At 35.6% G+C, this 72,089-nt stretch overlaps 1 protein-coding gene across 1 annotated transcript; it reads right to left on the bottom strand.

Moving 5' to 3' along the window:
• Positions 1–35,639: 35,639 nt before the first annotated feature.
• On the bottom strand, positions 35,640–61,531 carry LOC116750404 (elongation factor 1-alpha 1-like). The gene is made up of 3 exons (XM_032625043.1): positions 61,518–61,531; positions 46,875–46,884; positions 35,640–37,221 (listed from the first exon to the last, which is right to left on the bottom strand). Exon 3 carries the CDS (start codon positions 37,219–37,221, stop codon positions 35,839–35,841), a length of 1,383 nt encoding a protein of 460 aa, XP_032480934.1. The 5' UTR covers positions 46,875–46,884; positions 61,518–61,531; the 3' UTR covers positions 35,640–35,838.
• Positions 61,532–72,089: the final 10,558 nt, after the last annotated feature.

Raw genomic sequence — 72,089 nt, 5'->3', positions numbered from 1 at the left:
CTCCGCACCCCTGTCGCTGTGCTCTCTGCTGTGGCTCCGAAGACCCCCACCCCACCCCACCACCCACCACCCACCACCCGTCTCCTCCAGTGAAGGGACTTCATAGTGTGTGGAAACTTTTCCTCCTTCACAGCTCCCTCCCAGAGGTGCAGGTCCTGTCCCTATTCTTTTGCCTCTGTTTTTTTTGGTTTTTGTTTTTTGGGTTTTTTTGTGGTACGCGGGCCTCTCACTGTTGTGGCCTCTCCCATTGCGGAGCACAGGCTCCGGATGCGCAGGCTCAGCGGCCATAGCTCACGGGCCTAGCCACTCTGTGGCATTTGGGATCTTCCCAGACCGGGTCACGAACCCATGTCCCCTGCATTGGCAGGAGCACTCTCAACCACTGCGCCACCAGGGAAGCCCTTGTCTCTGTTTTTTCTTTTTTCTTTTGCCCTACCCAGGTACGTGGGGAGTTTCTTGCCTTTTGGGAAGTCTGAGGTCTTCTGCCAGCATTCAGTAGGTGTTCTGTAGGAGTTGCTCTACATGTAGATGTATTTCTGATGTATTTGTGAAGAGGAAAGTGATCTCCATTTCTTACTCCTTCGCCATCTTGAAGGTCTCCCCCAGTATAGATAGTTTTGATAGTAACTTGTACAATTTTCTGAATCGTCCCCACTAATCCATTAGTACTCTTCCTAATTCATTAGCCTTAATTCCTTCTTCCTTAATTCTATCTTTCATACTTTATTGATAATTTGATATCTGCTCTACTTTCACCTCAACAGTATTACCCAGTTGTCTCCCTCGATCTGAAATGTGTCTCATATTATAATGATATCCCAAACATCATTAAAGAATTAAGGAAAATGCCATCTCTCCCATAAACCCACACCAGTTTGCAAAAATCTTTTTTATAATACTTTTTACATTTTATTGCAATTATCTATTAATATCCATTTGTCACAAATCAAAAATTCCTCAAAGAAGGAATTATATTGTATTTGTAATTGTATCCCCAGTGCCAGCAAATGTTAACTGTTCCACAAATGTTTGTTGAATGGGTTTTTATTATTATTCCCTCAGGCTCTTATCTCTTTTCAAATTATACTTAATTATCTGACAAAATAATCCTACATTAAGATGTTAGTAAAAAATTGTACACCCATTAATAAGTTAAAAAACAAGCAAAACTTTTCAATATATTTGTTAAGCCTTTTTATGTTTCAGTGATAGAATATATTAAAGAAAAACAAGGGAGTGATAAGCATGAACTTCTGGGTATATGATACTTCTAGGTGAGAAGCCAAAAGTAGGTTGTGGGGAAATGTGCATAGGTAAATATAAATTTTTAGAAATATTTGAGTTCTTGGAATGCATGATACATCAGAGGTGTTAATTAGATTACTAATAAATATGTAAACAAATATAATCAGACAGCCATACATGGACCAAAATGTGAGTAAGCTATGAATAGCAAAACTTGATTGATGCAATTCTGTGACCTGGGTTCCAAAAAAAGAAGAAAAAAGAATAAGCAAAAAGTGTGTGTGTGTGTGTGTGTGTGTGTGTGTGTGTGTGTGTGTATTTCTGAAATGAGGATCTTGGGTTTTATAATTTTATAACAGGAGAACTCTAGAGAAACAATCTCTCAATTAAAAAATAAATATAATACCAGTGTTATGTGACTGTGGGCAAAACACTGCCTTCCGATTTCTTCAATGAGTTACATGCTGGTTCTAACACTAACTTCAGTAGTGAAGTTTATAATTTCATGGACAGATAACCTTGTATATTTTACAGCCAAGAATTCTTTCAACATGTCTCAACTCATGTCATCCAGACTGCTCCTTGTTCTAGACACACTATACACAGGCTGCTTTAGAAGTTATAGAAAACATAGATTATGATTGTTGAATCCCTGAAGTAAATACTCAAACCTTGAAAGAAGTCCATAATTTTCAACATTGACAAGAAGTCAGATTATTTGCTTCACAGGTAGTAGAAGTGTCTGAAGCACACATAAAGACCAAAGAGACCAGGATCTTTCTCTTGTACTCCATGAGATAATCTCAACCAAATCATAATCCTTGCCTTTTCCTGGTCTCTTCATTTGAGCATCTCCACACTTTTGTTGATGCAGTTTGCAAGCCTAGTATGCCTATTTAGATTCAAATTTGAAATGCCTTTCAGTGTTTAATGTGTAGCCCCAGTGCCTTTTCTTTGAAGCCTATTTTTTTATTTCTCAATTGGAGTCAAGCCCCTTTCCATCTACAATCTGAAAATCCACTTAACTCTAATTTTATTTTAACTGATATTATAGCTAGTTTTTGCATATCTGTCCCCCTTTCACTTGAAGACCATGGTAGAGCTTAGAAAAAAAAAATTTGTTCAGTGAATTACTGAATATTTAATCAGTTGTGCACACATATGGTACAGCATGCTGCAGAACCCAAATCAGGGGGAGATAGCAAATGGCCAGGGCTAAGAATAGCCTGAAGTCGAGATGGGGTGGTAGTAAGTTTCTTGGACTCTCGATACAGCTCCTCCTGGCTCTTTCCTGGCCAGTCATCATTATCTATTGAAACCTATTTATTGAAGAGTCAAAAGAGATGAGAAAATATCTAATCACGGAAAGAAGCAAGGTATAGGAAAAAGTTCACTCTCTAACTGGTCACTTAAGCTAAGACACTCTCTGGGACTCAGGTTCATTATTTGTAAAATAAAATATTTAATCTGAATAATTTCTGAACTTCTCCAGGTAGACATACTATGATTCTATACATAAAGAAATTTAACCTAAGACTAAGAGACAGCAAGTGAGCTTCTATTTTTCTGTATACAGCATAAGTGCATCATCTTTTATCATTTATTTTATTCAGAAATTTTCAGAAATCAGAACATAAGGAAGAAAATCACCAGCTACCTATCATTAGCCAATAAAAAAGTCTAAATACATTTTTAAAAATCCTATTTTATATGGTAAAGGAAAACTATTGAAAGAACTTTTTCTTTATGATATTGAGTGCAGATGAATGCTATGCTAGGACACATTTTGTGGCAAATGCCTATTGAAGAGTGTGTATAAAATCACCTCTGTGAACCCAAGACATTTGAATTTCTGACATGTAAGATTATATTGGGACTAATTCTTGACCAGCTTTTGTATTTAGAACCCTGTCAATATTCTTCTTACAGATTGTAAAACAAAGCTTTTACAGTTACAGCTTTGTGTTCCCTTTTTTATGAGAGAATGAAAGAAATATTTCCAAAAAAGGACATCTCTGTACTTAAACTTTTATAAGTTAAAAGTTTGTGTTAAAATTCTATGTAGTATAAACAACATTGGAAATCAAGTGACTGTTGGTTAGACAGAAAGAATGCTTAAAATATTCAAAAGTTGAGTACAGTAATACGTCATTTCTTCCCCTACATAAAATCCCATCCTAGATTGCATTAAATCAACAAGTACAGTAAGATACAGCCACAAAAACTCTGTTTGTAATTTACGTTTCTACTTATTCAAGTATACTCTGAGCTAGAAGAGTAACTAAAATGCTTGCTAAGAATCATGCCAAAAAGGAATAAGAAAAGGATACACGCTTAGCTCTCACATCTAGCAAACACGTGGAAAGAGGTCTTGTTAGATATAAAATGTTCAAGGTAGAAGAAAAAGCCATTACAGTGAGCCCTTAAAAAAGAAAAAGAAAGATTTCGAAAGAAAGCTTATTTTTTCTGTCTTAATAGAAATTATGCAGCCAAATGCAAAGGAGATAAAACAAGAGAATGCGTATCTAACCCACAAGAAATAACAGTTTCTGGAAGTAGAGGTGGCCTTCTCTGGAGATTTATTAGGGATTATTTTCTGATTCACAGCCCAAATTTCTCTGAAACTCACTAATCTCCCTCAGGGCACTCTGTTATAACAATACCTCCTCATTCATTCTGCTTTTGACTGCAATTCCACTTTAAATATTAATTTTAGTATTAATTTTAGAGGAGGTTTTACTCGCAATTAAACATACGATTATATTGTAATCATACTGAATTCCATACTCTGAAATGAATTTAGCATAACCTGGACCTAAAGAGACAATAAAGTTAACACCCACTGAGTTTACTAGGGAGTCAGACATCTAGCACCTTCATTAATTGGAGACACAAAATCAACTAAATTATAGAATGTTTTCAGAAATAGTAAAAGGAAAATCCAACATAAAAACATATTCTCTTGACTGTTTATTCAACCAACTAGGCTGTCTATCAAATAAAGAAGTTAAAAACCAGTATAATTTTCCTAGGATTGGTAATGAGGATGCAAAGAGGGTTGTGTGGACTTGGCCCAGTAAAAATATGGCCTGCTGGAGAGGAAGCAAAACTGCCAGCACTGTCTGTAAGTCCTTTGGAAAAGGCAACGGCACATCTAATGGGATGTTCAGTAATCAAGAACATTTGCATCGTGGCTCATTTAGATACTTGTGAAATTTTTGAGGGCATTTTTTTTCCAAAAACCCATCATGCACCATGTTTGTTTAGATTATGTTCATAAATCACTAAATTAGAAAAGACATACATGGGATGAATTGGGAGATTGGGATTGACATATATACACTAATATGTATAATATAGGTAACTAATAAGAACCTGCTGTATAAAAAATTAAATTAAATTAAAAAGGCAGAACCAGCAATGAACAAGTGGAATTTGAAATAAAAAACACAGTAGCATTTATACTACTACCCCACAAAATGAAATACTTAGGTACAAATGTAAAAAAATATGTACAGGATCTATATGAGTAAAACTCCGATGAATGAATTCAAAGAAGAACAAAACAGAGAGAGAATGTATGTTAATAGATAGGAAGACTCAGTACTGTCAAAATGTCAGTTCTTCCCAACTTGATCTATAGATTCAGTACAGTTTCAATAAAAGTTCTAGGCAGTTATTTTGTGGATATTGACATACTGATTCTAAACTTTATATAGAGATGCAGAAGATCCAGAATAGCCAATACAAAATTGAAGGAAAAGAACAAAGTTGGAGGACTGACAGTACCTGACTTCAAGACTTACTAAGACAAGCTATGGTAATCAAGACAGTGTGGTACTGGCAAAAGAATAGACAAATAGATCAATGGAAAAGACTAGAGAACAGATATAAATCCATATACGCATAGTCAACTGATATTTGACAAAGGAGCTACGGCAATACCATGGAGCAAAGATAGCCTTTTCAACAAATGGTGCTGGTTCTGGAACACTTGAAAAAAAAAAAAAAGAAGAAAAGACATACCAAGGCTCAGTGTTTAAGAGGTGATTAAAAGAAAGAGAGAGAAAGCCATCAGTATCCTTCTTTAATATCTGCTTCTATGCTGACAGGCATCTCCTTTTCTAATATATATATAAGGGTCAAGGCTATCATCAGGAGTCCTAAATCATTACCCAAAGCCTAATAAGCATTGATCTAGTGTGAGTCCATTCCTATGAGGTTCAATTTTCCTTTGCTCAGACAGGGTTTCCCTACCTCAAACAGAGAATAAAATAGAGAGTGTAGTTATTATTAAGTTAGATAATACTGGGAAAGTTCATCACTTAGTTCTCTACTCATCTTCACCTTGCTTTACAGTACTTTTCCTTGGGGAAAAAAAGAAAAAGACAGAAAATTAGAAAAATATATAAGTGATTTATTTCCTGATTTCAATTTGGGGAAGAACTTGTTAAACTGAAAAGGAAATGGAAATAATATAAAAAAGAAAACAGATTTTATTACATAACATAAACTCCTTGATGTCAAAATTACTGTATAAACATAAATCAAGTATAATTTTTATTATGTTTTTTAAAATTAATTAATTTATTTACTTATTTTTGGCTGCATTGGGTCTGCATTGCTGCTTATGGGCTTTCTCTAGTTGTGGCGAGCAGGGGCTACTCTTCGTTGCAGTGAGTGGGCTTCTCATTGCAGTGGCTTCTCTTGTTGTGGAGCGTGGGCTTCAGTAGTTGTGGCACATGGGCTCAGTAGTTGTGGTGCACGGGCTCTAGAGCACAGGCTCAGTAGTTGTGGCAGATGGGCTTAGTTGCTCTGTGGCATGTGGGATCTTCCCGGACCAGGGCTCGAACCCGTGTCCCTTGCATTGGCAGGTGGATTCTTAACCACGGCACCACCAGGGAAGCCCCAGTTTTTAAAAGAAATGTTAACATTAAATATGATGGTTAAAGAGTAAATAACTTTATGGAATAAAAATATTTACCATATGCTATGTGCCAGGTTCTCAACTAGATTTTTTACTTTAAATTTGTTTAAAATAAACATATTTAAATGGATCCTTATTTATAAATTCAACATCTCGATTTTGAAGATTTATCCAAATGGAGCCAGAAAGCTTGAAATGGATTTTCCAGGTTTTGAATCCAAATGAGTGCAGCTCTAACACTTGTTTTTGTCCCACTTTTCCAGGCTGCTCGTTATTAAGAAACATAAACGGCCATAGTATTTGGCATAAAAATTCCACTTCTAGATATGAACCATCATTTATAATGATAATTAGTAAATATATAAATACCAAACAATAGAAGGCTGGTTAAATAATTTATGGAATTACAATATAATGAAGTAGAATATTTAATAACATGCAAACATAGGCAAAATACAGTCTTAATTTTTTTAAAACTTGATACAAAATGTATTTATTTTTGGTATAATTTAATTGATGTTTTATTTCCTATTTACATGTATCTTTTTATCATGTCTATCATTCTTCCTATATATGGGTATTATCTTGATATCGGGCTCATGGTTGCTTTTTAACTTTATAGTGTTTACCATTTTCCAAATTTTATTTAATGATTGTGTATTACTTTAATACTTGGGAAAATAAGCCACACACACAAAAGTGAGATATGTTACAGTAACATGCTTTTCAAACATTCAGAAGGATTTAAAATAGGTCCACTAAGCTTCTAGAATCCAGCAATGTGTTATTATTGAAATGGTATTTCTGACCATTTAGCTGTGAAAGCCTACTACAGTGGTAAAGTTGCAGGTGAAATTAAAATAACAAAAAAATAATTTAACTCATATTCACCAACCTTCCCAAGGAATCTCAGAATTATATAGATCAGAGTGTAATTTGACCTCTAAAACAAAGCTAAACTAAAAAACAATAACAAGAACCTATCACCCTACCATTATCCTTACTACTAAAAGTAGCAAATTATGTATCAAAACGGAGAAATGTATCTCTAATTTTCTTTGCAGAAATAAGCCTTGATGAAGCTCAAATCTTTGTAGCTTGGGCTGTGAGTTAAGCACCTTAGTTAACTGTTTTTGCACAATTTTTCCAAAATGGCAGCCTTAAGATAGCATCTGAAGCCTTTTTCCTGTCTATTCAGGACATCACTGACTCCATCCCCACCCAGAGACTAAACCCCTGCCCCTGTGACAAAACTCCTAGGAAAAACTGACTTTGTGTTTCTCTGAAATGTAGATAAATTGTGTTTGTCTTTCATATACCCATAGACTTCATATTCAACAATGAATGAAGAGAAAGCAAAGTGAAGTAGAGAATCTTTATATGCCTGTTCTGCTTTTCTATAGTTTCTGGAATTCTCTGGGGAGTTCAGGGTTTTCTGCAGGGACAGGAAAAGTACAAAAAAATTATTGTTCAAAAAACTCATCTCTGTCCATGGCAGTTAAGGAGGAGAGGAACAGATCAGAAGCAACAGATAATTCCTGTTTTCTTTTGACACTTTGTTCTACTTCTAAACTTTTTTTAATAGATCCATATTTGTGATATTTATCTTGTTCTTCTTTAAAAAATGTCGAAAGCAAAAATCTTCTTCTAATTGATCTCTGAAAGCTTTCTGTGACATTGAATATATTGCATTTATATTTATAGGTTACTTTATGTCTATGTGTATCTATCTAAATGTGCACATGTATGCAGTTCTCTCTCTCACACACACACACACATACAACATACATGCCTCTTCCATGTCTGTAATGTTCATATTTGCTTGTTTGCTTGTTCATAGGTATGTGCTACCGTGTGCTACATGGCCTTTTTGACCCAAATGTTGAGAAAGATCATGTGACTTTTTAGTATTGAGTGCATCTTTTGTAGGCAGGATGATTGCATTTTTAAAAATACAGTCAGGGACCTTTCTAATTACAAGAGAATTGAAAACAATTGTTCTAAGTATTATACTTTTTCCTTGTGTCATTTAATTTTTATCCCATGATGGTATATTCTCTATTTTTATTTATATGTATTTTCTAGTTGACAATAAATTCTAATTCCCTTAAAATTTATTTGTAATCTAATCTATAACTTTTATGCAATATGCTTATAACAATATAATTAACCTGAGATTTACTTTTCATAGTTTTCTAATGATAAAAATAGAATGTAACTTACAGTTAAATGTTCAGTCTTATTCGCTCTTTATTTTTCATCACGACTTATTCTTACTAAATAGACCTTGAATTTACTTATTAAGAACAGAAGTGTCTTTCTCAGGTTAAATTTCTCCTTGTCCTACTCACTTTCTAGTTATATCTTGTAGATGAAAATTCTATGAATTTCAATCTTCTGATTTTCCATTTTTCACATGTTGGTCTAATTTCCTATATCATTTTACTTCATTCCATTAATCTTGCCTCACATAATTTTTTCTAATCAATGTTTACTAAGTATCTTTCATGTGTCCTGAGATACTCATTTTTATTTCTGTTCAACTTTGCTATGATGGGAGTATTTGAATAATTAATTCGGAAAGAAAAGGTCAGCTTGTTGGGACATTGTATTTTGCAGTGATTACTCTTTTGTCTTGGCATTGGGTAGATTGTCTCCAAAGCCAGTAGGGGAATATTTCAAGACATTCTTGTCACTGTATCTCCTGCTTTCTTGGCAGTTTGTAAAATCTTCTCTTTGTTCTTAATGTTTTAAACCTAAAAATTCAAAGTTTTCAAACATGACCAGTAGAGGCTTAGGAATGTTGTGTGTGTGTGTGTGTTTCTACTGAAAGAGATTCTGTTATCATTTATATCCATTCCAAGGAAGCACTGCAGTTAAAATAAAAGTTTGCCAACTAATTTATTCAACTCCCTCCCCGCCCCCAAAAATAGGTGGCTGTTATTTGCTAGGCATTTGTTTCAGTGTTTTACACATAAGATCACATTTAATTATTTCAAAAATTCTATGACAGAGCTATAATGGCCTATTTCTCTTGAGGTATGTGAGCTTTAAAAAGGTTAAATAGCAGTATCAGACAAAGAAGAAATGACAGATTTGGAATTAAAGTGCACATACCTCTAAACTTAAAGCCCAATTTTAATTCCTTACAGATTTGGCCTTCTCCATTTGCACTAATAACAACTATTTCAGATGAATGAACTTCTGTACCTTTATAGGCTTTTAGATTCTCTTGCATTTAATCATACGTTTCTATAAATTACCTTGATTTGAAATATTGGCTTTTTCTGCTAGGATATTAATTCTCTTGTCTTCCATCAATGTTTTCACTTTATCTTGCATTTTCAACTTTAATATTATCTTTATAGTATTACAGCATATTTTTTTTATTTCTTATCATTTATATCTTTGGAGAGATAGTTCATACTGAAAGTCTCATGTGTGTCTATTCTGACTCTTCTTTCTCATTTACTACTACTACATTTGATAAACATTTTTGTTTTGTTTTGTTTCATTTTGTTCTGAGATTTGTTCCTGGCTTCTCAAGCTTAACTTGTTGAGCCTTTATTATTTTGTTAATATTTGTTTCATTTTATTACATTTTGCATTATTATTTTATTATAAGGCTTTCTAAATATATTAAATTTTAGATTAATAGAATGAATATCATGAATGTTCTTTTGTCAATGGACTCTATGCTTATAACAGTTTGAGGATCACTTTTTATGAATTTCATAATCATAGGACGGATCGTAAATACAAACTCTGAAATAACTGTGCTCATTCAGTCAGGGAGAAAAGGATCTCAGACAAAATCAGTGCTCTTGATTCCCTCTCAAAGGCAATTTCTCCTCCATCATGTTCCATATTGAAATCTTTCATATAGAAGCACTTTGTTAAGGGCTTAGTTTTCCATCAAAATCAATTTTTTAAAAGAATAACTTGTTTCATTCTCATACAGACAGGATAGCAGTATATTTCAGGTAATTAATTTTTCCTTCTATTGGGTCATAGATTTTTATTAATTTAAATGGAGACTATATTGCTTGATGTGAGAGTGAGAAATGCATGTTAGACATTAAAGCTAAAAAAATAGAGCAGTATGTTCTATGTTTATGCAAAGACATATCAGCGATGTTTTCTTAGTTTAACAAATTATGAGAATTTAAAAGTGAGGTCTGTATACCTTATATACTCAAAGACAATACCTGTGTTTCAAGATCAATATGAATTTTCTCAATAATAACAAAAAAGGAACTGTTGAGATATGTTGTATCTCTATTTCCTCAAACAGTAAGTTTGAAATTTTCACAGAAGAATCGTAATGAGTTCTTTTTACAATGATTTCCAGGTGCTTATATTACATAATGAGTGAATTAAAGCAAGAAAAATAGTTTAATATTTCAAAAGCTAATTTTAAAAATCTCTAAAGATTCAAATATTATTGAAATATATCCTTTCTTTTATTCTATTGCTAAAGACAACAGAATCTTAAGAAATCAAATATTTGAAAATAGGAAACTTATCCCTAATTTAGAATCACATCAAAATTTTTAGTGTTCCAACTTCAATTACATTTTTTTAAGTTCAGATTTCCTATTTTAAAGAAAATATTGTTATACAGAAATAGCTCAAAATGTTTTTATATTTACCAACATAATCCCTCAAAAGTTGCTGTGAGATATTTGATTAAATCATATTATTTTATAAACAAATGATAACCTATTCTTATAAGATTAAGATTAAGTATATATGTGGCACAACTAAGGAGAAGTAAGCCCTCAGTGAAAGATTTCTGTAAGGAAAGATACCAACACATTTATTCATTTTATTATTTTTTTTTTAAACTGGGAATCAGAAACTATGTTATTAAGTGAATATCCACAATTTGAAGTATTTAACAATAACTAAGAAACTTAATAGTGTATATATTATATAAAAAACTAAAGGACTTGTTAAAAATGCTGATCACATATTCTCTAATAAGAACAATTATTTTTATCATATAAGTTTAATTACATGAATTACGAGTACTATACAGTGGTTCTAAACTATGTTTCTAGGTTTTCTTCACTAACAAACTTTTGTTTGGATCAATATTCTGGATCAGTCCTGAGTTATGTTCATGATTCTAGAGTGTTATTGCCTCATACCAAAATTTTTGATTCTCATTTCAGGTTGCTCATTACCATGACCTTAAATTTCTCAGTTTTTACATATTAATTTGGTCAAAATCAGGTAGTAAGCATGGAGTCTTATCAGTACACCCCTCTATTACGTTTGGTAAAATGCTAGCTGCTTGCCTTATTATATAACATAAATGACTATTTGCAGCTGCAACGTTCTATCTTTCACGCTCAGCTGTTCAACATCTTATGTCTGTCTCTGCTTATCTCTCTTCCAAGATCACCATTCCATACAATGAAAGAAGATTCATTTTAAAGTTATCTTTTATTGGGAAATTCATTTCTCTCAAAGTCATAGCTTAAAATGGATACTACCATTGGACATTACCATAAATGGATATTCCTATGGGACAGTATCATAGTATTTCCTATGTGTCATGTAAGCTTCCACCCATGATGATAACCTCTAAACACAATTCCTTTTTAGTTATCTCATCCATATGCAACAGCACGTGTGTTAAAGATACACCAGAGGGGTGTGTGTTATCTATATTCAAATGATTATATGAACGAAGCAATCAAAATTTATTAAATAACCTTTAGTATTTGGCATTGTATCAAATAATCTGATACCTCATTAGTATCTAGACGTTAAGATTACTAGGTCTTATTTATTAAGGTAAGACATACCTCTACTGAAATAGGTAACATTTTTCCAATATGTGAAATTCAACACATATTTCTCAAAACCACTCAAAATCTCTCTGTATGTTCTCTGTTTCCTTTATTCTGTTAATTACAGGTCAGAGGTAGGCCAACGATCTTCAGCCTGTTTTTCATGGCAGATTGATAAGTCAATTGATTTTTTTTTAAGTCTAAATGCTTCTTCTAATTATTTCTAAATCTGAATTTTGTATTCATAAGCATTTCTTTTTACCTAAATGAAATGTCTTGATATGAAAAGCCTGAATCAATAGCTCATGTGTCTCTGATAACATATAATAAGGACTATATGCTACTTTTAATTTTCAGGTTAACATGTAGAAAACTAACTTTTTTCTTCCAGTTCAAGCCTTCAAAAATATACACTTATACAGAGTAGACAAATATGATTATAGATAATGTATCTTGACTAAAATAAACCCTCTATCAGAGGCTAACCAAAGGATATGTCTAATGACTGACTTTCTGTGCCATTTTGTCTGGAATTATCAGCAAAGACTTAGGTAATAACTAGCAAATATCCTACCTGCATTTGGAAGTGGGGTAGAAGCCCACTAGGGACTTTTAATCATCTCCTTTAGTGACAGTCTTCCCTATTAAAGTTATTTGACCAAAGAAAAGATCTGACAAACTTGTGTACTACCTAAGTACTCTAACCAATAGTAATTAGGTATGTGAAACATCTGTGCTAAATGTGAGTTTTACAAGGATAGTCTTTCACTTTAGAAAATGATAGACATGTCCTTATTTCAAATGTACACGTGCAAATTATTATTCCTATCTGAAACTGACATACCCTGGGATTCCTGTCTGTTTGCTTTAGGAGACTCACCTGGGACTACAGATATATTGATTTAGAGAAAATGCAAACAGCTTTAGTCTGAGTGCCAGGAGATCAGAAGTCTCTACTCAGGACTGTCACTGGCATCATTTTTAGGCATTTATTAATCCTTATTAATGACTCAGTTTCCGTATCAGGAAGGGGGTGAGGGAAAATATATACACATAATATTGTATATGGAAGTACATATATATATACATATATATACATACACATATATATGTAATTCACAGTTACACTGTAAGGGATATTAGAGCATAAAGATGCTATATTAATATGAGCCATTAGTTGTAGTAATCTTAGAAGTAATGACATTTGAATACTTAGTTTCAAATTTTTATAAAAGTTTCTTTCTTCCTTCAACATACATTTCCAAACTATAAATGCCTTGGAAATTTAGCAAATCATTTACAAATTTCTGAGAAACAAATACATCATTTGCATCCATCTATGCTAGAATCTTCCAAATATTCTTTTGCAAAGAAAGACTAATTTTCAGTTTGCCCCACAGTTATTCTTGGTTAGGCAGCAGAAGAGCAATATGCAGGAACATGGTACCATTGAAAGTTAATTATATTCATCATCTTATTTGTCTAGATTTTCTCCTGTTCAATGTCAACCAGGAACTACAGAGCTTTAAAAAATTAGCATAACTTCTAACAATGTATTTTGCAATCTCCCCTTTGCTCTTACCAGCATAAGCTAAGTCAAGGATTGGCAAACACTGGCCAAATTTGACTCACCATGCCACCTGTTTTTGTAAATTGAAAGTTATTGAAACTCAGCTGTAGCCATTTATTTACAGATTGTCCATGGATGCTTTTGTGCTACAACTGAGTTGAGTGGTTGTCAAAGATAGAAAATGGACCACAAAGCCCAAAATATTTATTATCTACCCCTGTACAAATAAAATTTGTTCATGCCAGGTCTAAATCATCATTTTCTTCTTTTACAAAGCTATGAAGAGGCAGCATTTTGTAGTGGTGAAAAATATGGATTTAATGTCAAAAGCTCTTCTTCATGTCTCAAACCTCAATTTGTTTACATATCAAAAATGACAGGTTACCCTTGTCCTTTATTTAAGTACGGAAGGTCTTTAGAGTCTGAGAAGTTGAGTCTTAACAGCTCTTGAACATGAAGTATCTAGATATTTAGGCCCCAACTAGCTCTTTCCCAATCCATGAGTTTACTTAAGTGTGAGTTGAAACATGATGCTTGTTTCTTTACCACAGACTGCTATATAGAATCCTGAAGTAGATCATGTGGGAAAGAAAATGATAGGGCAATAAAACTCTCTTTCATTAGCTATATTATCTGGGAGAATGTAAAACTTTTGAAACATGAGTCATATATTGTCACCTCTGCTCAAGACTGCATAGCTCCTCATTTCACTTGACCCTTTGTTCCACAGAAGAGAAAGCCCTGATCACAGGCTCAAACTATATTAAGTCAGTGGTGAACTAAAGCTACAAGAATGCCTATATACAGTTCAGCAATATTTCAGATTGGCTCAGCCTCCAGTTCTAGCAGCCTGAAAGAAAACGTCATATAGTATTTTATGGAGGTAAATGCTATATAATTCAGTCCTTACTGTTATTTAATATAAAATGTCTGGCAGAAAATTTAAACGTTGCAAGACACATGAAATGGCAAAAGAATAATTTTTTAAGTGATTAATAGTAAAAAGAAGAAATAGTAGATAGAAGAAACATACATGGTTGGACGATACAATTACACATGATATTAGTTAGATGATAAAGAAACTGAAGTATTATCCTAGTTCCTTTGGACTGCTATAACAAAAATACCATAGACTGTTAGCTTATAAAGAGCAGAAATTTATTACTCACACTTCCTGGTTGCTGGAAAATCTAAGATCAAGGTGCTGGCAGATTCAGTGTCTGGTGAGAATCTACTTCCTATTTCATAGATGGAACTTTCCAGCTGTCACCTCACAAGGCAGAAACAAGGGACTACAAGCACTGTGGAGTCTTATTTATAAGAGCACTAACTCTGTTCATGAGGGCTCCACTCTCATGATTCAGTCTCCTCCCCCAGGCTCCACCTTCTAATACCATCACACTGGCATAAAATTTCAGCATTTCAAATTCATAAATTTTAGGGGAACACAAATATTCAGACTGTAACAAATGTCTGTTGGAAATGGTGGATAACACACGACAAAATATTGAGACTATATAAAAGAACCAAATGGAATTGTATAGATGAAAAAAATCAGTTATCAAAAATGAATTCATTTGTTGGATTTAAAAACAGATTGACACAGCAGAATAATGAATCAATACACTTGAAGGCTTATTTATAGAATATATCCAAACTGAAATTAAACAAAAACAGAAGAAAAGAGAGTATCTTATCTGTGGGGAACTTAAAGGAGAGGAGGGAGATAATAGGTAAGAAGAAATATGTAAGGATAAAATGGCCGGGGTCTTCCAAAATTAATTGAAAGATATCAACCCACAAATCCAGGAATCTCATCAAACGTCTCATCTTGGATATACAATTTTTTAAAAAGATTTCTAGGCACATCATAGTCAATCTGCTGAACACTAAAGATAAACAGAAAGTCAAAAGCAGCAAGAGGAAAAAAAGGCACATTAATATAGCAACAAAGGGTCCTGCTCAACAGAAAAAACTGGGAGGCTAAAACAAAATACAATTAACGGCTTTACAGTGCTGAAAGAAAATAAAATATGAACTTAGAATTTTATACCCAGTGGAAATATGCTCCCCAAATAAAGGTGAAATAAAGACATTTTTCTTTATTTTTTAATTGAAGTACAGTTGATTTTCAATATTAGTTTCATAGTGATTCAATATTTTTGTAGATTACATGCCATTTAAAATTATTATAAAATATTGGTTATATTCCCTGTGGTGTGCAATATATCCTTGTTGCTTATTTTATACATAATATTTTATGTCTCTTAATCCCCTACCCCTATCTTGCCCCTCCCCCCATTCCTCATCCCACTGGTAACCACTAGCTTGTTGTCTATATCTGTGAGTCTCTTTCTGTTTTGTTATATATATTTGTTTATTTTTCGGAGTCCACATATAAATGACAGCATACATTATTTTTCTTTCTCTGGGTGACTTATTTCACTAAGCATAACACCCTCCAGGCCCATCAATGTTGCTGCAAATGGCAAATTTTTATTCATTTTTATGGATGAGTAATATCCCATGTGTGTGTGTGTGTATGTGTGTGTGTGTGTGTGTGTGTGTGTGTGTATTGTTGATGGACACTTAAGTTGCTTCTGTATCTTAGCTATTGCAAATAATGCTGCTGTGAACATTGCAGTGCATATATCTTTTCAAATTATTGTTTTTATTTTCTTGGATATATATCCAGGAGTGGAAATCCTGGCTTATATGATAGTTCTAATTTTAGTTTTTTGACAGGCCTACATACTATTTTCCATAATGACTTCACCAGTTTACATTTCACCAACAGCATACTAGAGTTCCCTATTCTTCGTATCCTCACCAACATTTTTTATTTGTGGTATTTTTGACAATAGCCACTCTGACTATTGGTATGAGGTGATATCTCATTGTGGTTTTGATTTGCATTTCCCTAATGATTAGCAATGTTGTGCATCTTTTCATCTGCCTGTTGGCCAACTGTATGTCCTCTTAGGAAAAATGTTTATTCAGGTCTTCTGCCCAATTTATAATTGGGATGTGTGTTTTTCTTCTTGTATTGGTCCCTTTATCATTACATTGCCTCCTTTGACTGGTGGTTGCCAGGGGCTGGGGGCATGAGAGGAATAGAGGCTGGTAAAGGAGTACAAACTTTCAGCTATAAGATGAGTAAGATCTGATGACCTAATGTACAAAATGGTGAGTAGAGTTGAAAATACTGTATTGTATCATTGAAATGTGCTTCCTTATAGACTTTATTTAAAAGTCTACTTTGTCTGACATGAGCATAGCTACCCCAGCTTTCTTTTTGTTTCCATTTGCATGGAATACATTTTTTCCATCCTTTCACTTGCAGTATGTGTGTGTCTTAGCTCTCAAATGAATCTCTTATAGGCAGCATATGGATGCATCTTTTTTTTTTTTTAATCCAATCAGCCACCCTGTGTCTTTTGATTGGAGCTTTTAGTCCATTGACATTTAAAGTGATTATTGATGGTTATGTTCTTATTGCCATTTTGTTACCTGTTTTCTGGTTGTTTTTGTAGTTCTTCTCTGTTCCTTTCTTCATCTTTTAGTTTCTTCCCTTGTGGTTTGATGTTTTTCATTAGTGGTATGCTTGTGCACCTTTTCTTTTGTTTTTATGTATCTATTGTAGGTTTTCTTTTCTCAAGACAAATGAAGTTTTAATGCAACATTTTAAAAAATCAAAATAATAGATGATGAATAAAATATTAAAATTTTCAGTAAAGACAGCATCAGCTCTGAGCCATATTGGAGCCTGAAGCAAGAGGAAAAATCAGTGATACTGATCCTAATATTGTAGGTTTTTGATTTCTGATTACCATGGGGTTCATATATGTTAACCTATAGATATGTCTATTTGTTTTAAGCCAATAATCATTAATGTTCAAACATATTCTAAAAGATCTACATTTCTTACTCCTCTCCACATTTTTGATATCATATTTTACATATTCACATCTATCCCTTAACTGTTTATTGTATTTATAGTTGATTTTATAATTTTTGTTCTTTAATCTTCATGCTCCTTTATTTAAGTGGTTGATCCACAGCCTTCACTATATATTTAGCTTTACTAGTGAGAGTTTTCTTTTCCTATAAATTCTTGTTGTAGCACTTTTTTTTCCACTTTAACATTTCTTGTAGGGCTGGTTTATTATTGATGAACTTTTTTTGTTATGTTTTGTTTTGCTTCTCTGAGAAGTTCTTTTTCTCTTCTTCAATTTTGAATGATAACCTTGCTGGGTAGAATATCCTACATTGTAAGTTTTTCACTTTCAGAACTTTAAATATATCATGCCACTCCCTTCTGGACTGCAAAGTTTCCATAGGAAAAAAAAACAGCTGATAACCTCATGGGGATTCCCTTGTATGTGTATGTTTTTCTCTTGCTTCCAATAAAATTCTCCCTTCATTGTTAACTTTTGCCATTTTACTTATGATATGTCTTGGTGTGGGTCTGTTTGGGTTCATATTGTTTGGGACTTTCTGTGAGTCCTACACCTGGAAATCTGTTTCCTTCTTCAGCTTTAGGAAAATTTCAACCATAATTTCATCAAATACATTTACTACACCATTCTCTCTCTTTTCTCTTTCTGGGACCTCCACAGTACAAATATTAGTACACTTGATGTTGTCTCAGAAGTCCCTTAAATGGTCCTAATTTTTTTTTAAATTTTTGCTCTTCTCATTGGGTGATTTCCATTATTCTATCTTCCAGATCACTTAGGCATTCTTCTATATCACCTAGTCTGCTTTTTTTCCTTTTAGTGAATGTGTTTTTCATTTCAGTTGTTGTATTTTTCAGCTCTGACTGTCTCTTTTTATATTTTCTAGTTCCTTGTTAAAATTCTTACTGTATTCATCTATTCTTTGCCCAGTTCAGTGAGCAGTCTTATTACTAATGCTTCGAATTTTTTACGTTGTAAATTATTTATCTCAGTTTCATTAGGAGTTTTTTCAGGGTTTTTTTCTTGTTCTTTCTTTTGAAACCAATTCCTCTGTCCTCTCAGTTTGTTTAACTTTATGAAATTAGGTGATATAGTTACCTGTTCCAGTTTTAATTGGCATGTCTTTGTGTGAGAACATTTCTATGCAGTCTATGTATGTCCAGTGACTTTGGTGGGAGAGATGGATCGGAAGTGAGCATGGGTCGTATATTCCCCCAGGGTGTGCTGGCAGCTGCCACCTTGGTGGAAGGTGGGGCTGGAGATGGAGGGGCTAGAGCCAGTACCAGGTGTGATCAGGGGCTTCCCTATGCTCAATGACCATCAACACCTATCATGGCCAGGATCAAGGCCTCAGGTGCTAGATCAGACACCCTGAGGTTCAGGGCTAGCTGGTTTCATTCCCTCTAAGTGTACACTTTCCTATCTAGCAAGGGCACTTCTGCCCTAGTGGAGAACAGTGCTAGAGCAAGTAGAACTGGCGTGGGTACCCAGGGCAAGCCAGGGTGCATGCTGAAACAGTCCCAGCAAGCCAGTCAGAACCCCAGGCTGTTTCCAATCCAGTGCCTCTGTGTGCTCATTCACAACAACTACCCTCGCTTTGTTCCGAGTCAGGGCCAGTTCCAAGCTGGTTCTACTTCCTCTGGGTAGACACCCTCTAACAATGGCAACTTTGCCCCATTGGAGAGCAGCACCAGAGCAAGAGGGGCTGGAGCAGGTGCCTGGTGAAGGCCAGGTCACATGATAGTATGATCCCAGCAGGCCAGTCAGAGCCCCAGGCCACTCCCAATTGCCACCTCTGCATGCATGCTGGCAATGGCCACCCTTGCCCTATTCAGATGCAGGGCCAGATTCTAGCTGGCTCTGTCCCCCCTCATGTGCAGACTCTCCTTGGCAACACTCTCCACCAGCCTTTGCCCTATTGGAGAGTTGTGCTGGAGCAAAAGTGGGTGGAGCACGCACCCAGTGCAAGCTGGGTTGAGTGCTGCAGAAGTTTCAGGAAAACAGCCAGAGTCCCAGGTTTTAATCTGTTTCCTCCACCTTGTTCCTGGTAGTAAGCAAGCCTGTGTGCTCTTCATGAGCAGAGTCTCGGTTTCTTACAGCCCTCTGGTAAGTCCCCATTGGTTTTCAAGCCAGCTAAGGGGACTCATCTTCCCAGTGTCAGACCCCAGGGCTGGGGTGCCCAATATGTGGCTCGAACCTCTCATTCCGCAGGAAGAATCCCTGAGCCTATGATATCCCCAGTCCTGACCTGATCACTTCTCCTCCCTTACTACTCAAGTCTGTATGGATCTTTCTTTATAGCCTTGGTCATAGAAGAAACTTTCAGCCAGCCTCCAGTTTGTTTTCAGCGAGATGTAGATGTCTTTTTTATGTGTTCATGGGGGGAAGTGAGCACTAAGTCCTCCTACTCTGCCATCTTCTTCTCCCTCCAAGACATTTTTTGAAATGACAAAGATAAAAGAATTTGTCTCCAAAAGACCTGCACTACTATGAGTTCTTCAACCTGAAGGGAAATGATAGTAAATGGAATCCTGGGTACTTTCTCTTAAGAAAGGAATGAAGATAACTAGAAAGGGTAAATATACAGCAAAATATTATATATACTTATATATATATATGTATATAAAGACATATTTAAATTTAAGAGACTATGAACTATTACAAATAAATAATTTATTTGATGGACTGTGGGGTTTATATGTAGCAAAGGAAGGGATATACAATTGTAAAATCTTTATACTGTTGTGAAATGGTATAATATTATTTTAAGAGAATTTTAAAACTACATCACTAGAGAAACACTAATAATATGACACAAAATGGTGTAACTAAAAAGTTAATGCAGGAGATAAATTTGAAAACTAAGAAAATAAGTGGAAGAAGAAGTTCTTCTTCACACAGAAGAAGTCAGGACAGGAAACACAGGGGCCAAAGAAATGAGGGATAAATATACCTAAAACCCACAGCATGATAAAAGAATTAAACCCAACTCTAACAATAATTATATTTAATGTGCTGGACTAAACACAGGCCATAGATTCTCATACTTGTTAAAAAGCAAGACCCAACACACTTTAAATATAAAAGCAGAGACCAGTTGAAAATAAACATACTGAGAAAAAAAGATACACCAACTTCCAGTTTCAGTTCCAACAGAGAGAAAGCTTAGAAACCGTCACTCTCATTCTTACAAGAAAAAGTTGGACAAACTGAAAATCATTTATTTTTTGTGGACCCATTAGAGCACTGAGGTCCCAAGGCAAACCCATCTCAAAATCTGGAGAGTCAAGAGCATCTTGGGAGACACAGTCAAGATCTGTTTACCCGGGCAGAGCCACAATACACTGGCTGGGAACATTTAAAGGGTAGTTTTGACTAATTGCTAGACAGTATGTGTGGAGGATTAAAATAGTATAAAATAAATATCCAGGAGTCCATACTGATATAAATAACTAGACAAATAGGAGAGAAGAGACAAATCTCTCATGCAGGAACTTCCAAATAATTTATGTAGATCTTCTGCCACGGGAGGTGGAGAGTAACTCCCCACTGTAGGTATAGGCTGCACATAGTGACTTCTTCCCAAAGAGACCAGATAGGAAGGTGGAGAGGGGAGAAAATGAGGAACTTTATAGTGGAGAAACCTGACCAATATCACATCAGGCAGGTGATGAAGATCAACATTAATAGTGATAAATTGTGTTGATAGTGTGTACTTTCAATATAATGTAATAAAAATGGCACATTTCTTCTGTAGTCTTCCTGCCAAAAACCCATAACCACAGCCTAATCATGAGAAAAACTTCAGACAAATCCCAGCTGAGGTACATTCTACAAAATGACTGACCAGTAATCCTCAAAACCATCAAGACCATCAAGAAAAGTCTGAGAAACTGTCACAACCAAGAGGAGCCTGAGGAGATATGTCTATTAAATGTAATGTGGTTTCCTAGCTGTAATCCTGGAACAGAAAAGGGATATAAAGGAAAAGTTAAAGAAAACTGAAGAAAGCGTAGACTTTAGTTAATAATAATGTACCAACATGAATTCATTTATTATGATAAATGGAGCATACTAATAAAAGATGATAGGAAAAACTGGGTGAGGGTTACATGGTAACTCTCTATACTGTCCTTTCAATTTGCCTGTAAATCTAACTCTGTTCTACAATAAAAATCTTATTTAAACAAAACAAACAACAACAAAAAGAAACACAAGGAGACAGTAGATTCCAGAATGTCCTGATCAAGTAGAAGGGGACATGGCTATTTGGAGAGAGAAGACTGAATTCACAGGGCAAAGAATAAAGAAGGTGGCTGTGGTGAGGCCAATTAGAAACATTTTTCCTTCATTTTCCCCAAACTAAAGATGATATAAGAACTATTTTTAGTTTTACACTAGAGTTTTTAATCAAGAGTGAGGCAGGGAGAAGAATGGTTAATGTTTACATTGTACTATATGAAAGGTTGTCCAATAAAACTGAAACACAGAATTTCTACACATCTGATGTCTAATCTTCATAAAATCGGTGCTCTCGGTGGTATCTAGGAAGCCAGCTGAGGTGTGTGTGGAATGGCGGGCAACCTGCACAGGAGTAGACATCATGGGTGGAGAGGGTGCTGTTGCAGAGTAGGGAGGTACATGGTGGGAAGAATCATAAACCCAAGAGCTCAGCCTTAGGAGGAGAAAATCTTAACCTTTTGACAAATGGAGGAAACAATTTTTTTTCTTAAACAGAACACCTTCTCTTTTCAAATAGGCCAGGGGACCTATTTCTTATAGCCTTAATGAGAGTATATAAGAAGCCCAAATCAAATTCCATTGCAACAATAAGCCACAACCCAACTCTATGGAAAGCAAAATCACTTTCAGTATTCCAGTATAATAAAATAGAGTTTAAAAAAAAGAAGATGTACCTTGCAAATCCTAAACTCAATGAAAAATGACATGAGATAATTCCACCCCCAAAAAAACCCTTCAAAATAAAGAATTTACTAAAAATAATGTACAGTATTTCCTAATGATAGAAGGATCAATTCACCAATAAGACATTAAAATTCTAAATCGTGTGCCCCTAGTAATTTAGAAGGTTATATTTTTGAGAAAATATAACACAGAACTTTGGATCATAAATTGCAAAAATTTACAAAACTAAAGGAAGAAATAGACAAATTCACAATCATAGATGCTGCTATTGATATCCCTCTTCTAGTATTTGGTAGAATATGAGATTTTTTTTAAAAAATAGTAAAGACAAAGAAGATTTGAGCAACAGTATCGACCAGCTTATCATAGTGTACATTTAAAAAACATGACATCCAGTAAGTACAAAATATGGCTTCTTTTCAAGTGCAAGTAGAACTTTCAACAAGGCACACATAAAGCTGGTCCATGAAGCAAGTCTCATTAAATATCAAAGGACTGAAATAAACTGAGTATGTTACCTGACTATAATGAATTTAATTAGAAATCAATAGAATTATGTAATTTAAAAAAACCTCCAAATATGTGAAAGAGAGAGAGAGAAGAGAGAAAGGAGAAACAGAGGGGGGGATGGATCACAAGGCAAATTAGAAAGCATTTCAAAATGTATGATAATAAAATAATATTATCAAAATATATTGTAACAAGTTAAAGCAGTGCTTAGAGGGAAATATATGGATTTAGATACTTACATTTTTATTTTCTTCTTTTATCATCTCTATACTAAAGGGAGGAAAAGATATTCATAAATATAGCCATATGTGTGAGTTTCTCTAAAGAATATACGTGGGTCATAGATTATGTTAATTTTCATCTTTACTTGAAATTGCCAAAAATGTCCTGTATTTCTTTACTACTGTTCAGAGTGTATGAAGATCCCAAACACCTATTTCTGACCAAGAGTGCTCTCACCAGACAGTTTATTTCCATTATAATGGATGTGAAATAATTATTTTATTGTTTTATAAATTTGCAATTTAATGGTTGCTAATATATTTGGTATTTCCATGTTTTATTGGCCATTCTGATTTTCTTTTCTGTGAATGCTTCGTGTATACCTCTTGCCATTTTTTTTCTATTGGTTCCTATATTTTTTTTTTACTAATTTGCTGGAGTTCATTTATTTTCCAAACATTGCCTGATTATATACCTTGAAAATAATTCATTCTAGTGTGAAACTTGTCTTTCCCCAATACTTATGGTATTTTTTTAAAACATAAACATTTAAGTTCAATAAATATTCCTTATTTGGGGGCATTTTTGGTTTCTTTTCTAAGAAATCTATTTCTGAACTAAGACTTTATAGTTTCTTCTCAAATTTTTAAACAAATTTTTGACACTTGTTTTACTAGACATTTTATCTTTCTGTTTGAGGAAGGAGTCTAAATTTATGTTCTTCTTATATGAATAACCAGTTTTGTACTACCACTTACTAACTAGTCCATCCTTTTTTATTCATCTGCAATGCACCTCTGTAATATATTATTTCAATATATGTGGAAACTTTATTCTATTTCATTGATCGATTTATCAACCCCAGTCTCTATCAGTACACACTACAGTAATTACTAAGGCTAAAAATGAATTTGATATCTAGTAGGAAATATCTTTTACACATTTTTTTTTCTTCAAAGTTGTCTTATTTGGGGCTTCCCTGGTGGCGCAGTGGTTGAGGGTCCGCCTGCCGATGCAGGGGAAATGGGTTCGTGCCCCAGTCCGGGAAGATCCCACTTGCCGCAGAGCAGCTGGGCCTGTGAGCCATGGCCGCTGAGCCTGTGCGTCCGGAGCCTGTGCTCTGCAGCAGGAGAGGCCACAACAGTGAGAGGCCCGTGTACCGCAAAAAAAAAAAAAAAAAATTGTCTTATTTGGTTATTGTTTCCCAGAGAAATTTTAGGATCATTTTGGAAGATTCCAAAGAACAGTTTCAGTTTTGACTGGTTATGAAATTTATGGATTAATTTCGGGAAGAACGTGTATTTTTGTGATATTTATTGGCCTTTGCATTGTATATCATTTTTTTTAACATCTTTATTGGAGTATAATTGCTTTACAGTGGTGTTTTTCTGCTTTATAACAAAGTGAATCAGTGATACATATACATATTTTCCCATATCTCTTCCCTCTTGCGTCTCCCTCCCTCCCCATATATCATTTTTGATATTCATGTCTCCTTATCTATTTTTTATTGAACTATAATTTACATATAATATTATATTAGTTTCAGGTCTATGAAATAATGATGCAATAGTTTTATACATTATGAAATGACCACCACAGTAAGTCTAGTTACCATCTGTCACCATACGAGTTATTATATTATTAACTATATTCCCTGTGCTGTACATTACATCCCTGTGACTTATTTACCTTATAGCTGAAAGTTTATACCTCTTACTCCTCTTCACCAACTTCGTCCATTCCCCTACCAATTTGTTCTCTGTAACTATGAGTCAGTTTCTGTTTTGTTTTGGTTGTTCATTTATTTTGTATTTTAGATTCCACATTTCAGCAAAATCATACAGTATTTGACATTCTCTGTCTGATTTATTTCTCTTATCACAATATTTCTAGATTCACCAATGTTTTCACAAATAACAAAGTTTCATTCCTTTTTATGGCTGAGTAATATTCCATTGTATATGTATACTATATCTTCTTTATACATCCCTCTTATCAATGAACACTTAGGTTGCTTCTTTTCTTAACTATGGTAAATAGTGCTGCAATGAGCATAACGATGCATATATTTTTTCAAATTGTGTTTTTATTTTTTTCAGATAAATATCCAGAAGTGGAATTGCCAGGTCATATGGTAGTTTTAGTTCTGGTTTTTCAAGGAAGTTCCATATTGTTTTCCATAGTGATTCCACAAGTTTACATTCCCACCAACAGTGTACAAGGGATCCCTTTTCTCTACATCCTTGCCAGCACTTGTTGTTTCTTATTTTTTAGTAATAGCTCTTCTGACATGTGTGAGATGGTATCTCATTGTGGTTTTGATTTGCATTTCCCTGGTGATTAGTGATGTTGAGAATCTTTTCATGTGCCTGTTGGCCAACTGTATGTCTTCTTTGGAAAAATTTCTATTCAGGTCTTCTGCCCAATTTTAATCAGGTTATTTGTTTTTTTGATATTGAGTAGTATAAGTCTTATATATTTTGGATATCAGCCCTTTATTGGATATATCATATGCAAATATCTTTTCCCATTCAGTAAGTTGCTTTTTGCTTTTTTGATCATTTCCTGCATGGTGAAAAAGCTTTTTAGTTTGATGTAGTCCCATTTGTTTATTTTTGCTTTTGCTGCCCTTGCCTGAGGAGACATATTCAAAAAAATATTTCTAAGATTTATGTCAAAGAGCTTGCTGCCTATGTTTGCTTCTAGGAATTGTTTGGTTTCAGGTCTTACACTTAACTATTTAATCCATTTTTGGTTTATTTTTGTATATGCTGTAAGAAAATGGTCCAGTTTCAACCTTTTGCTTGTTATTCACTTTTCCCAACACAATTTATTGAAGAGACTTTCTTTTCCGCATTTATAATCTTGCCTTCTTTGGCGTAAATTAATTGATCATATAAGCATGGGCTTATTTCTGGATTCTCTGTTCTGTTCCATTGCTCTATGTCTGTTTTTGTACCAGTACCATACTGTTTTGATTACTATAGCTTTGTAGTATAGTTTGAAATCAGGGAGTGTGTACCTCCAGTTTTGTTCTTCTTTCTCAAGTTGACTTTGGTATTCAGGGTCTTTGTGCTTCCATGCAAATTTTAGGACTGTTTGTTCTAGTCCTGTGCAAAATGCCATTGGTTTTCTGATAGGATTTGCATTGAAGTGGTAGGTTGTTTGGGGTGGTATGGACATTTTAACAATCTTGATACTTTCAATCCATGAGCATGGTATATCTTTCCATTTGCTTGTGTTGTCTTCAATTACTTTCATCAATGTCTTATAGTTTTTAGAGTACAGGTCTTTCACCTCCTTGGTTAAACTTATTGCTAGGTACTTTATTCTTCATGATGTAATTGTAAACGAGATAGTTTTCTCCGTTTCTCTTTCTCATAGTTTGTTGTTCATGTATGGAAATGCAACAGATTACTGTATATTAATTTTGTATCTTGCACATTTACTGAATTCATTTATTAGTTCTAATAGTTTTTTGGTTGTGTCTTTGGAATTTTCTATGTATAGTATCATGCTATTTGCCAACAGTGACAGTTTTACATCTTCCTTTCCAATTAGGATGCCTTTTATTTCTTTTACTTGCCTGATTGCTCTGGTCAGGACTTCCAATACTATGTTGAGTAGAAGTAGCAAGAGGAGGTATCCTTGTCTTATTCTTGATCTTAGAATAAATGCTTTCAGTTTTTTCAGTATTCAGTATGATGTCAGCTATAGGTTTGTCATATATGGCTTTTATTATTTTGAGGTTATATTCCTTTATATCTATTTTGTTTAGAGTTTTATCAAAAATTGATGTTGAATTTTGTCAAAAGATTTTTCTGCATCTATTAAGGTGATCATATGATTTTTATCCTTTGTTTTGTTAATGTGGTGTATCACATTGATTGATTTGCAGATGTTAAACCATCCTTGTATCCCTGGAATTAATCCTACTTGATAATGGCTTGTGATCTTTTTAATGTATTGTTGAATTCAACTTGCTCATATTTCATTGAAGATTTTTACATCTATATTCATTAGGGATGTTAGCCTGTAATTTTCATGTGTGTGTCTGTGTGTTTGTGTGATTTTGTTGTTAGGGTAATTCTGGCCTTATAAATTGAGTTTGAAAGTGGTCCTTTCTCTTCAAATTTTTCAAATAATTTATGAAGGCTTGGTATTAAATCTTTGTTAAATGTTTGGTAGAATTCGCCTGAGAAGCCATCTGGACCTGGAATTTGTTTGTTGGGAATTTTTAAAATTTTGTTTCAATTTCCTTACTAGTAAATTGTCATTCAGATTTTCTATTTCTTCCTGATTCAGTCATGGAAGATTTTATGTTTCTAGAAATTTATCAGTTTCTTCTAGGTTGTCTAATTTATTGGCATATAATTGTCCATAGTATTCTCTTATGAGTCTTTGCATTCCTGTGGTATCGTTTGTAATTTCTCCCCTTTCATTTTGTGATTTTATTTATTTATGCTTTCTCTCTTTTTTCCTTAATGAGTCTGGCTAAAGGTTTGTGGATTTTGTTTATCTTTTCAAAGAACTAGCTCTTGGTTTCATTGATCTTCTTTATTTTTTATTTTATTATCTTTTCTAAGTTTCAACTTCATTTATTTCCACTCTGATCATTAATATTTCCTTCCTTTGGGCTTTGTTTGTTCTTTTTTTCCTTGTTCCCTTATATTTAAAGTTAGGTTGTTTATTTGAGATTTTTCTTGATTCCAGAGGTAGGCTTATGTTGCCATAAATTTCCCCCTTAGAACTGCTTTTGATGTGTTCCACAGCTTGGGAACATTGTGTTTCTCTTTTCACTTGTCTCCAGTATTTTTTATTTTCCTTATTGATTTCTTCAGTGAACCATTAGTTGTTTTGTAGCATATTGTTTAGCCTCAACATGTTTGTGTTTTCTCCAGTTTTCTTCTTGTAATTGATTTCTAGTTTCATACTGTTGTGGTCATGAAAGAAGCTTGATATGATTTCAATCTTCTTACATTTATTGAGGCTTGTTTTGTGGCCAAACAAGTGATCTATCTGGTTGAAGGTTCCATGTGCACCTGAAAAGAATGTGCATCCTGCTACTTTGGGATGAAATTCCCTTAAGAAAACTCTTAAATCAATTAGGTCTAACATGTCATTTAAGGCCAGTGTTTCTTCATTGATTTTCTGCCTAGATGATCTATCCTTTGATGTAAGTGAGGTATTAAAGTTCACTATTATTATTGTATTGATGTCTATTTCTTTATTTCTATTAATATTTGCTTTATATATTTAGATGCTCCTATATTGGTTGCATAAGTGTTTATAAATATTGTATCCTCTGGTTGGATTGACATCTTTGTCATAACGTAATGTTCTTTGTTTTTTGTTAGAGTCTTTATTTTATAGTCTATTTTGTCTGATATAATATTGCTACCTCAGCTTTCTTTTTATATCCATTTGCATGATATGTATACTTTTTATTCCTTCACTTTCCTTCACAATCCTTCAGTCTGTGAGTGTCTTTAGTTTTGAAATGAGTCTCTTAAAGGCAACATATAGGGTTTTTTTAAAATCCATTTAGCCACCTTTATCTTTCAATTGGATAGTTTAGTCCATTTACATTTAAAGTAATTATTGATAGGTATGCACTTATTGCCATTTCCTTAATTGTTTTCTGGTTGTTTTTGTAGTGCTCCTCTGTTTCTTTTTCCCTTGCTCTCTTCCCTTGTGGTTTGATTGTTTTCTTCAGTGTTATGTTTATATATCTTTTCTCTTTTTCTTTTGTGCGTTTACTATGTTTTTTCTTTGTGGTTACCATGAGGTTCACATGTAACATCCTATGTATATAACAATCTCTTTTAAGTCTATAGTGACTTAATTTTGAACACAAACCAAAGCTTTATCCTTTAACTCCCCCCACATTTTGTATTTTGATAACATATTTATCTTTTCATTTTGTGTATTCCTTGACTAATTATTGTATTTTTAATTAATTTTATTGTTTTTGTCTTTTACCCTTATTACTGGCTTTATAAGTGATTTATTCACTCCATTGTTATTTCCCTTTTCTGGTGAGATTTTTACTTTAGTATGTTTTCTTATTCTTAATTAGTACCTTCTTTTAGCTTAGAGAATCCCCTATAACTTTTCTCGTAAGGCCATATTAGTGGTGATGAACTCCTTTAGCTTTTGCTTGTCTGTAAAACTCTTAATCTCTCCTTTAATTCTGAATGATAACCTCGTGGGTAGAGTATTCTTAGTTGGTAGCCTTTTCCTTTTAGCATTTTGAATATGTCACGTCACTCCCTTATAGCCTGTAAACTTTCTGCTGAAAAATCTGCTGATAGCCTTATGGGGTTTCTTTTATGTATAGTAAGTTGCTTTTATCTTGCTGTTTTTAAAATTCTCTCCTTATCTTTAACTTTTACCACTTTAGTTATAACGTGCCTTGGTGTGTTTCTATATAGGTTCATCTTATTTGGAACTCTGTGGGCTTCCTGGACCTGGTTGTCTTTTTACCTCCCAAGATTAGGGAAGTTTTCAGCTATTATTTCTTTAAATAATTTTTGTAGACTTTTCTCTCTATTCTCCTTCCAGGACCCCTATAATGCAAATGTGTAATCTGCATGATGTTTTCCCAGAGGTTCCTTAAGGTATCCTTACGTCTTTTAATTCTTTCATTTTGCTGCTCTGTCTGGGCGTTTTCCATTGCTTTGTCTTCCAGCTCACTGATTTGTTCTTCTGTTTCATCCATTCTGCTGTAAAAACCCTCTAGTGTATTTTGCATTTCAGTTATAACTTCTGTTTCAGACTTTTTTACATTTTCTGTCTCTTTTTTGAAGTTCTTACTGTGTTCAACCATTCTTCTTCTGAGATCGGTGATCATATTTACAATCTTTATTTTGAATTCTTTATCAGGCATGTTGCTTTTCTCCATTTCATTAAGGTCTTTTTCTGGGAATTTCCCTTGTTCTTTGATTTAGAACATATTCCTCTGTCTCCTCATTTGCCAGTCTCTCTGTGATTGCCTATATGTGTTAGGTGAAACATCTATCTCCTCCAGTCCTGAGGGAGTGATCTTGTTTAGGAGCTGTTCTGTGTGGTCCAGAAATGTAATCTCCTCTGGCCACTAGAGCCAGGCACTCAATGGATCTTCCTTTTGTGGGCTGCATGTGCCCACAAGGAGGGAGCTTACCCACCTGGGTTGCACAGAAAGGGGGAAGTTGCTTGCCCATTCTAGTTGTGGCTTGGTCTCTGCATGTGGTGGGTTGGACTCAGGGTGCTCACCTGTTTTGCTTGAAGACCAGTCTTTGTGCAGGGTGGGTGTGAATTCATGGGAACTTCAAGTATGAGGCAGCTTTTCTCATGAGGTTATATATTTTGTCTGTTATATATTTACAAAGGGATTCTCCCACACATAATATTGACATTAAGTTTAATTTCATCCCATTATCCCCTTCAAATTTATTTAGTAATTACTCTCTTCATTTGTTATTTATTTGTAGACCATTATTATCTTTTACTTTGTTGTTTTTTAGAACCTGAAAAAATTGTTAATACCTTTAATCTTGCTTTATATATCCCTCCTTCCATCCTCTTTTTCATAATCTTATCCACTGCTTTTCTATGAAGTTCTTATAATTGTACATAGCTCTTAGATAATGAGGTGCCAAGACTGGCCATGGCAACCCAGCGTCATTCTCAATAGCTATTCTGAGAGGGCCTGTCTCATCCCAGCTCTGTGATGTGGGTTCCTTTACATTCTCTTCTAAGTAATAATAGAATGGATTCTCTTTCCCTGTCTTTCTATGTTATTTTAATTAATTTACTAAATAGGTCTAATGCTAGATAACATTTTTCATTCCTTTTTGTTCAACTATACTTACTGATATTTATAAGTCAGTGATAAAAATATTTTTATTCTCTCTCCTCATGTCTCCTCACATACTGAGGAAGCCCTATGTATTTAGTGTAGTTCACTTACTATAAATGTATTTGCCAGTGTTATATGGTCTTCTGTGGTATGCCAACCAACTTACAATTCTTATTTTGTTGAGTAAGTTTTACTTCAAGACACCTACAAGACTATGAACAAATAATCTTTCTATAAGATCATAAACATTAGAAAGAATAATCTTTACTAAAATTTATACTCTGAATTTATGTATTCTTGAATAATTTTGTAACATAATGAAATGGTCAGTTTCAGTTTGTATCTCCAGGGTCTTATTCAAATATTTTAGAGACTGAAATAAACAGCAACTAACTTGAGAAAAGTTTGGATAATTAAATCTTAAATGTATCACATGTTGGAATTAATTTAAATCATATTTTTTTCTTTGTAAATAATATTCCAACTGAAAATAATCTCCTTCATTATAAATATCATAAAATACTATATGAGAATTTGTGAGCCTCTGTTAGGTTTATCATACCCTAAAATAATCTGTAAGATATTCCTTTTGAATTCTGGAACATTTAAACACCAAATAAAACTAAAACAGTGATGGTTGGCTTGCAATAACTAAGTGTATTATAATTGATTTTTCTACTTAATATCTAAATCAGGCAACTTAGATTATTTTTATCTCTAATGTAAATACTTTTTAACTTATTATCATGTGATTCTTGCTTATCTTAGAGGTACTCTCTCTGCTTTTTTGTGAAATTTCTTTATTATTCACTTTTTTAATATGTGATTTTCCCTTCCTGAGACCTAAGAAGTATTTTCAAGGAATCCACAAAAACATTATCGTCAATTTTAATAAATTGTCAAGTGGGTTCAAATTATTTCATGTAAAATCATGTTAAGAAGAAATGACTTCTGTGAAGAATTATGGTGGCTGGGTTTGGGTAGAAGGGCACATCTGAAGTTTATAATGGAAGAAGTAAAACGTACAATCTCTCTGTTACTCCTTACCTCCCAAGCTCAGTGGCAAAGGGCACTATCACCAACACATAAAGTAAATTTGGAGAGCAAGATGAAGGGACCAAACCAGCAATGTGTCTTTTCCTGTACCTATTATTTGCTGTCTCTGACATGATTCCATGTTCTCCCAGACACAAACTTCCTAGTTCCTCAACCCCAGTGTGACAGGCACATTTGTTATCAGTGACCTTATTAAACATCAGTCTAGGTCAGAGATTTTTCCTCTTAAGGAACTATAAATTCTACAGGAACACCAGATGGATATTTTTCTTTTCTAGTAGAGAATGAGGAAGTGTTTTTCACTAGGGATCACAACAGAATTAATAGAAAACTATTTTTCTTTTCTTTTGAAATCAACATGAAATTAAAACCTTATAACTTAATATGATTAATTGGTCATTTTATTAGCTAATATTATAAGTTAATTGGCTAATAGAAACATTAACATTATTAATTAGTAAATAACATTTTTTGTAGTCAGCTTGGAATTCTTTTCATAGTCCACCACACTAGCTCTGTGTCTAAGTTCCTCCTTCTAAAAATGGAAAAGTTATACTTTCTACTCTAAGGTTCTTTTGAAAATTAAATGAGACAGTGTTTTTAAAGTGCTTAATATAGTGTCTACAGCATCATAATCTCTCAATACATGTTAACTCATTATTTTTGTTATTATTATTTCAGGGTTGTTTTTATATAATAACCCAAGGGTATTTTAGGATTACACTATGATATGTTAGCTATTTGTTTCCATACAGAGTATATTATTTCATATATAATAGTAGTAAATATAAACCAACTACAGGTAAAAATCAGTTACAAATAGGAAAACAAAGTAGTCATATTTCACAATTATTAATGCAATACTAAAATAGATGACAAAATAGAGCCCAACATAGTTTCTTCATAAACATCCAGGATTCCTGGGTCAAAAGTATTCAAAATAACATTTATAGGCTATTTGGGTAGCTAACTCTAAAATCAAAATAGTATGAAGTATCCACAATTCTCATTTCAAGCACACTTCAAGCAAGGTAGACATTGAATGAAACTAAAAGATTTATCAAATGTTCTAAAACGGATTACACATAATAACCAAGAAAGATGCTAGAAAGTGTCACTGTTAGGTTGTGTCCCTAACTGAAATTCTCCAAACAATGCCTAATTATCATTTGCTAGTTAAAGATTAGTCACCTTGGATGAAAAACGTTTGTTAAACTCTGATAGTTACAACTTTCTTATGGAATTATCCTTTATCAGTGAAATATTTTGGAACATTATTGCAATGTTCAAGGTAAGAAGAAGAAATTGCTCAGACTATGGTTTTTAGACAGACTAAGTCTCTAAAAGGAAGGAAAGAATATCTCAATTTATCACTTTTTAAAGGAACTATAGTTTGTTTGAGGTCTGGATAAAAAGAAGACATTCTGGTTAATAGCAACATTATCCCACAATCATAAAGAGGGACCTGCCATTTATTATGTTAATGTGTACCAACTGATGGAGGAATTGGATATAATGTACATCTCTCTCCAGACAAGTATAACAATAGGAAATTTGATCATGACATATCTGCAGGGAGAGCAACATGTTAGCATAGGTAAAGGGGTAATACGAGAGGTAATTTGATTTCATGAACTCCAAATGACTTTGGAGACTACACATGAAATTCTGTGAGTGGTCACAGCGAGGTTGGAAAAGCCAAAGATCAAACTCCATACCTTCTGGCTGCCAGTGTTTCTTTGTCTTTTCCTTATGCCATCAAATGATACATTCAGTCTCAGAAAGAAATTTCTCATTGAAGTGAAACTTAATATAATAAATAATGTAACACCACTGTTTGTAAGCTCATGTTTGTCAACTTAATTTGTCATTCTTCTATATGTAGAAAAGAGATACTCATTATCTCTCTGTTCTTTACTGAACAAATTAGAATTTCTATGAATTCTGTAAGTTGGTAAGAACAAATAATATGAAGTATAGAGATACTCCTTTAAAAAAAACTAATTAAAAGGTTAAGTGAATGATAACTGGACAATTAAATGTAAAGGCAGACAAAGATGAGCCTTTTCAAAACTCTAATCATATAAGCACGTACTTCAATTATTTGAGAAAGATATTCATGCTAAAAGAAATAATGCATAAAATATTATTTTATGCAATCAAAACAGTCAGCCATCCCCATCTTTCTCCAGGACCAAATCTAAATTCCTTACAATGGTCTAAATTTACCTACTTCTTACAATTTCTCTAATTAAACAGCTTATTCAAAGAAAACTATTTAATGCATTATCCCGGAAAATATTCTTGAGTGTGTCCCAATTTTAGTATTTGCTCATACTTTATGTCTTTTCTCCATGCTCAGCTAAAATCTGCATTTTCTTCACAATACAGGTCAAGACTCATTTCACCTTTAAAATTTCTCTTATCATCTCTTCCCATGGAATTCTATCCCTCTTTTAATTTTCCCCAGCGTTTATTAAGATCTATATCATTAGCCTGGAACCATCCCTAGGATGAGGACCTTGGAGAGCTTGTCTGTTGAGTCCTGACATTTAGTACTGTACTTTGTATAGATAGTTGTATAGTAATTATTTTGTAGGTAAGGATGCTGTTGATGAAATGAAATGTAATACAGTTTTATATCGAGATATACTACTTGCAGAACATTCTACAAGAAATTGTTACTTGACAAACCTAGAGAGTCCTAATGTCAACTATATATGGGTAATCTTTCTATCACTCTAAATTCTATTATAATAAGAGGGCTATGATTCTTTAGAAGAGTGAGAGAGATAATTTTAGAAAATAAAGTTAGTGTATCTACTTACAAAGCATCTAATTAGAGGTTATTATGTATTAGGTACTAGTTGGGCAAAAAATCAATGACTACAGAATATTCAACTATCATTCTATTTTTCTTCAAATAGAAGCAAACTTTTGTCCTATTCCATGTTAATAATTCTACAAATAGAAAATAAACAGATTTTAAAAAGGCATTAACTTTCTGACAATAATTTAGGCTATGTTCTTTAGTGGCTGTATCTAGCTTTAGCTCTAAAGGATTTTTTTTTTTTTTTTTTGCGGTACGCAGGCGTCTCACTGTTGTGGCCTCTCCCGTTGAGGAGCACAGGCTCCAGACGCGCAAGCTCAGCGGCCATGGCTCACGGGCCCAGCCGCTCCGCGGCACGTGGGATCCTCCCGGACCGGGGCACGAACCCGTGTCCCCTGCATCGGCAGGCAGACTCTCAACCGCTGCGCCACCAGGGAAGCCCCTCTCATTAAACTTTTTTAATGGGTCTCAAATTCTGTGACAGATTTTTGGTCAAGTTGTTTCCATTAAAAAGTACTGATTTTAGGGCTTCCCTGGTGGCGCAGTGGTTGAGAGTCCACCTGCCGAAGCAGGGGACACGGGTTCGTACCCCGGTCCGGGAAGATCCCACCTGCCGCGGAGCGGCTGGGCCCGTGAGCCATGGCCGCTGGGCCTGCGCGTCCAGAGCCTGTGCTCCGCAACGGGAGAGGCCACAACAGTGAGAGGCCCGCGTACCGCAAAAAAAGAAAAAAAAAAAAAAGTACTGATTTTAAAAACTTAAAACTGCCACACACAAAACAAATGGTCCACAACACATTCTCCTTTCCTTCTGAAGGTTTTACGATGCATTGTTATCATTAACCAGTCTTTTGCTATTAAACTTAAATGGCCAATTGAGACAAACAGTTCTGAGACCATTCTTCCACCACTGATTAAGACTGGGGTGGCAGGTATTGGGGATAATATTCATTTAGCCTTCTGAGCTTTCTGGGCAGACTTGGACCTTGCCAGCTCCAGCTGCCTTCTTGTCCACTGCTTTGATGACACCCACAGCAACCGTCTGTCTCATGTCACGAACAGCAAAATGGCCTAGAGGAGGATAGTCAGAGAAGCTCTCAACACACATGGGTTTACCAGGAACCATATCAACGATGGCAGCATCAGCAGATTTTAAGAATTTGGGGCTATCTTCCAGCATTTTCCCAGAACGATGATCAATCTTCTCCTTCAGCTCAGCAAACTTGCAGGCAAAGTGAGCTGTGTGACAATCCAGCACAGGTGCATAGCCAGCACTGATTTGGCCTGGATGGTTCAAGATAATCACCTGAGCTGTGAAGCCAGCTGCTTCCATTGGTGGGTCATTTTTGCTGTCACCAGCCACATTGCCACGACAAACATCTTTGACAGACATGTTCTTGACATTGAAGCCCACATTGTCCCCAGGAAGGGCTTCACTCAAAGCCTCATGGTGCATTTCAAAAGACTTCACTTCAGTTGTCACATTGACTGAAGCAAAGGTGACCACCATGCCAGGTTTGAGAACACCAGTCTCCACTAGACCCACAGGGACAGTGCCAATACCACCAATTTTGTAGACGTCCTGGAGGGGCAAACACAAGAGCTTGTCAGTTGGGCAAGTTGGTGGCAGGATGCAATGCAGAGCTTCAAGCAGTGTGGTTCCACTGGCATTGCCACCTTTACAGGTGACTCTCCATCCCTTGAACCACGGCATGTTAGCACTTGGCTCTAGCATGTTGTCACCATTCCAGCCAGAAATTGGCACAAATGCTACTGTGTCGGGGTTGTAGCCAATTTTCTTAATGTAGGTGCTGACTTCCTTTACAATTTCCTCGTATCTCTTCTGGCTGTAGGGTGGCTCGGTGGAATCCATTTTGTTAACTCCAACAATTAGCTGTTTCACACCCAGAGTGTAGGCCAGAAGGCCATGCTCACAGGTCTGCCCATTCTTGGAAATACCTGATTCAAATTCACCAACACCAGCAGCAACAATCAGGACAGCACAGTCAGCCTGGGATGTGCCTGTAATCATGTTTTTGATGAATTCTCTGTGTCCTGGGGCATCAATGATGGTCACATAGTACTTGCTGGTCTCGAATTTCCATAGGGAGATATCAGTGGTGATACCACGCTCACATTCAGCTTTCAGTTTGTCCAAGACCCAGGCATACTTGAAGGAGCCCTTCCCCATCTCGGCAGCCTCCTTCTCGAACTTTTCAATGGTTCTCTTGTCGATCCCACCACATTTGTAGATCAGATGGCCAGTAGTGGTGGACTTCCCCGAATCTACGTGTCCGATGACAACGATGTTGATGTGGGTCTTCTCCTTTCCCATTTTTGCTTAGGTTTAGCAGTGTTTTTCACAACACCTGTGTCCTGGCAGCAAACCCGTTGCGAAAAAGCGAAAAGTTTTTTTCAGTGTTTAAATGGACACATTTTAAATGAAGTAAACTTTCTGATTATTCAGATTATAAATATAATAATAATATATTGTATATACAAAGCGTTTGTCATTAGTATGAACTTGTAAAGTCACTGTAGCTAGGTTTAAGCAAAGGGGGATGGTTTACAATGATTGTAAGTAACTCATAAATTCCTTAAAAGGCAGGAAAATCAGGCTTAGAAAGCTATGCAGCCAGGAGTAAAACCAAGATTACCCTAGGATAACCCATATCATACCCTCCAATGCAGGGCAGTGTTTGCTACATTTAGAATCTGCCACCAATTTCTTTCTTCAGGATACATAGATATGCGTGCATGTGTGTGTGCACACATGCATAGATATTTTTATATATATATAATTATACATGTAGAGAGATTATCAAATTCGTGTAGGTCTCCTTGCACAGTGTGAATTTGGGTTGTTCTCAATACAGCCTTTGATCTTTTCATAAAGTACTGGGTTAAGAAAACACTCTAGATATTGTTTTATATATATATATATACAATCAGAGTGGATAAAAATGGGGAAGAAGCAAGTTTATTTGTGATTTGTTTACCTATTACAAGAACCACTTTTGGTATCATCCCACCCTGACCTGATGTATCTGGATTGCAGTTGGAAGGAGAGGGTCAGGCAGGTTTAGGTAAATAGAGCTAGTGTAGGTGTATGGGGCCTATTGAGTTCTCTTCTTTCCCTTTATTCTTCTAATTTAGACAAAAATCATTTTGCCATATGTAGAGGAATGTTGTCAAGGATTAAAAAGGAGAAAAACCTGAATTAAGGATATAATGTACTGGCAATCACAAAAATTGAACCTAAAAATAGTAAGGGATCCAACTAATGTCTTTAACGTTCATGAACCATGCCCCTGAGATTACACCCTGATTTCTGGTGATAAAAATGCATTAACTAAATTCTAATTCAACAAAATGTTTTCCTCCAATTTAAATTTCATTCTATACAGAAAAGCATTCTTGTCTTACACCCAAAAAGTGTTTATTTGCAGACATTCTCTTTGGCAGTTATGCAAGTGTTAGTAATTTAAGTGATGGTGTGCCTTTCTCCATTCTTATTCCTTTCTACTATTTCTTTGTCTCCAGTAATTTTTCTCCTTGTGATGTAACTCTCTCTTAAAAGAAGGACATAAGAGAGTTTACTGTGATAGCAAATTGTTTTTCCATTCTTTTTGTTGTTTTATTGTTTGTTTTGCTTTTATTGTCACAACCTGTTTGTATTTACTATGTGTTTTAAGAAGATGATCGTAGCATTTTTCAGGTGAAGGTGATTAAACTGTATTGTAAACATCAAAAGAAAAAATCTACAGTTTAACAAATCCAACAGTGAATGATATAAAATATCTTTAGCTTTTCTGGTGACAATATTTATATACTGACAATATTCAATTTGGACAGCCTTCTGGTACATCAAAGAGTAAGTGTGGTCTCCATTATTTCAATTACTGCACAACATATTTGTTTAAAAATGTTTTTCAAAGAGTATAGTTTTAGAAAATGAAGATGATTATTTGGATAATGAAAAACATCTTAACAAAAGAAATTATAATGAAAGATGCACATCTGTAATTAACTCTTTGGCCTCAGTGTGATTTTCACTCTGTTAGGAAAAACATAGAGACTATTTAGACTACAGATATAGATGAGGGAACAAACAACCTCTCTCCCAACTAAAATGCATTTTATTCATATGGATATTGATATACTTGAGGTAAAAAGATCTGGTAAAGTCTTCTTGGTCTATCTTGGCCAACAACACTATCTAGTAAATAACAAGATAAAACTGATCCTAGGATGTGTCTGACTCATGCTTCCACTGAAACATGATGGTTGTTACCCAATTGTGCTATTTTATTATAGTACCTCCCCTCCTCAAAAAAATGCAAAATACAGCAATCACAATATGCCCTTTTGTGATTCAGGCAGGGGGAAACTTGTTTCTTTATTAATGCTTGATTTGAATATTTTGTCTGAGAGCCTCCTGAGGGCTCTCTGAGTTACAAAGTAGTCTGGCAGACCTCTGAGGTATGAGGGTGTTCTCCCTGGGGTGCTATTTTTCCATCCTCCAAACTCTAATACAGGGCAACAGGGGCTAGCCATAACTAGAAAACCAGTCAACTAGCCCCAGCCAAATGCAGGTTAAGGTGGTGCCATAGAGAAGAATATAATATTTTTAGATCCACATAACCCTTTTCTCTACAATTTCAAGTGTCAAAAATATAGTATGTCTTATTTCTAAAGAAATGAAAAAATTGTATCTAAGTGATTCCATAAATGTCAAGCAATTGTAAACAGTGGCCACATTGCATGATAAATATAAATAATAGCCAAGGGTAACACCAAAGGATGAGCTATCAGAGACCACCTACAGACTAGGAGTGAGTCCTCCCAGTAGATAAGGATCTAAATTTTAAGTCTGGGCTTCCCTTGTGGCACAGTAGTTGAGAGTCCGCCTGCCGATGCAGGGGACGCGGGTTCGTGCCCCGGTCCGGGAAGATCCCACATGCCGTGGAGCGGCTGGGCCCGTGACCCATGGCCGCTGAGCCTAAGTGTCCGGAGCCTGTGCTCCACAATGGGAGAGGCCACAGCATTGAGAGGCCCGCGTACCGCTAAATAAATAAATTCTAAGTCATATGGCACAAAGGGGACAAATAGATTTCCAGTGAGACACAAACCTCATACATACATATTCCTGTTTGAACATAACTGACATTGCATAATGCCCTGGTAGAATTCAACTACTTGTTTTCATGGCATCTCTGTTCTCCTCAGCTCGCTGTTAGCTCTGTGAGAGCAGAGATTTTGTCTGTTTTGTTCACTGCTGAACTCTGAGCACCTAGAGAAGTGTCTGACACAAAGTAAGGGCTCAGTAAATATTTATTAAATAAATGAACTCCAGAGAAATGGGTGTCTCCCTAAAGCTGGCTCATAGCCTGTTGCTCAGCAGAATTTCTAACTGGACCTAGTTGTCTTCTGTTTTCTTCCTGTCTCTGTGCATTTTCTCAACTTGTTCTCTCTTTTTGCTATGAAATGAATGTTTGTGTCTCCCCAAATTCAATATGTTGAAGCCCTAGTGTTACGGTGTTTGAGCCTTTAGGAGGTAATTAGGTCATGAGTGTAGAGGCCTCATGATGGGGTTAAGAGAGGAAAAGAGTCAGCCCTTTCTGTCTCTTCACCATGTGGAATGAGAAAAGGGCAGCCTATAAATCAGAAAGAGGGCACTTACCAAGAATTTGACCATGCTGGCCCCCTGATCTCGGACTTCCAGCCTCCAGAACTGTGAGAAATAAATGTTGTTTAAGCCACCTGGTCTATGGTATTCTGTTATAGCAGCGCAAATTGTCTAACATCCTTTGCCTATCCAAAAATCCTGCCCAGCCTTCAGCTTCTACCTTTATTATATAGAAATGTCTGATTATCCCATAAATCGTGAATTCCTATAGATTCATATTCAAAAATATATATTGTGACTTAATTGAGCTCTACCTTCCTTAAAAATGTTGCTGCTCTCTCCATTCTTCCACTCAACAAATATTATCGACTGACTACCATTTGAGGGGCACTATTTTAAGGAATTTGGGGTATATCAGAGAACAGCAAAGAATCCTGATGTTGAACAAGGAAGAGAGACAACAAATAAGTAAATTACATAGTAGGTTTGAAGGAGAAAAGAAAATTACATCAGGGTAAAGAGATCAGAACTGCTAGAGTGAGCATCCAGAAATCTGCACTACAAATAGGGTGCAAAGTAGGTCATCAAGATTTTGAGATTGGGGAAAGACATGGAAGCTGTGTAGGAGCTAATCATGTAGATATCTTGGGTGAGGGCCTTCCAGACAAAGGGTATATTTGAAGTTGAAGAGCATCCTTGGTAAACTGAAGGAAAAAAAACATGGCAAAATAGCTATAGCACAGTGTCCAAAAGAAAGAGTATTAGGAGATGAGGTCAGGGAGAGAATAGGAAGCCAGATTACACAGGACCTGAAGCCCACATTAAAGACATAATCTTTAACTTGAGTAAAGAGAGGAGCTATCCTAGGGTTTGATCTAACTTAGCTTTTAAAACTGAACCTATGAAAGGACCGTGACGTAAATACCTCTTATATACATGAAGTTCTGATGCAGTATTGTGCTTCCATGTTGAGTGGCCAAATGATATATGAGCATTTTCATGGAGCACTGCTGACTTTGCAGAAATCTACAGGAAGAGAGCTATGAGACCAGTCTCACCCTCTTAAGTAAAGCATTATCCATAAAGAAAGGCAGCATTATTTACTGGCTGAGACCACAGGCTCTGGAATCAAGCTGCATGGGTTTGAAAACCACCATATACTAGTTTCAAAGCTTCAGTTTCCTCATTTTTAAAATCCCTACTTCCTAGTGGAGGGGGAGATGATATAAATATTAAATGTGAAATTGTATGAAAGATGCATAGTACCATCATCAGGGAATAGAATAACAAGTCACTTGTATGCATATGATACCATATGATAGTTGTAAGAATTTAAGGAGATATACCATATAAGCACACATAGTAAGCACTCCATAACATATATAATTGCATACCACTATTATTGCCGTTGTCAAAACCAACTATCAAAATACATTATTAAACATTATACATTTTCAGGCAGTAATTTAATACACCCCACTGTATTTAGCATGCAGAATGAAAATGACAATTACAATAATTACAATTACCATTTTAATCCAGTGTAGTTCAACAAAAGATTAGATACGTGTATGAACACTAATAATGTGTGCAGAAAATTCATGACAAAAGAAATTGCAGGCATCTAGAAACTAAAGGGTCAGAGAAATAACATAAATCAGAACCTTTCATAGTTATTGATATCATTGCATTTAAATTCTGCTTTTGTTTCAATGGACTTTTTTCCTGAAACATACTGTTTACCTCATATTTGTAGATGAAGATATTTCACTAAGGCAATAAAAAAGGAGATAAAATTGTCCTTTTGAAGCCCCCATTTCCCACCCAGTCATACCCCGTACTCAGGAATCAAGGAAACCTCAATGGGATATTACCTGTAGTCATTTTTCAAGTCAACTAGTAAGTATTTATTTAATCTGTTCCCTAAAAAGATATATACCAGGTATTATTTGAGTTTTATCACAATGTTGCAAATTCTGAAATAGATTGGCATCTCGGTAAATTGCAATTTCAATATGGATAATATTATCTTTCCCTTGTAATCAGTTTGCAGTGAGAAACCTACCATTTTATCTTTACCTAGAAGTTCTAGAGATTTTGCCCTTTAATTTAATGTCTAAATTGATTCTGTTCTCTTTCCACAACTAATAACTGTATTTGGTTCATTTTCAATAAAGCTTAATGACTAAATTAAAAGGGTTAATCAGGTTTAAATAAAGATGAGGGTGACATTTCTTCCATATTTGTCTGGCTCCCAACCTGCTTTCTGCTAACTTTGAATTCTGCCTTCTGTCAAAATTATGCCCTCTAAAAACAAGTGTTGTGAAAAGGGCCATATGGGGCAAAATTGAGTTTTGGCATCCAAAATGTAAGGATATTTTTAAATAAAAACTTTATAACAAATGAGGTAGTCATTTAATTAACATTTTAGGTAGGGGTCATTGCTTTTCATTTGGATGAAGAAAAGCTAAAAAGAAAATCCCAGGAGAAGATATAACATCAGAACACTTTGCTAAACGCTAAAAAATGGGCATGAGACAGTAACATGAGGTCTATACTGAATCCCATTGAAGGCTGTAATTAGCCCATACTTCAGTATTTTGTACAATACAATGAAGCACTATTTTACCCAATATATCTTAATTAAAAGCAAAAACACAATACAACACAAAGCTACCATCAAAGAGGCGTTATTGGCACTCACATAATACAGAAGATGGGGAAGGATTTTGTTTTCTTTGTTTGGCAAGAAAATTGGAACTAGGCATTCTATTTTCCACACAGCTCTCAATATAGAAGCATTTGTGAACCAAAAATTGCATTTGCACTGTAAATGATATGGATGAAAGCCACAGAGAAAGAGATAGTTTGTTGTTTTATAATTCAATAGTAGTAATGCTTGGATTTCTTTTATTTCTCTCTTACAAAGAAAATAATTATTGAAAGCTTGGTTTTTACCACAATAAGAGAGTTAGTTGAAGGTTCTAATGTACATGTTTTATATTCCCTTTTCACTAGAATGCATTAATTATGCAGTAACATTAAAATATACACACAAAATAATTTTCTTGTCACCTCAGTTTAAAATTTTGAATATCAAAGATACCATAACTCTCCACTGTGGTCTATTCTTCATAATTATCTAATACAAGGGAAGAAAAACAATAAAGTAAATGCTAGCTTATAGAAATTATGGACAAATTGTCTCCCCAGAATCCAGTTATGTCTATACTGAAGTAAGCAGAAAAAAAGGTGAAATTAAGGTGATTCAAATACCATCAAAGATCTTCAATGTGACCATTCATACAGATTTCTGTCAACTTGAATGAGACAGTTGAAGAGTGAAAATGAAAATAGAGTTCTGAATAATTTATATGAAGAAAGACAACCCAATACTTACACTAAAGTCAACCATAAGACAGATCATAATGTCTGAAGATCTAACATATTTTATTTTATATTTGATATCTAAGATGTTATTTCTAGTAAATTCTTCAAGAATTTGTGTAACAGCAATGCCTTACCAACTAGAGAGCAAAATGAACAATGGTATACCAGCTGACTACTTCCACACATAGTGCTGAGTGAGTCTAAATTGCTATAAACCTTAAACTAAACTTTGAGGGTTGGCTCATTCTAACTGCTCTTGAAAAATGGGAAGAAGGAGAAGAGTCAGGAAAGTACAGGTTATCATTAGTATAGTCTAGAAGCACTAATTACAGATGAGGAAGCACAAAGATGATCTGACTTTTCGCAAACCATATGGGTAATACCAAAGGGAAGACCAGAACCCAGGATATCTATTTCCCAAGCCCTTTTCTTCAACTTTACAATGATGAAATGTTTTTTAATATCCAAATCTATAAAAGATAAGCCTAATAATCAAGTCAATCAAGGAACTTGTGAACTACAATCCAGAGCCTATCCTGCACCTGTATATCATGCTGCTAACAATTTCCCTGAGCATTGCCCCATCACACAGTGTAATAGCAGACCCCAAAAATGTGTCAAGGAGCACAGGAAAATAATGCTCTTCAGTGAACAGCTCGTAACTTATTTTATCTGTGTCTGTTGTGAGAATTATGGAAACTAAACTGAGCTAAGCCAAAAGTGAGGAATGTGGGGGCCTGAAATGAGATAAGAAGTTTGGATGGACACTGAAGAACTAGAAAACTCAAGTTTAATGGGTCTGCCTGAATCTGTGTGATATATAGGAGAGAAGTCGGAGGCTGAAGTCTAAGTAGATGGTACATATAAACCACATAAATCCATGCATTAGTCTCCAGTGCTGCTCACATAAACAAATCTTCCCCCAATCTACAGGAGAAGCAAAAGAGAGAGAGTGGTGAAAAGGAGAACGGGAGTCCTGCTTCCCCATTCCTTCTAGCCTCCCTCTATGTTTATACCTATTAATGAATCCAACAGGAAAAGATCATCTCTAGAGGCAGAGAAGTGTAGCTGATTTGGAAAAGTCCTGCTCTAGTGACTTATACGTTATAGTTTCTGTACTGGTGTTTTTAGGGGGGAAAACGTCTCTCTTCATGAGACGTTCTAAGTTTGATATTGGAGTCAAAAATAATCTATCACATATTATTTTTTCAGTTAAATGAAGTATCTGCTTTCTGATTTTCATAACAGGCTATATATTTAAAGAACTCAGTTGTGAAAACTACAACAGAATGAATTTCATAGCAATATCTCTGTGGCTCCCTTGAGTCCAAATTTCCAATTTACCAAATCTCAGAGCTATCAGCCATTTTTGTGTATAGAAAATCTTAAAGGCAGGGAAGGATGCCATCTTTGTACCCTTTTCATGTCTAAACCCTGGCAAGGTGACTGGTACATAGTAGGTACTTAAAATATATGATGAATGAATATGTGTATAAACATGGGAAATAACTCTTAATGTGATGAAACTTAAAAGGGCTTGTTTTTATTTTAAAATAAATTTCTTCTTTTATGTCAGGATTTAAAAGCATATAGTTTTTCTATCATATAGTTTGTACACTTTTTCTCTGTCCATTTGCTGTGATATCTAGGATTGCTTAAAAATAGTAATTGGCTTTATTATGAATTTTATGATACCTCCAGAATTTAGTCTGGAAATTAAAAATCTGGTCTTTATTACACTTATCCTGGATGATCTACTAACCTTTATATATCTATTTGGATACATTGGTAAATAATAATCTCCTTTTTCCAAATTCTAATTCAAAGAAATCCCTGCCTTTTTCCTTAGAAATATATGCATTCATTTGGGTCCCTGCTAGATCCCACACATATGAAAACAGACATTCCAGGACTTGAGTTGTCAGTTGAATAACTAGAGGATAAAATTCTGTAGGATAAAATTCAAGGATTTCTTGCATCTATATATTTTGGGCCTAATATTTCCTTAATAACTTAATTTGATTCTCATCTAGATTTTTGAGATTTCAAACAGGGCTTTTATGTTTGCTAGTTTCTTTTTAACCACAGAATCCCTCTGTGCAGGATGGTGAGCAAAAGCAGACTGAATACTGTCTTCAGAAGACCTCTGTGTGTATCTGTCACCATCATGGCTGCTAAAACATTCAACCATTTTAGGAAATTAAATGAAATGACAGATAATTGTCCTGTCATCTGAGCATAGATTTGTGTTTGGAAAGAATATGTTTTCTATCTTAGTCTGGTCAGATTGCCTTAACAAAATAACATGTATTGGGTGGTTTAAACAACAGAACTTTATTTTCTTATAGTCTGGAGCCTGAAAAGTCTAAGATCAGGGTGCCAGCATGGTTAGTTTATGAGAAGGGCTCTCTTGTTGACTTGCAGACAGCAGTCTTTTCACTGTCTTCTCACATGGTAGAGAAAAAGAAAAATCTCTCTCTCTTCCTCCTCTTATAAGGCCACCAATACCATCTGATTAGAACCCTACCCTTAATTACTTCTTAAAAACTCTTAACTCCTAAATGTAGTCACATTAGGTGTTAGGACATCAACATGTGAATTTCAGGAAACAATTCATCCATAGCACTTTCCCTTTAACTAATTTCACTTGAGCAGACCACATGAGATAAATGCATGAATGCAGACAAAGAAGAAGTGAAAGTCAGAATCCATTTTAGAATAAGGGAAGTCTCCTAAATTGAAATTTTCTTGTACCTTGAGTATGGTTTTGCAATAATACAGATATGACAATGGCAGACACTGGAAAAATGTGACCTAGTAGATGTACTTTATTCCATACAGAATTGTTGAAATAAATCAACAGGTATTTTTCTCTGATTTTTTTTTTTTTTTTTGCGGTACGCGGGCCTCTCACTGTTGTGGCCTCTCCCGTTGCGGCCGTTGCGGAGCACAGGCTCCGGACGCGCAGGCTCAGCGGCCATGGCTCACGGGCCCAGCTGCTCTGCGGCATGTGGGATCTTCCCGGACCTGGGCACGAACGCGCGTCCCCTACATTGGCAGGGGGACTCTCAACCACTGCGCCACCAGGGAAGCCCTTAAGTTAGTTTTAATTTAGTCTTCAAGTTATCCCTCCTAGGAGATGCTGAGCATCTGAAAATAGCCATCATATTTTTCCCATTTTAATTTCCTCATCCTACTTCTGAGTGCACTCCAGTCCCTTCCTTCAACCTGCTGATTGCTGCCCCTAATGCTCTGCACTATAGCACTAATATGATGCTCACTTCAGTGAGAAGCTTACTGCATATCTTGCTTTCATTTCCTGTTATATTTGCTGTAAACATAGTTATTTCCATTCTGTTGCTTTCAGTCACATATGGCATTTTGAAACAGTTAAATAAAGAGATTATCAATATTAGATCTATCTCAGCTGTAAAACCTACATTTATAGAGAAATATGATCTATTCAATTTCATTTCTGAAAGCCCAGCATTCAAGCGATGGTCATAAATTCACATGATTACCCTAAGCATTAGATTTTGCATTTGGATCACTAGTTAACTAGAAAAAGAAATCAAACATTCATGCAAGCAAGGAAGCAGCTCCCTTTTAATGACATGTGAAAAGAAACTGCAAAATATAAATGATTCTGGGCTTCCCTGGTGGCGCAGTGGTTGAGAGTCCGACTGCCGATGCAGGGAACAAGGGTTCGTGCCCTGGTCCGGGAAGATCCCACATGCCGCAGAGTGGCTGGGCCCGTGACCCATGGCCGCTGAGCCTGCGCGTCCAGAGCCTGTGCTCCACAACAGGAGAGGCCACAACAGTGAGAGGCCCGCGTACCACAAAAAAATATATATATATATATAAAAATGATTCTGACTAAGATCATCCATAAAACTTGACGCTCAAACAAAATGACTCCATAGTATCTCCTTTGGGGACAGACAAAATGAAAAGAATTTTAATATTTTGCCAAATTTAACAGTTTTCAGGAAATCTCTCTTCTATGAATTTTTCAGAAGAACTGAAATAATAGTAAAAATGATACATGCCATTGTCTATAAAAATGCTGAATACATATTGACCAACATTTAATTGAAGAGTTCCTCAAAAACTTTCAATAACATCAATTACTTTAAATATAATATTGTTATAATATAGTCTGACTCAGATTCTCAGGAATTATGTACTTAAAACAGTCACTTAACAAAATAAACTTCCCCCCCCCAAAATCACAGTTTTAATGACTGCAGAAAATAAGCTCACTTGGAACAATCTTTCAGTGAAAAGGAATGATGCTTGTATATCTGAAAAATATATAAAAGAAATTAATATGGCATTTAATCTTGTTATTATCTGGGGAAAATTCTGAGAATTATTATTTAACTGAAAAACTAATGCATTTGATTCATCTATGTTCCTTCAGCCCCTCTCCTAATAATAATCCAACTTATCATGAAGAGAAAAGGAAGTCATCAAAGGGAGTTGCTTTCCTGGCATTTTGACTAACTTCTCCATGGTTATTCTGATAGTATATCCCTTAGGAATATTTGGGGACTAAGACATACAGATGATATAATTGAAAACCAAACAGGGGCTAATGTCCACCACAGGGGAGATAATTAGAAAAATCATATATTAGGCTGCTGTTGTGTATGATAATCAAATAGAGTTCTGTCATTTGATTACAAGCCTCATTCAGTTCAGCCCACGTGTTCTTGAGCATGAAGTGATTAAGCAGTAAACATGCTGAGCTATTGCTGGGGGTTAGAGGGATGGCAGAGATAGGAGGAAAGTTAGAGTGTTGTTTAATAGCATAGCAAGGGAGTGTCATGATGCTAAACAGAAGAAAAGAGAACCAAATTGAAGAACAGAACTGGGAAAAACTCAGAGAGGACACCATGATGTCACATAGACATTCCTGGTACTAAGCAATAAAACAGGCAGCCCATATTCTACAGATCATTTTCCTGCCATTGGAAGCAATGAACACATTTGATAGTTTAAGAACTGAACTTTCAGACAAGCATAAGCCAGTGGTTATCATTACTCCTAGCTCTGCCCATTTTTAACTGCATGCCCACTCCACTAATAAATGAGAATCTCCTTGACTGGCATCTTGCCACTATTAAAATGGTTACTGGTAAATTCTGATTTACTAGGTTTAAGAGCCTCTGGCATACGTAAACATAAACGCCTTTGAAAAACCAACATTATCTTCTCTGAAGCAAGAAGAGTTTTGAGCATGACATCTAGGAATAAGAACAACCTGGGACACATATTAAAATAAGATCCAGAGCAGATCTGACAAAAATAAAACATGATTCCTCTGATACGGGTTTAAGAACAAAATAAAAGAAAATCTTTGGCCAAATCTCACATATAAAACAAATATCCCTTTAAAACTTGTTCCAGCATATTACAGATCTCTAATATCTGAATATTTATCTAATCACGGATAGGGTAATTTATGCTTATTTCCTTATTTCCTCCATTTCATCTCTTTCTAGGATGCCCTTCTGGTGTAGGTGAGCCATAGTCCATACAATGTCATCTATTTGGTGAGTACTTTTGGTTCTGAAGATTTTATAACATACAATCAAGTATGAAACCTATATCTAATAATCTGTGACACTCACATATGTTCACCTTCAGAAACCTCAGGTCTAAATGCCTTAACCAGTCAGCCATTACGTTAGGGGAGCATATACAGTCTTTATGGCCACCGTGAATTTTATAAATAAATACAATGAAAATGTAAGGCAACCTAACACTTATGCAAATAATTTGTCCATCAATAGTTATAAAACATAGCATAGGTTCAAGAATATGAAACTTCACAAATCGGTGTGTCTTATGAACACATGTAAGGAAGTGTTCTTTCTTTCAAAGAGCAAGCCTGTGTGGTAATTCTGCTAATTGATAAATGTCTGGTCTGCACAGATCCTTTGAAAAACATACATTTCTCATATATGCTATGAATAAATGTGTTCCCATAGAGTTAATGGTACGTTAGGTGCTATATTTCACATTGGATATTAAGTTGTAGTTATTCAAGCTATGTTAAAAAGCTACTGTTTATAGTTTTATATATTTATTTAGAATACCGCCAAAGCCTATATTCATAATATGAACATAAAATCACACAAAACAATAATTTAAAAGATGCATAGTCTTATTATATTTTTAATGATTAAGGTTTAGATATTTTTCTTACAACCCTTGGGATTTTCTGAACCTAGATTTAAATTTAAGCCTGCTCTAATGACCCTGACAAGAATGCCTAACAGATATATTGAAATCGAGATCTAGAATATATGACATCACTGTGTATCATATTTAATGTAATTATTTATATCTCTTTGATACATTTTTGGTTACAAGTGCATATTGTAGTTAAAGAATGCCTTACAAAATGATAGGTATGTTCTTGGGTAGGAAAAAGATTTAGAATGCTTCTGCTTCCATTCAAAGATGACATGAACTCCATCTTCACACTGTGATCTACCAATTATTGGTACCTAAATACATAGTCTTCCCAAATGATAACCCCGTAAAACTTTATTTCCTTGACCTCTCTGCTCTAATACCACTTTTCAAATACTACAGTAAGAATGAAAATAAAATACAGAATTACCCACCATGTTAAGCTACTGTTCCCAAAAACTGTCCTATGAAATTACACATGTGATAATAAATATACCTTTGAAAACCCTAAAATGTATAAATGCTGAATAAGTACAATATATTATTAAATGAAATCTCTCTTCAAAACTTCCCTTATATTTGCATTAAATTAGTTATTGAATTTTCATTACAAATATGGGTACCTATATTAGGGTTCCTCAGAGAAGTAGAATGAATATAATGTATGTACATATAGAGAGTGATGTTTATTTTAAGGAAATGGCCCACACAATTGTAGGGGCTGGCAAGTTTGAAATTCTCAGGGTAGTTCAGCAGGCTAGGCATTCCAGCAGGAGCTGATGTTGCTGTCTTGAGTCTAAAGTCAGTCTGAATGCAGAATTCCTTCCTCTTCAGAGAACCTCAGTCTTCTTTTTTTATTGAAGTATAGTTGATTTACAATGTTGTGTTAATTCCTGCTGTACAACAAAGTGTTTCAGTTATACATATATATATATTTTTTAATATTATTTTCCATTAATGGTTTATCATAGGATATTAAATACAGTTCTCTGTGCTATACAGTAGGACCTTGTTGTTTATCCATTCTGTGTATAAAAGCTTACATCTACTAACCCCATCCTCTCACTCCACCCCTCCCCCAACCCCTTCCCCCTTGGCAACCACCAGTCTGTTCTCTATGTCTGTGATTCTGTTTCTGTTTCACAGATAGGTTCATTTGTGTTATATTTTAGATTCCACATATAAGTGATATTATATGGTATTTGTCTTTCTCTTTCTGACTTACTTCACTTAGTATGATAATCTCTAGTTGAATCCATGTTGCTGCAAATGGCATATTTCATTCTTTTTTATTCCATTGTATATGTGTACCGCATCTTTATCCATTCATCTGTCGATGGACATTTAGGTTGTTTCCATGTCTTGGCTATTGTAAATACTGCTGCTATGAACATAGGGGTGCATGTATCTTTTTTAATCAGAGTTTTGTCTGGATATATGCCAGGATTGGGATTGCTAAATCATATAGTAATTCTATGTTTAGTTTTCTGAGGAACCACCATACTGTTTTCCACAGCAGCTGCACCAGCTCACATTGCCACCAACAGTGTAGGAGGCAGAGAACCTCAGTCTTTTCTTTTAAGGCTTTCAACTGATTGGATGAGGTCAACCCACATTGTGGAGGGTAATCTGCTTTATTCAAAATCTACTGATTTAAATGCTAATCACATCTAGAAAACAACTTCACAGCAATATCGACAGAATGGTATTTAACCAAACAACAGGGCACCATAGATTAGCCAAGTTTATACATAGAATTAATGATTACACTATCTAAGTCAGGGTGTTTCCCCTGTCTTCCTGAAAATCACACCAAAGCAACAAGGCAAAGAAACACCAGCCTGTAACCTCAATTTTCAGAATAAAGATGCAGCTATAATAAGTTGCCTCCATCATACATGTGAAAGCTGCCAAAAGAAGTTTAGATGGTTAGAAGACATGAAGGAAGAAATCGAGGTGAGATGGCCAGGCAGTTCTCTGACAGCATCAACAGCAGGTGAGAGGCTCACTCAGAAGTGCAAAAGCTATATCTCTTGAGAAGGAGAGAACATCACCTCTGAACCAAGCGTGTTAAGAGAAATTGAAGACACAGGAAGTTGTGGGAGTACACAAAGACACACAAAGGAGCCACATTTGTAGGAAGCAGTCTGTCTCTATGGCAGCAGGAGGAGAGACTAAGTCATGAAGTCTGGAACGCTGCCTAAGATCTTTTCACACCCCACTCCCATAGGAACAATCTACAAATAGCTAGTTTAGGAAAATCCAACTTATTCAGTGATATATACTATAAAAGGATGTGGCACAGAATCAATATATAAATACTTTAAAAATGTAGTAAAGATCACAAAATTAACCAAGAGATTTAAAAAACTCAGATTCTTTTATCTTCTACTCCATATACTCCAGGGCTCTCTCTCCAACTCACTCAAGCAAAAGCTAAACTTTAAAAAGCCTCCAAGACCCTATATGATCTCACATCCCATTACTTCTGACTTCCAAACCTCTCTGTCCCCTGACCTTCTTTATTTTCCAAGAAAACTCCAGGTATAGTCGTCTCTCAGACGTTTTTTTTGGCTCTTTTCTCTCCCAAGCATATTCTTCCCCAAATATCCATATAGCTCACTCTCTTAGATCCTTCAAGTTTTAATCAATTATCACCTCCTGAAAGTGATTGTCACAGGTGACATTATTTAAAACTGACCAACACATGGACATTCCTTATTCGTCTTCTTTGAGTTGTATTTTCCTGCATAACACAATTCACAATCTGATATATTAAATATTTTCACAAATTTTTATTGTATTTTGTTTTACTTGCTGCTGCATCCTCAGTGCCTGCAAATAAAATTCACAATATATTCGTTAAATACTGAATGGCTGAATGAGTAAATGAATGCACACTCTTCAGAAAATGTTTCCACAGAATGGATAGAGAGCATGGCCAAGCATATCACTAAAATTAAGAGAACTGAATTAAATCATCACCCTAGGAAGGAAATTCATAAAGGACAAATTTCAGAACTTAGGGCAGAGATAGGGGAACAACAGAAAAAAATGCAGCAAGGACTTTCTTCAAGGTGGAAGAAAGGATTAAGTAGGAAAAAAAGAAAGGAATAAGTAGGAAAAAAAGAAAGGAATAAGTAGGAAAAAAGAAACATCACATATAGAAAAATGAAATTTGAGGAAGCACAAAAATAGATACCTCAGCAAACCCAATAAGGAACATATGAAATAGAAACAAGTAAAGTAAGCAAAAAAGTAATGGAAATTAACTATTTACATAGATTAGAATAAAGAAAATGTAATGAAATACCATGCAGTAATACAAGGGAAAAAAATTATACACACAATATAGATGAAAAAAGCCAGATATAAAGCCTACATACTATATGACTTCATTTATACGAAATTCTAGAAAAGATGAAATGCTGGTAACAGCAACATAGTTCAGAGATTGCCTGAGGGCAGGAATTGACTGCAAACAATAGGACAGAAGTTAGGGGGTTCATGGAAGTGTTCTAAAATTGTCATTGCACAACTGTATACATTTGCCAAAACTCATAGAACTCTGTACTTACACTAAAAAATATACCTCAATATATTGTTTTTGTTTTTGTTTAAGGATTAGAGAGAAAATAATTGATTTAGAAAAGAGGCAAAGAGCATCTAATACACACATAATTGAAATTCTCTATGAAGAAAATTGAAATAACATTTAAATACATAAAATCAAGAAAACTTTTTTGAAATTTATTTTTATTTATTAATTTATTAAATAAACAATATCATTTATTGTATACCAATCACAGTATTAAACATGCTTTAAAGATTAATTCAATCTCATAACAACCCTCTAAGGCAAGTCCTATTATTTTCCCTATTATGCAGATGAGGAGACTGAAATTCAGATAATTATCTCAAGTCTCAGCTAATAAGTGGCAATGCCCTAGTTATTTACATGTTTAAAGGACACATTATATGCCAAAGCAAACTGAGTAGGGTGCTCAACAGCCAGACATAGGTTAGTAAAATTACTAGATCTTAACTATACAGCAACGAAGGGAAAATAACCAGATATTTATAGGGAGAAAAATAAGGCTGGCTTCAGATTTCTATTTAGAAATACTTAATGCCAGAAGACAGTGGAAAACTTATAAGATAATAAAAAAATGAAGAAACCATTTACAAATTTTATAGTAACTGCAAATGTCACAAAGATATTAAACTAAACATGAAAAAATTCAGAAAATATTATCTACATGAGTTCCTCTTAAAACCACAAAATTCAGCAAACAAAATGATAATAGGGAAATTTAGACTAAAATGTTGGGTGGTGTATTAACAGCATTCTCCAGAGAAACAGAAGCAATAAAATATAGGATTTATTATAAGGAATTGACTCACATGATTTTGGAGGCTGGCAAGTCCAAAATCTGCAGGGTGGGTCAGTAGGCTAGAGAACCAGGAGAGCCAATATTCTATTCAAGGCTTAAGTCACGCTGCTGTAGACAGTCTGAGGGCAGTCTGCTGGAGAATTCTCCCTTGCTTGGGGGAGACCTTTCTGTCCTTTTGTTCTATTCAGGCCTTCAACTGATTGAATTATTGGGTGAGACCCACCCACATTATGGAAGACAATATTCTTTACTCAAAATCTACCCATTTAAATATTAATCTCATCCAAAACACTGCCACAGAAATATCCAGAACAATGTTTGATAAGGTATCTGTGCAGTCCATGGCCCAGCCAAGTTGATACATAAAATTAACCACCACAGGTGGTAGAAACAATATTCTGTGATAAAAAGGCAATGAATTAGAAATTAACAAAAAAGTAAATGTATATATCTATAAATCTGGTCATGGAAAAACCTCTCTTAATTCCAGTTAAGTGCTAATCAAAATTGTAGAACTTCTAAAAAGCAAAGATAATAGAAAATACTCCATATTCGAGTATATGGAATATAGATAAGTAGCCTTATATACTTTTATCAGCTAAAAAGAAAGAATGCACAGCCTTATATACTTTTATCAGTTAAAAAGAATGTATTAAGTAATATTAGAATAGTAAGAAGTACAGAAATAAATTGAACGCAAGCATAAGGAAAGAATTAATAAAAACAAACAAAAAACAAATTAATAAAAAACAAAATTAGAATTTAATGAGATAAAAATGGTCAAAATCCAAAAACTGCTTCTTTGAAGAAAAAAAATCAACAATAAAACATAAAAGCCACTAGCTAATCAAGATCAATTGGAAGAAAGCATATAACAGGAAGGCAAATGACGAAATGTCACAAAAGACACAAAAATTAGAAGAAATTGGGTGACTGATAAGTACTGTGTTGATACTATAAAAATAAATTTGAAATATGAATAACATATTTTCCTAAGAAAAATAATTTGTCAAAACTGATGTTGAAAATCAGAAAAGGTTAATTTCGGGCTTCCCAGGTGGTGCAGTGGTTGAGAGCCCACCTGCCAATGCAGGGGACACAGGTTCGTGCCCCAGTCCAGGAGGATCCCACATGCCGCGGAGTGGCTGGGCCCGTGAGCCATGGCCGCTGAGCCTGCATGTACAGAGCCTGTGCTCTGCAATGGGAGAGGCCACAACAGTGAGAGGCCCGCATAGCACAAAAAAAAAAAAGAAGAAAAGGTTAATTTCCATAAAACAATTGAAAGAAAAGTGGTCAAAGATTAATCCTCCTAGAGAGCAGTAGAGTCAAAGGTCTTCACAGGAGAATTCCAACAAATGTTCAACAACCAGACTATTGAAATGCTATTAAACTGCTTCAGGCTTAAAAAAGAAAGCAAGCTTATAAAATGAATATGACATTGATACTAAGGTCTCGTTAAGACTGTACTTTACAAACAAACTATAGAGTACTGAATGTCAAGATGGTGTCAGGGGAGGATGTGGAGTTCACGTCTGCCCAAAATTAGGGCGCCTTCTGGACACTGGTGGGGGACCTTGACGCCCAAGGAGACAGGAGGAACACCCGAGTGACTGGGTAGGATGAGGGGGCAGTGAGGAGGGAGGAGAAGTGGAGACCAGACAGGACTGGCACCCCTGAGGGGTGGCTGGGAGAGATGAGGGGTTCCCATGCCTAGAGGGACCCTTGGGGGCTCGGAGGATTGGGGGAAGCATGCCTAGCATCTCCCCTGCCCAATCGGCCCGGGAAGCCTGCAGCGCTAACGGGCTGGGTCCTTGGCCCTCCAAGGCCCCTTCTGGGCCTCATTAGTCCTAGAGGCATAGGATGGAGCTGGGGGGAGAAGAGGAGAGGTGGGAGGGAGGGCTTCTCCGGGACTGGAGGATCAGGGGAAGCTCAGAAGGTGTTTCCCCTGCCCATTCAGGCCCCGGAAATCCTTCTGGGTTCCTGGGCCTGGTCCTCCATTCTGCGGGGCCCCCTCTGGCCTCATGGGTCCTAGGGGCATGGGGGGGTGGAATAAGGAGAGGTGGACAGTGAGAGGGGACCCTCCTGGACTGGAAGATCAGGGGAAGTGTGGCAGGCATTTCCTCCACCCATTCTGGCCCTGGGAAGCCTGCTGGGCTCCTGGGTCTGGTCCTCTGCCCTCCGAGGCCCGCTATGGCTCTGGGGGTCCTAGGGACATAGTAAGGAGGGAGGGGGAGAAGAGGAGGAGAGGCAGATCGGGAGATCATCCATGGCTGGGGTATCAGGGGAGGTGCTACAGGCGTTCTCCCCATGAACTCGGCTCCAGGAAGCCTGTCGGGCTTACAGATCTGGTCCCCTGACTTTCAGGGTTCCCTCTGGCCATGTGGGCATAGGAGGGACATAGGAGGGAAGGGGTAGAAGAAGAAGAGAGCCCAACCGGAAGGGGCCCTCTGGGATCAGACGATCATGGGGGGAACATGCCTAGTGTTTCCCCCACCCACTCGGGCCCATGAGCCTGCTGGGGTCCTGGACCTGGTACTCCACCCTCCAAGGCCAGAGGTATGCCTGGGACCCTCCTGCTGGGCTGAACCTAAGCCCAAACGCCAACCCCCGCCCCAAGGCCTTTTCCAGCCCTGTGGGTCCTAAACATAGGCACTGCCCACCACCTAAACCCCACCCTGCCTAAGCCCCACCCCCCACAGGCAACACCTTTTCTTTTTTTTTTTCTCTTTTTCTCCTCTTTTTTACTATTGTAGTTCTGTTTTACCTTCCAGTTGTTGTTTCATCTAAATTTTTTTTTTTTACTCTTTCTAACATATCTGTGAGTTTTTAATTTTATTTTTTATTCTTTGTTATTGTTCTGCTCCCTTTCTTCTTTTTCTTTTTCTTTTTTTCTTTTGCTGCCCTGTGCAGCTTACAGGATCTTGCCTCACAAACCAGGGGTCAGGTCAGAGCTCCGAGTCTGAACCACTGGACTAACAGAAAACTTTAGACCCCAGGGAATATTCATTGGAGTGAGGTCTCCCAGAAGTCTTCATCTTGGCCCCAGGACCCAGCTCTACACAACAGCCTACAAACTCCATTGCTGGAAGCCTCAGGCCAAACAACCAGTAAGACAGGAACACAATCCCACCCATCTAAATAATTAAATAAATAAATAAAGACGACAAAATATGTCACAGATGAAGGAGCAAGGTAAAAACCTACAAGACCAAATAAATGAAGGGGAAATAGGCAACCTACCTGAAAAAGAATTCAGAGTAATGATAGTAAAGATGATCCAGAATCTCAAAAATAGAATGGAGGCATGGACGGAGAAAATACAAAGTGTTTAAAAAAGATCTAGAAGAACTAAAGAACAAACAAACAGAGATGAACAACACAATAGCTGAAATGAAAAATACACTAGAAGGAAACAATAACAGAATAACTGAGGCAGAAGAACAAATAAGTGAGCGTGAAGACCGAATGGTGGAAATAACTGCCGCAGAGCCGAATAAAGAAAAAAGAATGAAAAGAATTGAAGACAATCTCAGAGACCTCTGGGACAACACTGAATGCACCAACATTCAAATCATAGGGGTCCCAGAAGAGGAAGAGAAAAACAAAGGGTCTGAGAAAATATTTGAAGAGATTACAGTGGAAAACTTGCCTAACATGGGAAAGGAAATAGTCCCCCAAGTCCAGGAAGTGCAGAGAGTCCCATACAGGATAAACCCTAAGAGAAACACACCAAGACATATATTAATCAAACTAACAAAAATTAAATTCATAGAAAAAATATTAAAAGCAGCAAGGGAAAAACAAAAGCTAACATACAAAGGAGTCCCCATAAGGTTATCAGCTGATTTTTCAGCAGAAATTCTGCAGGCCAGAAGGGACTGTCAGGATACACTTAAAGTGATGAAAGAGAAAAACCTACAACCAAGATTACTCTAACCAGCAAGGGTCTCATTGAGATTCAGTGGAGAAATCAAAAGCTTTTCAGACAAGCAAAAACTAAGAAAATTCAGCAACACCAAACCTGCATTACAGCAAATGCTAAAGGAACTTCTCTAGGCAAGAAACACAAGAGAAGAAAAAGACCCACATAAACACACCAAAAACAATTAAGAAAGTGGTAATAGGAACATACATATTGATAATAACCTTGAATGTAAATGTATGAAATGCTCCACCCAAAAGACACAGACTGGCTGAATGGATACAAAAACAAGACCCATATATATGCTGTCTACAAGAGACCCACTTCAGACCTAGGGACACATACAGACTGAAAGTGAGGGGATGGAAAAAGATATTCCATGCAAATGGAAACCAAAAGAAAGCTGAAGTAGCAATACTCATATCAGATAAATATTTAGACTTTAAAATAAAAACTATTACAGGAGACACAGAAGGACACTACATAATGATCAAGGGATCAATCCAAGAAGAAGATATAACAATTGTAAGTGGAGAAAAGACAGCCTCTTCAATAAGTGGTGCTGGGAAAACTGGACAGGTACATGTAAAAGGATGAAATTAGAACATTCCCTAACACCATATACAAAAATAAACTCAAAATGGTGTAAAGACCTAAATGTAATGCCAGACACTATCAAACTCTTAGAGGAAAACATAGACAGAACACTCTGTGACATAAATCACAGCAAGATCCTTTTTGACCCACCTCCTAGAGAAATGGAAATAAAAACAAAAATAAACAAATGGGACCTAATGAAACACAAAAGCTTTTGCACAGCAAAGGAAACTGTAAACAATACCAAAGAACAGCCCTCAGAATGGGAGAAAATATTTGCAAATGAATCAACTGACAAAGGATTAATCTCCAAAATTTACAAGCAGCTCATGCAGCTCAATATCAAAAAAACAAACAACCCAATCCAAAAATGGGCAGAAGATCTAAATAGACATTTCTCCAAAGAAGATATACAGATTGCCAACAAACACATAAAATAATGCTCAACATCATTAATCATTAGAGAAATGCAAATCAAAACTACAATGAGATATCATCTCACACTGGTCAGAATGGCCATCATCAAAAAATCTACAAACAATAAATGCTGGAGAGGGTGTGGAGAAAAGGGAACCCTCTTGCACTGTTGGTGGGAATGTAAATTGATACAGCCACTATGGAGAACAGTATGGAGGTTCCTTAAAAAACTAAAAATAGAACTACCATACGTCCCAACAATCCCACTACTGGGCATATACCTGAGAAAACCATAATTCAGAAAGAGTCATGTACCAAAATATTCATTGCAGCTCTATTTACAATAGCCAGGACATGGAAGCAACCTAAGTATCCATCAACAGATGAATGGATAAAGAAGATGTGGGACATATATACAATGGAATATTACTCAGCCATAAAAAGAAACGAAATTGAGTTATTTGTAGTGAGGTGGATGGACCTAGAGTCTGTTATACAGAGTGAAGTAGGTCAGAAAGAGGAAAATAAATACCGTATGCTAACACATGTATATGGACTCTAAGAAAAAATAAATTGTCTTGAAGAACCTAGCGGCAAGACGGGAATAAAGGCACAGACCTAGTAGAGAATGGACTTGAGGATATGGGGAGGGGGAAGGGTAAGCTGGGACAAAGTGAGAGAGTGGCATGGGCATATATACACTACCAAACATAAAATAGATAGCTAGTGGGAAGCAGCCGCATAGCACAGGGAGATCAGCTCGGTGCTTTGTGACCACCTAGAGGGGTAGGATAGGGAGGGTGGGAGGGAGGGAGATGCAAGAGGGAAGAGATGTGGGAACAGATGTATATGTATAACTGATTCACTTTGTTATAAAGCAGAAACTAACACACCATTCTAAAGCAATTATACTCTAATAAAGATGTTAAAAAATATATATATATATATATATTTATGCACCCAACATAGGAGCACCTCAATACATAAGGCAAATGCTAACAACCATAAAAGGGGAAATCGACAGGAACACAATAATAGTAGGGGACCTTAACACCCCACTTACACCAATGGACAGATCATCCAAACAGAAAATAAATAAGGAAACACAAGCTTTAAATGGCACAATAGACCAGATAGATTTAATTGATATTTATAGGACATTCCACCTGAAAGTGGCAGAATATACTTTCTTCTCAAGTGCACAGAGAACATTCTCCTAGATAAATCACATCTTGGGTCACAAATCAAGCCTTGGTAAATTTAAGAAAATTGAAATCATATCAAGCATCTTTTCTGACCACCAGCTACGAGATTAGAAATCAACTACAGGAAAAAATTGTAAAAAACACAAATACATGGAGGCTAAACAGTGCACTACTTAATAACCAAGAGATCACTGAAGAAATCAAAGAAGAAATTAAAAAATACCTAGAAACAAATGGCAATGAAAACACAATGACCCAAAACCTATGGGACACAGCAAACGCATTCCTAAGAGAGAAGTTTATAGCAATTCAAGCTCACCTCAAGAAACAAGAAAAATCTCAAATAAACAATCTAACCTTACACCTAAAGCAACTAGAGAAAGAAGAACAAAGAAAACCCAAAGTCAGTAGAAGGAAACAAGTCATAAAGATCAGAGCAGATATAAATGAAATAAAAATGTAGAAAGCAATAGCAAAGATCTATAAAACTAGAAGTTGGTTCTTTGAGAAGATAAACAAAACTGATAAACCTTTTGCCAGACTCATCAAGAAAAAAAGAGAGAGCGTGCAAATCGAAAATTAGAAATGAAAAAGGAGAAATCACAACTGACACCACAGAAATACAAAGGATTATAAGAGACTACTATGAACAAGTCTATGCCAATAAAATGGACAACCATGGAAAAATGGACAAATTCTTGGAAAGGTACAATTTTCCAAGGCTGAACCAGGAAGAATTAGAAAATATAAATGGACCTATTACAAGTAATGAAATTGAAACTGTGATTAAAAATCTTCCAACAAACAAAAGTCATGGACCAGATGGCTTCACAGGCGAATCCTATTAAACATTTAGGGAAGAGCTAAGACTGATCCTTCTCAAACTCTTTCAAAAAATTTCAAAGGGAGGAACACTCCCAAATTCGTTCTGTAAAGCCACCATCACCCTGATTCCAAAACCAGATAAAGATATCACAAAAAAAGAAAATTACAGACCAATACCACTGATGAACATAGATGCAAAAATTCTCAATGAAATACTAGCAAACAGAATCCAGCAACACGTTAAAAGGTTCATACACCATGATCAAGTGGGATTTATCCCAGGAATGCAAGCATTCTTCAATATATGCAAATCAATCAATGTGATAAACCATATTAACAAATTGAGGAATAAAAATCATATGATCGGGCTTCCCTGGTGGCGCAGTGGTTGAGAGTCCGCCTGCCGGTGCAGGGGACCCGGGTTCGTGCCCCGGTCCGGGAGGATCCCACGTGCCGTGGAGCAGCTGGGCCCGTGAGCCATGGCCGCTGGGCCTGCGCATCTGGAGCCTGTGCTCTGCAACGGGAGAGGCCACAACAAGTGAGAGGCCCGCGTACCGCAAAAAAAAAAAAAAAAAAAAAACTAAATAAAATACTGAAAAAGAAAATACAGCAAAATTAAAAGATAATTTTACCATGACTAACTACGTTTTTGTTTCTTTGTTTTGCGTTACATGGGCCTATCACTGCTGTGGCCTCTCCCGTTGCGGAGCACAGTCTCCGGACGTGCAGGCTCAGTGGCCATGGCTCACGGGCCCAGCCGCTCTGCGGCATGTGGGATCTTCCCGGACCGGGACACGAACCCGGGTCCCCTGCATCGGCAGGCAGACTCAACCACTGCGCCACCAGGGAAGCCCTGACTACGTTTTATTACACAAATGTAATGATGATTCAAAATAAGGAAATCTATTATCATAAGTAATATAAATCACCACCACAGACAATAAAAAGCATTTGAAAAAATTTAGCAACCACACTTGATAAACATTTAGTTGAGATATGTGGAATGTCATTTTTGTAGGTGAGAAAAGAAATCAAATATTGTTCAACCTAATAATACCAAATGAGATAGAAGTCAATAGATTCATGGTAAAAGTATATCTGTCTCAGCTCACAGGTCAATGAGTTTAAACTGAGGAAGAAATCAGAGGTAAAGCATTTTGGAAGAAGCATGTAAAACTTTTACTATTTTCTAAGATATGATTGTTTATCTGTAGAACCCAAGAGAATAAACTAGAAAATTCTTACAAAAAATTCAGTAAGTTAAAGGGATATTAAACTAATATACAGAAACCAGCAGCTTTCATATATGCAAGTAACAAACAGTTAGAAAATGTAATTCAAGGGAAAAAAAACATATTTACAATATCACGGTTAAACAGGAAAGACTAACAATAACAAAGATGAAAAGGATCTCTTTCAAGAAAACTTTAAAGCAGCATCGAAGGACAAGGCATAGACGTAAACAAATGTCACAACATACTATGTCATTGGATAGGAATGCTCAATATCAAAAAGATTTTAATTCTCCTTAATTTACTCTAAATTTGATATAACCTAAATAAAAATAGTAATTATAAATTAGACAAACTAATAATCACAACCAATTAAAATGTTTAAATAGAAAAATATACAAACAAAAATTTTGAGCAAAACTCTTAAAAAAGGAAGACAATAAAGAATATGAACCTTATAACAATTTACTTATGATATGTTTATAATAAATATTAGTAAAACTTCAACATTAAAACCATGAGGTACTGGCTCATAAATAAAGAGAGATCAATGGCCCAGAATAAAGCATCAAGAAATCTGTACAAATATATATAAAAATTTGAAAGATGCTAAAAGTTAGCATATCAAATTGGTGAAGAAAAGATGAATTCTTCAATAAATAGCATTGGAATAAATGGATAAAAGTAAGCTGTATTCATACCTCATCCCAGACACCAAGATAAATTCCAAACAAAGCTAATATTTAAACAATAGATTAACATACCATTAAAGAAAAGATGGATAGATTTATCTACATAAATGTAAAGAACTTCTGTAAGGCCAAATAATATATATAAATATAGTCAAAAGGAAAACAAAAAAGTGAAGAAACTATTTGCTAAATCAGGTCAAAAATGTCTCAAGTCTAACATATAGTTTCCTAAATATTAATATTAAAGAATATTATAAGAAATATGAATAAGGAAAAGAACAATAACTCAATAGATCTTTGGTGAAAGGATATGATCATACAGTTTACAGGAAAGAAAATGTTCTTTTAAATGTGAAAAGCAAAGCATAAACTCAATGATAATAAAAGAAACATGCACTAATGACACAGAAATGCCACTTTTTTAGCCTATCGATTTGAAAAAGAGAATAAGATTTCATTTTACACTGTCAGTAAGGTTGTGTAGAAGCCAATCTCATACACTTCTGGAGTGAGTGTGTATTCTTAGTTTTTATGATGATCAATTTGATAATACCTGTGAAAACTGCAAATGCATATGTAGTTTGACCTAGTTAATCTTACTTCTGGAAGATTTTTCATGGATATACCCTTGTTTTAAATAATATAACTACTAGGTTATTAACTGGATAAAAAATTTTAAAAAAGATAAGTGTTGATCAACAGGGAGCTGTTTAAATTATGGTGCATTCATATAATACAATAATATGCAACTGATAAAATGAGAAAGCACTTAAAGTGTGAGTATGGACAGATTTATTGTTAAGTATCATGGTCTAGATAGCAGGTATAGAATACTAAATTTAGAAAAAAATAGAAAAATGATACTACATATTCATATTTACCTGTACATGCATAAAGAACCTGCTGATATTAGCTCTCTGTGGGGCTGAGGTGAGACCTGGGTGGATAGAGAGTAGGGTCAGGGAAAGACTTTTTTCTCTATAACTTAAATTTAATATATTTTATAAAGTTTTGGCCATGTAAAAATTTTATTTAGTAAACTAATTAAATTTTTAAAAATATATTATACATTTTAATGCTTAATGTTGTGTGAAAATCCCTGAAACTCAACTTCCTCTTAAGTCTATGTGATAGATTTAGAGTTATGTCTTTACTCTATTTTTACATATTCATGCAACAGTTCCAGTTCTGTGTTTATTTTTGCATTGTTCTCATCTAGTTTAAATTGTAGATATCTCATATTACACAGCTACCCATATGTTTATGTTTAGCATGATGCATGCAATTTGAGTTCATATTGATTAGGAAATCTTTTTTTAAATGTTTTAAAACAGTTAAAAAAAACTTCAATAAAAGCAAATTTATTTTAATGTGAAAAATACACCATTTCAATGCCTAAATTTTCAATCCTCCCACCCTCTTCCCCTACCCCACCAAAAAACAAGCAAACAAAAACACATAATATAGGGAATTCATTGAAACGTCTGCCCCAACCAAGCCCCTTCTCTGCTTACCACCTCGACCACCACCATGCACACCCATTTAGAAGTGGAACGACAGGGTAGGGTGATAAAACTTGCACTTAGCTTTGATGGCTTCCCAGACAGGGAACAAGATTGAAATGTCAGTAAGGTGTCCAAAAATATTTATTGAAACTTCTGTGTTTGATATGTGAAGAACATTTATAGTTTAGACACCGTGTTGAAATTAGGATTAGATGTATCATTGATTTCAGCAATCACTAAATTAGTAGCATACCTCAGCTCCAGTGGTGGGTAATCAGTATGTGCTGATATGGCCCTGTGAAGAACCCTGAGACTCCATGGAAAAGGAAAAAGGTACAGCTAGGCCCAAACTTCTGCTTGTCCCCACCAAGGCACCAGCTGTCTTGGACTTCTCTACACCAGACCAGCCATCAGCTAAATACCACCAAGTGACCCAGGACAGCACAATGTGGGGAAGAAGAATTACCTAACCAAGTCCTACCCAAGCTCCTGACCCAGAAAAATTTGAGGTATAATACAGTTGTTTGCTATTTTAAGACACTAAGTTTTGGGGTAATTTGTTATATAACGTTATATAACTGGTACAATAAATATAGGAAAAATTATTAACTGAATTAGAGATACATTTGATATATTTTTAAATGAAAAATGTTTAAATTGTTTTGACTTTCCATTTTCAAACAAGCAAAAAACCCTTTCCTAACAAACTGTTACTTAACTAAGATCAATTTTCATCTCCCTATGAGTCTTTTGTGGGTATTCAACCTCCACACAATTAGACTACTATGTCTCACATCAATTAAATGTGTATTTTCATAATTCAAAGAAAACTAAAAATTTTGAAAATTGAGAAATTATGTCCCCAATGTTTGACTAGTTATTCATATCATGACAATATCAAAGATTCACAATGAGCATATTTTATTATATACCAGCCACCTCAATAATAATGATAATAAGTCTAGTTCCTTTTCATTTTTCAGCCTATAAATTCAATATTCCTAAGACTAAAGATTTGGCAAGCCTCTGGCAGCCTGACAAGGCCCCTTTAATAACTTCTGCTTGCTAAGAACAGCAATGCTGACATGGACCTGCCTAGAGAAGGCCTGTTTAATATTAGCTTTCCATCTCAGTCCAGTGGTGTGACCGAGACTCTGAGCTACATCGCTTTGGCAAGAGAAAACCTGTTTAATTACCTTCCCCAGCTGTACTTACTAAGTGGAATGATTATTAAATCTGTCTCTCTATTTCACAGTTTCAGTATACAATTCAAATATATGCCAAGAGAAACAGAGGACATAGATTCTGTAGGAGTAGACAGGACTAAAATCCTCATCACAACAGGTGTCTTGAGTATTGTTGCCTAGGGCTCGGCCAACCCTCTGTTCTCTAATATGAAACTGGAAGGTTCTTAGATGCTCTGCCAGCTTTGTAACTGAATGTAACCTTTCATCATTTATCCACATTATTTTCCAGTTCATGTTCAAGGGAAGATAATAATTCTTGGTCTTTTCCTTCTTTACCTGCTGGAGGATAATTTGAGTCCTTTACTCTGAAGTCCAAAGACATGATAAAACCACAAACTTGTGTTGATCCAATTTATAAATTTTTTCTATCTGTTTCTCAGAGTTCATTGATATCCTACTATTAATGACAGAGATGACACATGTCCCCAGAGAAGACTAAGTGACCCACTACCATTATAATTCCTGCTGTATCATAAAAAGTCATGTAAGGTTTATCCATGTCTATAATAACCCTGTAACTTTAAATAGCCTCTGAACACTCCTCAGAGGTAAGCACCAAAGTTTGAGAAGTACCGTCTATCTTTCACTCATGCTTTTCTAAAAACATTTCTTCATTCATAAGAGCCCTTTGTTGTCTAATTTCATAATTTATATCTCGTTTCTATATCACTTAACTGTTTTATAAATCACTGGTGAATTAAGTCTCTTTCTTGCTTGTAGACTTTAACATAGTATTTGTTAAATTCTGCAACTGAAAAGTAAACTAGCTTTTACATTTATTCCACTTGTATCAGTGACTATGGATCTCAACCTAAGTGCCAGTTTAAATAATGCAGTTAATCTCCTGTAGCATTTAGTAATTAAAATTCATTTTTGTTTTGAAGTTTTGTTTGGAGTTTTGAATCAGGAAGTTAGTTAATGCCATGGTGTGACAATTTTTAGGTTAAATGAACATAGTAAGCCATGAGAGAATTGGCCAGAGGAATGCTATATTTCCTTCTAGTCATGAATACTAGTCAGAATTTGGTGTGACAGTGCCAAATATAGCTCTGAATCATAAAGATAGAGGCCTCGTTGATAAGCATTTTGGGGGTTAATAGGGGGAAAACTGCACCCTTTTTTTCACTCCACTAAACCGTGAGGTTTTCAGTACAAATAATGCATTGTCATTTGGGATATCTATAAAACCTGCATGACCAGCCATGTATTCCTGAGTAAACCATAGAGATTATATCAATATTGGATAAAATGTAATGATTTAAGTTATGTCCTTATACTCGTTACTGAGAGGTTTATACCAGTAATTTTCCCCAACTCTGAAATGCCACAGAGCCTTCATATAATCTTTGGGACTCAAACCATGGAGCATGAGGAATAGTGTGATGGAGGAAAAACACTCTGGAGTTCATTCTGAGCGTGATTCCTAACTCTGTGACTTATTCTTTATGTCATCTGAATCTCATCATTTAACTTTTTTTTTTCTTGTTAACTTACTTATTTTGTCCTTTTTTGTATGCGTCTCTGTGATAAATAAAAATGCCTGGGTCTCTTGCTTATAGAATGGTCACTTTTGTCTGTCAGCCTGTCAACATCCTTGTTTTTGGGGGGTTTTCTGTATTTTTTTAAATTGAGGTATAATTGACATATAACATTATATTAGTTTCAGTATATATTATATATTATGTATATAATAAACCCAGTAAACATCCATCACCATACATAATTACAAATATTTCTCCTTGTGATGAGAATTTTTAAGATCTACTCTCTCCCCGGGACTTATTTATTTTATAACTGGAAGTTTGTACCTTTTCATTTCATTCTTCTTGATATCAGTTCTTCATCTGCAAAATAAAGGGTTTGTTTTAGAATAATCTTTTGAACGTTCTCTTCCAAGTTTAAAATTCAGAAAGTCAGTAAGCTTATTGTATTATTGGATGGTTATGAGGATTAAATTACTGAATTCTCTTAATATGTACAGGTTTAGCACAGCACCTGGCACAGAGCAAGTTATCACAAACTGAGTGCTCTGAATGTTTCCCTAATGCCGAGCCTAGCCTGTTTTATGTGACATAACTTCACACCAGAACAGGTCAGCATTACCTTAGGTTCCACTGTAATTCGCTAGTTGCCATCAATATTTAGTTCTTCTTTACCTCTGGGAATGCTGAAGATTACATTTGTCAGGCTTGTAAGTTGGATGTGTCACTAGTTCTGACCAAAGAAATGTGAGCAGACGAAAGGTGTATTACTTCATGACTGAGGTGAGACATGTCTCTGTACACTTCTCCAGACTGTCCTCCCTCTGCTGTTGGGACATGACTCAGCGGCTGCAAGTACCAAATGAATCCCTGAGTGCTTGTGTGGAGCAGAGATCCCTTACAGTCCATGCAGGATATGAGCAAGAAATTAACTTGCTGTTAAGTCACTGAAAGTTTTGGTTGTTTTTACTGCAGCATAACAGCCTGCACTGAGTAACGTGCTGCATGCCACTCAAATTCACACACTCTGCCTTTCTCCATGACACTCAGGTACAGCTATTTATTTCTTCCTCCTCCAGATCATCATTAAACCACAGACCAGTTTGGTTAACAATCCATATATTTACCGCCTAAATCTCTTTCAGATATGCCCCTTGCTCTCCAGTCCTACCATCACTCCTCTGGTCCAGGCCTCTAGCTGTTCTCACCAGGTTATTCCCGTAGCCTCCTGGTGAGATCTCAATGCCTACAGATTACCCTCTTTACCTTTGATTAAACGTAAAGTGCAATTTTGCCTTATCAGTCTCCTTTTAAAAAAATAGCTTAAATATCAGGAGTCAGAGCCCAGCAGTGTGACAAACAAGTCTTTCCATGACTTAATCCCTCCATTCCCTACCTTTCTTTGCCTGGAAAGCTAATGTTTAGTAAATGCTGTAGTTCTGTGGTACACCATGCTGATTCACACCTTGCTGGCATCTTTTATGCTATTCTGTTTACTTAGAATGACCTCCCACTCATTCTTTAAGATTTGGTCATAAACATTGTCCTTGAAATCCCAGGATTTCTGTGTTGCAACCCACTGTGTTGCTACACTTACTCGGTGTATACTTCTAAGCCTGTTGTTATCCTATTATAAGGAAACTGTTGGTGTCTTTTCTGCCTGTGAGATCCAGAGCACCTAAAGGCAAGGCTATGCATGTCATGTATCTTTCTCACCTGCCTCCACAATGCCTGCTAGTGCTCTGTAAATGTTGATGGAATATTCCTAGTTCTGAGGGTCCCTCTTCTTAATGCCTAAAACTCCCATGCTATTCTCTCTGATTCCACCTTTTCTTGTCCCCCCGTCTGCCATCACTCTGCCTCCTCACACAACCATCCTACTGATTGGGCTTCTGTTTCAGTTTTTCTGATGAGACAGAAGCCATGCCATAGATCAAGCTCTCTGGACATGGATTAGCCCTACCCTGCTTTTGTCATTTCCTCTTTTCAGAGCTACACATTTTTCCACCTGCACCCTGCTAAGAGGAGGAATATCACCAGGAACAAACTAGTCACTTGTGATTCATGATGTAACCTCTTTCCGTCAAGCATACTCTACCTGCTGTATTAAACTTTTCATATCTAGCTGTCACCCAAGTCAGGCCCAAAGGACCATAGAGCTATCTTCTGCTTTTCAAAGGGACTCACTCTCCTGCAACAGAAACAACCATTTTGAGCATCTGCTTTTGTCCCTGCACTTTACAAAATAGTTTAGCACGTTGCAGCCCAGTTCTAAAAGAGCTTTCCTTTTTTTTTTTTTGGTGGTGGTGTGGGGGGATGTGAGTGGGAGGGAGAAACAATTAAAGAAAAATATGACAGTTCCTACTGAAGTGGTAGTAGGTGACATAGTGATATGGTCCAGAATAAAAGGAAAGTAGTTTGAAGCAAAAAAATACCAGTGCATAGAGAAGCTGAGATCAGCTACAATAGTACCTGCATTGTACCTTTTCAGATTAAAGTCTTTTTAATCTGGACGATGTCCATTTTTTTCAGTTATTTCCTGCTAAAAATTTTACAAAGGGGAAATGGAATTTTATAATTAATAAATTATATAATTAAAATACATTCATAATTAATTTTATAATTATGGTTCAGGTCACAGAAATTACGCCACTGATAGTCACTATTGCCTCTACTCAGAAAGGTCTGGCATGCTCTCAGTGATTGCTGAGTAATGTTGTTGATGATCAGTTAAAGTTAATGTTTTAGGGCTCCCCTGAAACCCTTTCAGGAAGCTCACCCATTCCTCATCTGCACTTCATCAGCATCCATTCAAAAAAGAGGAAGCACAAGTTAACCCCACTATGTCAATATCAGAATTATAAAAGCAGATAGAAAAGCCCCCACTTCATGAGTGAGGGAACTATGGACTCAAAAGGGCTCCACAATTTGTTGAATGCTCTGTTGTCAACCTCCTGAAATTCTTTTAATATTTTTAAACAAGGGATCCACATTTTCATGGTGCATTGGGTCCCACAAAGTGTGTATTCAATAGTTGATCCTGGCTGAAGCCGTGGTCATGAATTTCTCATGAGACCTTTCATAAAGATGCCATTGATCATTTGCAAAGAGTCCATAGCATATGAATCCAGGGGTACATGTGGAAAGTGAGAGTTACTTCTTCCTCGCCTAGATTCCTTGACCTTTCCAAAACTCCTAGGAAATGTATATAAGCTAGACAAAAAGAGAAAATAAAATACATGGTTCAGAAAACATAGCTGGTCTCATGAATATAATCTATGCCAAATATTTAGCTTTATGGGTGTTGGGGAGGAAAAATAATTTTTCCTTTACCCTTCTAGGTTCTTGGCTGAGACTGCCCCCCCATCATGTTATTAAAAACAGTTTAACTGGAGAAAAACAAATAGAAGTTTAATAACATATAACCTCCTGTATACATGGGAGATACCCAGGAAAACCGTGTAACTCCTGGAAATAGCTCAGGCCACTACCTTAAATACCTTCTCCAGCTAAAGACAAAAAATGTTTGTGGGTGGGGAGGAAGGTTATCAGGCAAAGCACAGTAAACAAAGGTATAGTTTTCCACAGATTTAAGTCTAAGCCTTCTCCACTGATAGGAGTTTCTAGAGTTTCAGTATATTCCCCTTCCTGGTCCTGAGAGGAAGGCATTCTTACAAATGGAGATTTCCCATATAAAAGTAAATGTCTCTTACAAAGAGCTCTGGTTTTCAGAGCTTTTCCATTGCCTGCTATTTCTTAAAAATGATCAGCCTAAAATAATCCTATACCAAGGCGACATATTTTGGGGAGAAATTCTGCTCCCCTTCATGTGCTGTTAACAAAAGATTTGGTTAGGAAAAAAGGTCATTTCTAAGCTCAAAATCTCCTCCTGCTTGGAAAACCTATAGATGAAAAAGTAAACAAATATCTTGACAACAGTTAATGTGCTCCTCTTCCTTTGTACTCTAAATTGGAAGAAGTGTTGTTAAAACTTTAGTTACTATATCAGTATAAAATTAAATTTAAACTATTTTCCTTATAGTTCATAAAGCTGCAACCCAGCTAAGAAATGTTGCATTGTGAAGAGCTGTACTTTGTTTACAATTAATTCCTTGAGCCTTCCTTTTAGTAGTCTTCATCATAACAATTTCATTTGTTATTCATTCTGATTTACATAAATACTCCACAGCATTTTACTATTAAAGGACACTTAAAATGATGAACAACATTTATTTCTCTCCTCTTCTATGCAATTCTTTTTTTTTTTTTTTTGCGGTACGGGGCACGAACCCATGTCCCCTGCATCGGCAGGCGGACTCTCAACCACTGCGCCACCAGGGAAGCCCTGCAATTCTTTATTTCATGTTTTATTTGAAGAGGGTTGTTATGATCAGCAGACAGGAGAGAGTAAAAACATAATTTCAAGTCTTAAATGGTAATCATTTCCAGTCTTTTAAAAACTG

This window comes from Phocoena sinus, chromosome 3 (assembly GCF_008692025.1).
Source record: "Phocoena sinus isolate mPhoSin1 chromosome 3, mPhoSin1.pri, whole genome shotgun sequence".
Classification (NCBI taxonomy): Eukaryota; Metazoa; Chordata; class Mammalia; order Artiodactyla; family Phocoenidae; genus Phocoena; species Phocoena sinus.
This window is presented reverse-complemented; position numbering and strand designations above follow the sequence as displayed.

What these genes read in the sequence shown, in the direction of transcription:
- LOC116750404 (XM_032625043.1), bottom strand. Translation starts at nt 37,221, where the DNA reads ATGGGAAAGGAGAAGACCCACATCAACATCGTTGTCATCGGACACGTA.